We start from the raw sequence: 71,193 nt of genomic DNA on the forward strand, positions 1-71,193 counted from the left end.
GAGGGTGAGAAATGAGTGAGTGCATGATGGAGTGAGTGAGAGTGAGTGAGTTAATGAATGAGTGGGTGAATGAGTAGTGAGTTAATGAGTGAGTGAATGAATGAATGGTGAGTTAATGAGTGAGTGAATGAATGAATGGATGAGTGTGTGAGTGAATGAATGAGTGAGTGAATGAGGGAGTAAGTGAGTTAATGAATGAGTGAATGAGTGAGTGATGAGTGAGCAAATGTGTGAGTGAGTGAACAAATGAATAAATGAGTATTGAGTTAATGAATGAGTGAGTGAGTGAATGAGGGAGTGAATGAGGGATTGAATGAGCAAGTGAATGAGGGCATGAGTTAATGAGTGAGTGAGTGAATGAGTGAGTGATGAGTGAATGAGTGTGTGAGTGAGTGAATGAGTGAGTGCTCCTCCAGCACACAAACTCTGGAGGCAGATACAAAGCAAATAAACAGAATAGCTAAAGAGCAGGCAAGGGGAATCCTTTGTTGGAGAAGGGTCCCAGCTCACACGTAAAGGAATGACGTAACCTGTCAGTTTGCACCCAGTAATGGATCCGTGAATCTGAGTCCTGGGCAGCAGCGGATGCCAACATCACAAAAGAAGAGCCAGCCAGACCCACGTCTCCTGAAGGAAGGACATAACACTACCCTGAAGTGTCTAGGAGAAACCCCAGCTGAGCCTGGATCGTACCAAAGCTCTAGGTCCAGGGGTGATGTATGGACACACAGAAGACAGAGCAACGTGGACAACAGCACCGTGGAGACTCAACCAGTAAGAGCCTGCATGGGAAACTGCAGGACAAGCCACCCGCTTCCAGAATATTCCAAGACAAGAAAGATGAGTACAGTCAAAAAAACATTCCACAAGTGCCCACTGAAGGATGAATGGACAAACAAAATATGTCCACTCAGTGCAACATGATTCAGCCTTAAACAGGAAGGGCATTTGGCCACACGCTACTACACAGATGAACCTTGCCGACCTGGTCACAAAGGCACAAACGCTGTATGATTCCATTCATATGAGGTCCCTGGAGTAATCAGATTCATGGACAGAAAGCAGATGGTGGGTGCCAGGGGCTGGGGGAAGGGGGACGTGGGGAGTGAGTGTGTAACGGGGGGACAGAGTTTCAGTTCAGAAAGATGAGAAAGTTCTGGAGATGGGGTGGGGATGGTTGCACAATATGAATACTTATCGGTTAAAATGCTAAATTTTACCACAAAGAGAGACATACCAGTCAATCAGCGTGTAAAGACCTTATTTAGATCCTGATACAAACAAACTACAAAAAACAATTTAACTATTAATTCATAAGACAATTAGAAACTTGAAGACAGGATGTTTGACAAAATCAGGGATTGTTTATTTGAGGTATGATGGGTTTTTAAAATATTTATGAATTCAGTGATAAACTGTCTAGTTTTACTTCAAAAGAATATGTGTGGGGAGGGTGGGCGGTGTACAGATGAATTGAGGTTGTTCTTGAATGAGCCAGTGTTGAAGCTGAGTGACATCTACATGGGGGCTCCTTTTAATATTCTGCCTACTTTTGTAAATGTTTGTATTTTCTCATATGAAAATGTTTTCCAAAATGATGCCAATGAATTTCTCTGTGCAGATGAGCATCTTCTTCACAAAATACAAACGTCTCTAGAAACTATCAGCCATTCACCACATAGTGTAAAATAGTTACACGCGAGGACTGTCCTAGTCACACTACAGTAGGGCCACCTGCACTGAGGGAACGACTACTCTGATGGGGGCAGGGGGGAAGTAAGGCAAACAGGAATGGGAAACTGAGGCTCGGAGAGGTCCCATCACCTGGGATCCCACAGCACGTGAATGCAGATCTAGAACAGGCATTCCAGTCTGTCCCCTTCCTAGTCGCTGTCCGTGACCCTGCAAACCACTGCTTGGAAAATAATCGTCACGACACCAGAAATACCAACATGAAGCTAAGAAAAGGTATCCCTGTATCTAGAAGGGGAAATATATGGTCCTCATAATAACAGCACAGATAAAGCGTCTGTGTTAAATGCACCAAGGCAGACTGTGTGTAATGAATACCAGTCCTTCCAAAGGAAAAGTTCCGGGCGCCTGGGTGGCTCAGTCGTTAAGCGTCTGCCTTCGGCTCAGGTCATGATCCCAGGGTCCTGGGATCGAGTCCCACATCGGGCTCCCTGCTCGGCAGGAAGCCTGCTTCTCCCTCTCCCAATCCCCTTGCTTGTGTTCCTGCTCTCGCTGTCTCTCTCTCTGTCAAATAAATAAATAAAATCTATTAAAAAAAAAAAAGTTCCAAGATGAAGAGCAGGTCAGAGGTTTCCCTGCCCCACTGTCCTCCCCACCTCTGCACCCTCCACCTGCCTTCCCTGTAACACCCTCACGCTGCTCCTCCTGCTCCAGGCCCCTGCAATCCCGGGCCCTTTGCTCCTTCCGCAGCTAAGCAGCTAATGGCAGTGTCCTGGTGTAGGAGGCGTGGGGGTGGGCAGGGGGCACCGCTGAGACTCCAGCTCATCCTCCTGCTCTTCTCTGAGTCCTTTCCTTCCTCTCCTTCCCACCCCCAAAGCAAAAATGAAACAAAACTCATACTTTCCCATTCAACAGAATTTGCTCTACAGACCACCAGATGCAGTGAAATGCGTGCTTGGGAGTGCCAAAGAAAACTGAGCAACTAGTTCATGCATTCATTCAACAAACATGGAGTCGCTAGTGTGTACCAGCCACTAACCTAGGTGCAGGGAATATGTCTGCAGGACAATCAGTGTTGGGAGTGGTAACAAGTAGTTGGCTCCCGGGTGTACTCTGAATATCTGGGGACCCACGCACACACGCACACACACACAAGAGCGAAAAGAAGGAGAGAGAAAGGGAACACAAGTTCAGCTTTTCAGCTTTCTTTGCTCTCCTGAATTCCTGCAGAAAGCCGCAGGAATTCAGCGAACTCACATCTCAGAACCCTGGCAAAGCTGGCGGGCTAGCCTCCAACAGCTGAAGGGAGAGGGGGACACAGCCCGGCTGACACCTGTCCAGGATGCAGCGGGGCCTGGGGTCCCTGCTTCCAGGCTGCTCAGCCAGGTGACCCCACCCCTGCGGCCGGGAGGTCCCAGACCCAGGACATGGGGACAGACAGCCCTTCCCACCCCACCTCCCATCCTTGAGGAGACCATGGGGAAAACATCCCGAGCCTCCTGGAAGATCAAGCGCTGAAGACAAAACCACCTGGGCCCCCCTGAGGACTGGAATCAGTTATTCCCTTCTGGATGTCTCGGATCAGATCCATCTGGAAAAGCTGGGAGGAAAGCCAAGTGTTGCCAGGAGGCAGAGTGGGGAGGAGGGACACCACTAGAGGGGATGACAAAGGGGCAGGACCCTCGAGCGGGGCGCTCCTGCCCATAAGGATGACCCTCCACCCCTCGCTCCACTTGGGGTGTGTGGATTTTCTCTGGTGAGTTTTGGATTTGCTTGAAATATTTTACGTCAATGTAAAGATCCTCAAAGAACGGCAAAGGAGGACGGCAGGGGGACACAAAGCCACCGCTGCCCTCTGTGACGGGCTCTGCGTACGTGGTCGCTTCCTGCCCTGACCGCAGTTCCACATTGGATGCGCTCAAGTCCTGCTGGGAGGGTGTAGGAGGTCGGGTTGTTCTGACCCGTTCCTCCTCCTGCGTGTGAGCTTGTGACTCGGGAAGGCCTGTGCTCGCGCTGTCGATGTCCAGCGTGTTTGCAAGACTGATTTGGACTATTCTGAGCAGAGAGGTGTTAAGAGGCGCTGCACGCTCTGTTTGTCCTCCCGCGTGCCACAGATGACCAGGCCCCGGGGGCCCAGAGAAGGAATCCCGAGAATTCCAAGGAGAACATGGTGACAGGTGGAGCGGGTCTGAACCTGGCCCTCGGCCCAAACAAAGCCTGGCTGGCCAAACCCTAGGCAACCTACAGCCCCGAGTGTGTGACGATAGATGGTTGGGGTGGCTGGCTTTGGGCTGGTTTATTACGCAGTCATATCGAAACTGCAGCCCATTAACACAGAGAGGTCAAGTGACTCACCTAGGGACACACAGGTATTGAGCAGCAGCCCTGCGAGTAGGCCCAGGTCCACTGGCTCCTGGTCCAGTGCTCCTTCTCTCCCCTCAGCTTGGTGCCGGGTGAAGTAGCAGTAAGTTCCTAACACGGGACCGAGGACGCAGGGCTCAGACTACTTGGGGGTAAAAGGAAGGAATGGGTGGCTTTGGTGGGCCGCAGAATCCTAATCATGACTGTGGGCAGAGACCACCGTCCTGTCTCAGGACTGCTCCCAGGCTCAGGCCTCCTGGCTCCTGAGCCAAGCCCAAAGGTGCATGGGGGCAGGACATGGCCCCTAGCGCTTCACAAGCTGGAGGGCTGTACTGGGGTGGCATCGTGTGTCCCCCAAAGACCCACTGGCCTCTGCCTGCTGACTTGGCACCTCTGGGTCTGGGTCAGCAAGACATGACACAGAGACTCCACAGACCCTCTGTGTCGAATCACACAAAGATACCCCTTCCAGGGGGGTCACAGCCTGCAGGCCTCTGCGTGAACTTGTAACGGGCACCACCCCCTCCAGATGGGCACAGCCTTTTGGCAAAGAGAGGAGGGCTGGATTTCATCCCCTTTTGCCCCCGAGCCAGATGCTCTGTTCAGTATACAACCTGAACAACCAGACACAGCAGCCTTGGAAGAGGGGAGAGGGTGGCTGGCTGGCTGGTTCCTGCCACCTGACAGTGAACCGCACCCCCCACCCCCAGTAAGTATTCTCTGACCCAGCTCTGCCTACCTCGAATCCAGGACAGCACCAACACAACAGACCCGGAGTAATGGCGGGTACCCAATAGTGCACCATGGTTAACAGCGGAGGAGCTGGTTACTTAAGGCCACTGGGACGTAAGCCATCAGCTTCTGTGTGCCGGCTTCCCCTTGTGTGTGCGTGGTGCCGGAGATTGATTCTTGGGTCTGGTCCAGTGTGAGGCAAACCACAGGACACCCCAGGCCTGGGGATGGGGATGAGGGAAGTGGCAGCCTCAGGAGGCAGCCAGAGTCCAGCTCCCCCCTCTGCACACCACTCTCCCTGCCCCCCAGCCTCGCCCCTGTGTCCCAGCCCCAGCAGACGGAGCTGCCAGTCCTGGAGCTGGGCCCCGGGGGCTTGCAAGCCCAGGGGAGCACTTAGCGGGGATTTATAGCTGAGGGAGAGTTGCTGTGTGTGTGTGTGGAGGGGAGAGGGAGGAGGGGAAGCAAGAGACTGGGAGGGGGCGGGGAGGCAGCATCAGCTCCTGGCAGGAAATCCACCACAGAGCCCCCTGAGCTGGGCAGGACAGCAGAGGAGTGCAGCAGGCGTGCACTGGTGCTGGGGGTTCTGTGCCCCACAAGCAGATAGACTTGGGACAGAGCCGAGGCTTCTCCATGGGTCTCTCCCATAAAGGGCAAGTAATACTGCTCAGCCCAAGGAGCCACGAGAACCCCACAAAGCCTGGCGTGGGCCCCTGGCAAAGGGAGAGGTGGATCGCAGCTTCCAACAGATGTGCCTTCCATCTCCCGAGGATGCGGAGGCGTGTTACCAGGGACACGAGTCCACATTTGTCCTGTTGACGGTATACAGACCCTCAGGATGACTTCCCTCAGAGCTCAGAGTTGGAAGAAACGTTCTTCAGACCTGTTTCCTTTTATTGGAAAGTCAGCACCAAGACACCCACGCTGTTCCGCTTTTTGCCTTGACTACCAGGAAGCTCAGAACTCACTTTTCCATTCAGTTGTCACAGGGGCCCGTGGCCTCAGGGTGCCCAGTGTGGTCATTCTCTCCGACTCCCTCTTCAACTATTATTTGGCCCTAAGTTTTCACTCTTCTGTAATACAGATTCTTTCTATTGTATCTGTGTCTTTTATTTTAGGTCTCGTGAGCTCCTTCCTGGAAGAAGATAGGAACACATGAGGCATGCACGGGGTGGGGTGCGTGGATCACAAGGGAATAGACATGAGGACCCGCGTGCCAGGGGCAAGGAAAACTGATTAAGCCCTACAGACTGGGACTCAAATCCCGAGTCTAGCAGTTTGGGTCTGTGGGAGCCTCCATTTTCTCAGCCACAAAATGGGCATAAAGACCTTCCCTTGCAGGCTGGACAGTGAAGAAGTTCGGAGACACAGCCCCGGCCTGGAGCCACAGGTGCAGTTCTGTGTCCTGCCTGACTCCAGCAACAGGAAGGTGGATGCTGTCCCCTGACTTTCGCCAGTGAAGAATTTAACAACAGAAATAATCATAGTTTACCCAGTGAGGAGGCTCTGTGCTTTATGCCTCGATGAATTGCCTCCTTTAAGTGTCCCCATTTTACAGATAAGAACACTGAGGCCCTGAGGAGCTAAACTTGCCTGAGGCCATAGAGAGAGCAAAGGGCAGGCTGCTGGAGCCAACCCTGATCCACTGTGTCACTGCTCCCAAGGATGGCTGGCAGGCACAGCAGACCAGAGGGCAAACGCTGGGAGGCAGGACCCACAGGCGGCTCAGAGACCTTGGGGCTGCAGCAGGGAGGGGAGCAAGCTGGAGGGGTTGTGGGTCAGATCCCTGAGGGGCTGCAGGCCAGCGCCTGGGGCTGCGCTGCCTCCCCCAGACCTGGGCTCAGAGGAGGAAGGCGCAGTGTGGGAAATCATTTTATGCCCTACAGAGTAAAGTCTTTGTTTTTGAAGTGCTTTCTTTGTTTTTGATGCCGGCTTTCTACTTGAAGAGTGGTGGCAAGTTGCACTTTATTTTTTTTTTTAAAGATTTTATTTATTTATTTGAGAGAGAGAGAATGAGAGGGAGCACATGAGAGGGGGGAGGGTCAGAGGGAGAAGCAGACTCCCTGCCGAGCAGGGAGCCCGATGCGGGACTCGATCCCGGGACTCCAGGATCATGACCTGAGCCGAAGGCAGTCGCTTAACCAACTGAGCCACCCAGGCATCCGGCAAGTTGCACTTTAAAATAACATCAATACCACGAAGCGCTAAGAATCAGGCTCTTAGCCTCTACTTAATCTTTCCAGAACACACTTTGTGAGGTGGGTCCTGTTCTAGCTGCTGGGGAGCAGAGCTGGGATTCTGGCCCAGGTAGATGAGCTGCAGAGCTCCCTCTCTCTTAGCTGTTTAGTGTCTGCTGCCCATGTTAGATTGGTTAGTTTTAAAAGGGTCAAAAGGAAAAAAAAAAAAAAAAAGGATACCCTGGAACAGCACAAATGAGCATTCTTCCCGATAGATAAGCCAGGACTTTTAGGAAAGGGAAGTCAGCCCCCTCCCACTGCCCCTGCAACATCCGGAAGGGCCCCGGCAAGGGTCTCTGCACTCCCGACGAAGGCTGTTCGGGGCTGTTCAGGGCTGTTCGGGGAGGAGGTAGAGCAAGAGAAAGGACCAGGGACCCTGAGGGGGTGCACAGCTCTGAGCTGGGGTGGCAAGGGCCCATGCGAGGCCTCAGCCTGCAGGGACAGGCTACTGCTTTTGGGACTAACTTCTCGAGCGGATTTTCTGCGGCTCCTGGGGAAGCTGGGCAGCGTCACCACCACAGGGACTGAGAGGCACCATGACTCTATTCCAGTCTCTCTTGCCATCTGCCCCCTCCATCAGCTTTCGGACCCAGCCCCGGCTGCCCTCTCTCCTGCTCTGTCTCGCTATCGCCCTGCCCGAAGGGACTCTGTTTTCATTCTGGTTGTCAAAGATCCCGTGCACAGAGATAGAACAGCGGTGGCATTTCCACAGCACCCCCCCGACCACCCCCGTGTTCCAAGGCCTGTTTTCAGCGCTCCCGGTAAATGACCCCACTCGCCCCTCGGACCCTCCCTGGGAGGCAGGCATCCCCATTTGCCAGGTCAGAAAACTGAGGCACAGAGAAGTGAGCGGAGGCAGGGTGTGCGCCGGGCTCCTGGGCCTCCTGCCTGCCGGCATTAGAAGGAGGGAAAGAGGGACACGCCGGAGGGGTACCTGTCACAGACACCACACCCCGGGCGAGGCTCCAGGGAGCTGGGACAATGTTAGGTGAAGCTACTTCCCTTTTCCAGGAGGAAACCAAGCCTTCCACGCTGGGAGAAGTGGAGTGGGGCAGCAAATGCAGGTGTGCCCGGCACCTCCCACCTCTGGCTTCCTAGGCCCCAGCCAGGAGCTTCTACCCTGGGAGTGGGGGTGTCAGCACCCAGCGCGGTGCCCAGCACAGAGCACAGCTCAGAAGCCCTACGTCCCTTCCTGCTGGCCCCACCTGGGTGGCCACCTCTGCCCTGGGGACCATATCACCCTTTGAGGCTCTGCCCAAATGCCAGCCTCTCCGCTCGCCCTCAGCCACCGACTCCCCAGGGCCCTGTCACCAGCTGTCCTTGGTGGCCAGATCCCACCCAGGCTATGAGATGGAAACCTGGGCCGTCCCTCGTTGGGGTCAGGAAGCAAACACCTGCTTACGAACTCCCTCCCCCCACTCCGGAGTTCCCCAGTGAGGCCAGGGTCCCCCTCTGTCTCGTTCACCACCTCCGACCATGCCTGGCACGTCGTGGGGACTCAGAGGTAGACGCTGAGTGGAAAGAACACATCTTAGAGTGAGCGCAGGGCTGTGGGCAACCAGGACCCCCTCTCCCCAGCATTGCCAGTGGGACCCCCGGGTGAGGCCAGGAGCGGGGCTGGCCAGGACTCTCAAAGCGACCACGGCTTCTCTGCTTCGAGGCAGTGATTCTTCCTTCCGGAATTTACTCTCAGATAGGCTCACACATGTGCAAACAGGTGCACGTACATGCATTTTCGCGACGGTACCGGTGTTAACGGCCAAAGATCAGAAACAACGCAAATGTCCGTCAAGAGGATTGGTAGGAACCACATGATGGGAAACAACGCAACCATTTAAAAGATGAAGGAAAGATGTATGTCGGGATGCAGAACGATCACCAAGACCTATGAAAGAGCACCTCCATGTCTGTCTGAGTTCTACTGCTGACTGTGTATCAGCGTCTCTGGAAGGATTCCTAAAATACTGGGACCTGTTTGCCTCTGCAGAAGGGAACTGGGGACAAGGAAGAAATTTGCACTGGGCACACTTCTGCGCCTTCCAAATTTTGAAGAGTGAAAATGTCTTACTCATACTAACGTGCATAAGTAAAGAAGAAAGTCACAGTGGGATTGCAAAAAGGTAGCACCTTCTTTCTGGCACCTTCCATCCCAGGATTACAGAAAGACAAGTATGTCCACCCTGTTTCCTACCCCTGACCCCACCCCAGGCCTTGGCACATGTGGCTGCCCCAGTCTGCAAGTCCTTCCTCCTTGGCTGACCCCTGCTCATCTCCAGGACCCACCCCAGTTGACACCTCCTTCAGGAAGTCCTCACTGACCCTTCGCTGGTTAGCCGCAGCTTTGTGCCCCCCGATCCTGTGTTCTCCCTCCCTGCTGCCCCTGGCCCACGCCATGCAGTCTCAGTTGATCTGCACACCCGCCCACCAGGAGCCTGGAGGATGGGAACCAGGAATGAGAGCCCTGCGACCCATCTCTAAGCCCTTCACCTGCCCCAGCAGTGCCCAGGGAAGCATCTGCTGAGCAGAACCTCTGCCACTCGAGCAAAATGCCTCCCAGGAGAGCAGGACAATGAATCAGGCAGCAGGGAGACACAGACAGACTGCACTTAACATTTTCTGCTGCTTGACCACGGGCCAGGCCAACCCTCTCATCTGATTTACTTAAAAGCCCAGGTGGGGCCCTTTCACAGCAGTGGGGGAGAGGATGTGCATTACCTCGTTTGGGTTCGGGGCTTCCGCGCTGCAGAGCCGGGCCAGACGATCCCACAGAAGGCCACCATCGTCGCTCGCTGACAGCCGGGCTGACAAATTGTTTTCTGCCGCGGCAGCCTGGGCTGGCCCATCTGGCTGCTCTCTGGAGGTCAGAGCTTTGTTTGTCCATGTGTGTCCCATTGCCCTCTGAGCTCCCGGGGCGGGGACCAAAGCTGACTCACCCCCCTCACCCTCCACATTATATTTCCTGGCATTTGTGGGATATCAACAAGTGTCTGTTGAATGATTGGGCTTATTAGAAAGTTCTGCTTGGTTTTAATGTTTTAAAATGTCAAATATATAATTACTTAAATTAAGCATGTCCATTAGTAGACAAAAATCTTCTAAAACATGGGGAAGGGCCCTGAGGGCAGGAATGTAACAAAAGAGTTCTCCGCTGCTGGCGATGTTAGGAGCTATCGGGCCAGTCCGGGGCTTCCCAACCCCGGCACTGTTGACATTGGGTTGGATAATCTCCGTTGTAGGATGCTATCTTGTGCATCGTGGGATGTGTAACAGCATCCCTGACCTCCGTCCACTAGAAGCCAGGAGCACTTCCCCGTTGAGATGACAAAAAATGTCTCTGGACATTGCCAAATTTTTCCCTGCTTGGGAAAAATCATGCCCAGTGGAGAACCATCGGACCCGTCATTCAATAGGTTTTGGTACAGTAAATACTCTCTTTGCTGCCTTGACATTAGCCAAAGCCGAAGCCTTCAGAATGTGTGAGCTCCTTCCAGCATTTCTCCCAAGCTCAGACAACCAACATAGATCCCCCGCCCCCCGAGCCAAAGGCAAAACCACTTGCCACGGAATGAGGGCTTTGATTGCTACCAATTTCTTCAAGCAGTGTCTGAAGGTTCTGCTTCAAATATTTATGGAGTCTATGAAATGTCCCCAGAGCGTGAGTGGTTCTATTAAATTTATAACTCCAGTGGTGATTTATTGACCTGGGAATTGCTGCAAATGCTTTGTCGAAGCTCTTTGTGGAAAGCCAGGATCCTAGCAGGACTCAGGAGCTCAGAGGGTGGCGGCAGGCCATCAGCTCGGGGGACGGGACCGGATGGTCCACCTTCTTCTTGCAGGCGCTGTGCGGGGAGTGCTGGTTCTGAGGCAGCTGCAGCCAGGCACACTCCAGGAGCAGGCGTCCGCCCCGAGGGCAGGGGAAGCTGGAGGCAAGAGCAGAATGAAATGGTCTCTGCTTCTACATGTTCATAAAAGCCCCCGATCCCATGTTCGTCTAGGGAAGAGACGGCAATGATGAGGAATATGTATTGATCACTTTCCGGGCTTCCCACCAGGGCTCCCCCTACATTGCTCATTTCCTTCTATGACAGTTCAACGAGGCACACAATGCCATCATGGTGCCGCGGGTGAGGAGCCGGGGCTGGGGGGTGGTTCCCACCACATCACCCAGCAGGTGTCTGCCAAGAGGGTCGCTGATGGCTGTCCCCACAGAGCAGGGGTCCGCTCTAAGGTTTCTTGTTCACAGGGTCGAGAGATGGTGACCATCCCATCAGAAGGAAATTGGCATCAACAGGATGCTGACCTCATGCCCAGCACGGCCCATGGCTCTTCTCAATGAACTGGTTCACCTGTCTCCACGGAATCCTCCCGCCAGGCGGCCATCAGGCCCGCACGACGGATGAGGAACCCGGTGCCTGTTTCACACACTCTAAAGAGCTTACCTACATCCATGCCACTCTGGCGTGACTAGCTCAATGCCCACACCCAAGCCACCCAACCTCAAGACCCCACTCTTCCTGGAGCTCCCCCAGCAGCTTCTATACGGTATCAGCCCTTCATGCCCAGCATCCCCCGTTTATCATACGCCTTCCCTGCAAATGACAGGAAGGAAGGACCCCTGTGCTCAGCAGTGCGAGTCCTACTTCCGTCCCTGCTCAGTCCCCTGGCTGACAGGCTAGCAGGTCTGTGTCTCAGCGGTCAGACAGGTGGAATGACGCACACTTCTCCAGTGACCCCAGGGGGCCAGTGACCGTGGGCAATGGTGCACGCTCAGCACCCTCTCAGTGCCAGCAGAGGATGATGGCTGAGAAAGGCGGAGCGCGAGAGGAGAGGGGGTGAGGGTCGCCGAGCACCGCCCTGTGGGCCCCGCCTGGATCAGCCCCTCCCCCAGGGTGCTCCCCACCCAGCGGCAGACACACGTGCAGCAACACTGCAGAGATGGAGCCGGAAGAGAGGCCCATGCAGCTACCGGGGAGCACCCAGGAGGGAAGCACCCACTGCACACTGAGGAGTAGGAAGGCCTCCTGGAGGAGGCGGTGTCTGAGCCAGACTTTGGGGAAGGAGCGGGATTCTGCGGTGTTAAAAACTGAAGGTCATTCCATGTATAGTAATGTACACACTGAATGCAAACAGCGACTTAAGGAACCTGGACTTATCCTAATAAGAATAGTGTAAACCTTATGAAACCACAGATTTTGTAGGACGGGGGTGTATTTCATATGGTTGAACCCATGATGGTGAACGTTCATTGAGTTCCTGTGATGGGCCAGGTATCATGCTAAGCAATGTATGCATATTGATTCATTCAGTCTTGAGCCCAAAGAGGTAACTGATATTATTATCCCATTACACAGATGGAGAAACAGAGGGCCAGAGAGGTTAAGTGACTTGCCTATGGCCACACAGCCAATAGGAGGCAAAGTCAGGATGCGAGCCCAGGCCACAGGACCCCCGAGACCGCACTGTTCACCACTACAGTCTGCTGTTAAACACAGGACGGATGAAGGGTCTTCAGTGACCAAGTGACAGGATCAGGGTAATGTGACATAGGGACAAATATTTCCAGACAAATCACCAAAGGTTTACCAGCCTTTTCAGGATATTTTTGTGTATTTTTAGGCTCCCCTCAGCTTTTTTTTTTTTTTTCTTTTTGGTCTAAGCTCAACCATAAAATAATAGATTTGCGACATGTGACAAATTTAGTTACTGTCCTTCAAAAATGACCTCATTTTGCTGACGGGTCACTGATCCCCTGGTGCAATTACTTAACAAACTCATTTTCCCCGTAGGAAGCTGTTGCCCCGAGCCAGCCCGGATCCATGGCTTGCAATCTGTTTTTCCGCAAGGCAGAGGGCTCTGTTCCTCGACGTCCTTTACGACTGAGCAAAACCACGACTGAGCAGGGGGGGGTGACAGTGCTGTGCTGGGGGGTGAGAGCGAGGTGCTCGCATGACCCTCTAGAGAAAGAGCCCACCAGCCCCTCTCTAATTACTCAGGAAGACCCCCCACGGCCAAGTGCTGGGTAAAACATGGAAACAGAAATGTTGACATTGACATTCTCTCATCCTGCTGCAAAGGCACAAAAACATCCTGTGGGCTGGAAATTCTGTCCAACAAAGGAAGGGTTTTCATCCAGTGGCATGCTATGGGCGTGGCAATGACTTTGAAGAAAGTTAAAGAATAACAGAGAAACCTGGGACCATACGAGTGTTAGGGTGCATTTTTGGTTCATTCATTCATGCAAGTTCTGCTCCGACCACGTCCTCGAGAGGGTAGCTGTTGGTTTCTGGCCAGCACCAACTAGAGCGCACCTTTGAGGGTTTTTTTCTCACACTGAATTCCAGACTGGGCTGCACCAGAGGTAGGAGGGACCACTCCCATCCCCCCAGGGAAGGCCCCGCTCCATCTGTCCACACCAGCTTCAGAGCCAGGCTGCCTGGGCTGGACCCCGGCTCTGCCGCTTACTAACCATGTACCCCCTCTTCTCCTCACCTTCTCTCATAGGGAAAGGGGGTTAATGCTGATTCCTATTTTGTAGGCCCCTCGTGAGGACTGGAAAAGCCAGTGCATTGTACATAGTAAGCAAGCATTAAAGAAGCAGGAGTGGGGGTTTTCTTTCCCATCGCTGTTCTCATCCACACCATCACAGCGATCTCCTAGACTCCTCTCTACACCTTCTTACGTTGTGCCATAGCCACATTTAATGGCTCCCAGTTCCCCCAACCTCTGAGGAGCACTCACCCCTCTGTCTTGACAGGCATTGTTCCCTTTGTTGAGAATGCCTCCCACCTGCTTGTGATAACCCAGGCCAAAGATCAAAAGTCAGAGGTAATTTTCCTAGAAAGAGACCAGAGCTGGAAAGAAAGTTCTCATTCCTAGGTAATAAACCTGTAGATGAGGAATTTAAAATGAAAGTCACCAGTCAGGGGGAAAAAAAAGGTTTAAGAAGGTCAATAGCAATAGCTAACATTTATTGAACATGTCTCTTGCACCCGGCAGAATAGTAAGCACATTACGATTCCAAAGAACTGTCTCAACAATTCCAAGAGGAAATTATTGTCCCCAGGTTTTATTTTTTTAAAGGTTTTACTTATTTGAGAGAGAGAAAGCACAAGTTGGGGGGAGGGGCAGAAGGAGAGAGAGAAGCAGACTCCCTGCTGAGCAGGGAGCCCGAAGTGGGGCTCGACCCTGGGACCCTGAGATCATGACCCGAGCCAAAGGCAGGCGATTCACCGACTGAGCCACTCAGGCGCCCCTCTCTCCAGGTTTTAGATAAAAAATTAATATAATCATGGAGGCAGGAGAGAAGCCACAGAAAAGGCCGGTAGAAGGAAACCAATAATAGGCTGAGATAAAATGCTAAGAATAAGATCAGTTGCCTCCTGAGTCATGGCTGCTTTTTTTGTTTCCTCTTGAGCATCTCTCTTGTTCAGACACACATTCTGCCCTGCTTCCCTAATTTTGTGCTCGTACTAGCAGTAGGCGGTATTACCCCTATGTTACAGACGAGGAGGCGGAGACACAGACACGTTAAGTAATCTGCCCACCATCACACCAAACTACAGCTGGGATCTGAACTCAGGCCTGTCAGACTCCACACCTCATAAGTAAAATACGTTTTCTCTGGGAAAAGAGGGCTGCTCGGGCTGCAACTGATTAGGACATTTTGGACTGAACCTCCAGTAAGTACTAGAGAAGCTGGACAGAACATAACACAGCATCTATTTAAACCACCCAAGAGCTACCAATATGGTCAGGATCTGAGGGACTTAAACGGAAAACAGGAGACAAGCCGGAGTAGCTTCCATGGCCGTGGAGACCGTATTCCCTCCAGGTGAGGGCAGAGCTGGTGGCGGCTGAGAGGTGGAAGGCAAAGCAGAGCTTTTGAGAGCCTCATGGGACTGACAAGGGCCACAGACAAAAGATGCTGATAAACACTACAGGCTTCTGGCCGGGACCCCAAAAGGCTGTGCCCAAGGAGTAAGAGTGAACAGGAAGGAAAGCAGACCTTGCAAGTACTGAAACTCATCTCTGAACCAGCTGTGACATGAGGAATTGTCTCTGTCCTGGCCTCATCACCTGTCACAAGCAAAAGGAAGCCCTTTCTGGATGAAGACATTATCAACCTCAAATGATGTCTCCAAGTTTTCACACATGATGTCCAGCACTCGATGAAAAATAACCAGACACAGAACACACAACTTGACCAAACCCACAAATTAAAAAAGAGATAATAGACAGAGACCAGGAGGGGAAACCAAGGGGTCTCTCTCTGTGGGGCTGGGCATTTTCCAGTTCTCAACCTGGTGATACGTTTCTGGGCATTACTCCATGATAATTCATTGATCTGTACACTTACAAGTCGGGTCCTTTTCTGTATGTATGTTATACTTTTAATAAAAAAGCTGATCTAAGAAATTATATGACTGATGTCCTCTTACCTTCAGAGAATCTAGTCGAGCTGTCTGTGCTGGCCATTCAGCCTCAAGAACAGGCCAGGACTCTGAATGCAAAGGTCTTTGGATGATGATACTGTCCATTTTGGGATTCAGGAGGTATTTCTGAGCTAGAAGAGAGTATTCTCAGTCAAGCCTCAACCCAGAAATCTATTCTAAAAATCAACAAGTCTCTGAGCCTTGGAATAACCTTTTCCAGTCTCTGTTATTCTGAGATCCCCACATCCCATGACAGAGGCCCTCTTGGGTATCCTCAAAGTCTCGAGTGCTTCATCCATACCCCTCTGATGGTCCTGCCATGGTCATGGTTATCCTAGAAAACTGCCTGCCTGCCTCAGCTTTCCTTCCCCAGCTGCCAGCTCATTTAACACAGGAACCACCACCTCTGCAAGCTGACCCATCTTTGTAAACCCTGAAACACCTACCAGGGATCTGGTACACAGCAGTTTTCCAGAAATGTTGACTGCACAAATAACTCAATCAATCTAGCACATTTCCTTCCTTTAAAGGTGTGGAAGCTGAGCCCAGAAAAGGAAGGACACTGGCACAAATTACTGGCAGATGCAGGACCAAGTGGAATTATGCCCTTCCAACCATGAAAACGGATGCTCACCCAGACTGCAAGCATAGGAGAGGAAGGTACAGGAGGACAGGCCCAGCCTGGCCAGACAAAGACAAGGAAAAGATCTCTCTTTTTGGGCCAGGCACCAGACACTCCTGAGAAAGGTCCTATCATCCTCCTTTAGAAGATAAGACTCTGGGACTCAGAGAGGTTAATTAACTCCTCCAAGAATACACAGCTGGTAAGTACAGAATCCTGTACTAAGAATTGCTAGATGAGCAGATCCCAAGAGCAGCTCAGGTGCCTAAAGTCAACCCCATCCATACTTTCTCCATGTTCCTACTGAGCCCCTGATATGAACATAACCCTAAACGAATCCTTAGAAGCCTTCCTTCCCCCCCGCTGAGAGCATGCTGCACTTAACCAGGGAAATTCTGCCTGCCTGGGTAGCATCTTAATTTCCTTTTTCATAATAAAAATAACAGAACACAAGCAATCACTCCTATTACCATCTTTCTAAGTAACCACTGTTAGAATTTATCTGCTAGCATAAGTTGCCAATCATCCAGATGTGGTTATATAGCTTTATCAGTGTAATCACCCCTTACATTCCATTCCCTAGCTTTTAAAAATTTAGGTGAATATCATCATTTCTACGGTATTACATGATGCTTAGCAGCATGATTTTAGTGACCAATAGTTCATTGAGTCTACGGGTTAATTAACAATGCTGGAGGGCATCCCCCGCTCCCGCCACCGCCAGTTTTTCATCATTAGAAATGCCCTGGCATGAATACACCTGTCCATTGAGCTTTTCCACACAGAGAATTATTCACTTAGGATTAATTTCCAGGAGTGAAACTACAGGGCTGAGGAGTTGGGCTACTTCTGCAGAGACCGTATTTTTCCTACTGTGTTCTGCTTACGTTGTGAACTGAGAAAGCAGGGCCAAGTCAGGAAGGAGGGGGGAGAAAATGGGGTCCCGTTCCTCACCTCACCTCACACTTGACCCAGGCCCACCCGTCAGATAGTCCTGCTGGCTGGGACCATGTCTGAGCACACATATATTCCTAATTGAATATCGCACTGACCTCTTACAACAGCTGCCTTCTCAGACTCGACATCCAGATGGTGGCTGGTCTGGAAGAAAAGACATCTCAGCAGTTATTCTGAACGGCTCAGGAGAAAAAGCCTCACGCAGGTGGCCGCAACTGGAACGAAGCAGGCTTCTCACCCTTCCCTGCAGAAAGCACATTCCCTGCCCAGATCCACCAGTCCCTCCCCTGCCCGTGACCCACAAAGGAGGAAGATCGGCTCTGAGAGAATACACGTGCAGGAAAACGACTGCATTTCCTTTACCCGAATTAATTCTCCAAACGGAGCCTGTGATTAATGTGTTTCAGAAACTGCTGTTAAAAGTGGGGAAATGGAGGGCAGCTGGATGGCAAGAGTTTCCAAGAGGAATATTCTTTCTCCACGGAGGTCCCGATGACACCTTGCGAGAGCTGATCGCTGAACTGCCCCTGGGGTCCCTGGCTCAGTCGCCCAGGAATTCAGATTGGGCTGGAACCCAAGTCCCCCATGCCACCCCATCGACTGGGTGGTGGTCCTCCTGGATCCCATGACTGCACGGGGTCTACAAGAGTGGTGTGGCAATGGCAACTTGGCTGGTTGGCCTGGCAGCCCCTAAGTTGTTCAAGATCAGTGCTGGCCTTGAAGGCAGGTCAGATTCCAGACCAGCGGCCCAGACCATGCTTCTTCATGGGTGTTTCTGGCGGAGCAGGAGCCCTGTGAGCTGGTCACTGGGATACCTCCTTTCCCCCATCACTGTGCCCACCAAGCACTTACATCAGCTGGCCCCCCTGCCTAAAGACCCCGGCGCTCACTCGCTCTCTCCCTGTGTGTATGCCATGACCTCATTCAAATGTCCCCTGCTGCGTTAAGTCTTCCCTGACTCCACCTGGCAGAGTTCAGCCACCTACCTCTCACAAAGCCCCTCCGTGTGCTGTGCTGGGACAACTGGGCCGTTTGTCCCCTCTAAAGGGGATTGACGAATCCGGCAGCTAATGCATAAGGGCACAGATTATGGCTTGACCATAATCCACACCACACTTCCTGGAGCCTTCTGCACTAGGCATGCTCACTGCCTCTTCTTAGCACTTGGTGCTTATATCCCCCGGGACACCATGCATCTTCCAGCACCTTCAGTGTTCACACCCCGGGGCCCTCCCTCATGCAGGTCTCCGGGCCTCGAGTGCCTTCATTCCATCCCTCCAGCTATCATAACCCCTCTATATCCTTCCAAGCCTGATGTGTGTACCTTCTCTTCCAGGAAGCCTCTTCCCCATCAAGTCTCTCTCTCAGGCTCTCTGCTCACTGCCAATGCTCCAAACACATGCCTCCCCTTGCACCCAGCTTTAGAGCGTGTCTCATTCGATGCAGACGCCTTCAACATGAGAACGAGGTTTCCTTGACCTTCGTATCCAGGGCAGCCTCAGATCCGTTCAACTGGCTTCCAGGGGGCACTGCATTCGGCATGCGATCAGGGTTTTAGCGGTCCTCCTCTGCTTCCTGCGCCTCATGTATCCCACCAGCCTGGAGAGGCTCAGAGCCAGGCACTCTCAGGCTGAATCCTGGTTCTGCCACTTACAATTCCATGGTCTTGGCCAAGTTAGTGGAACTCCCCGAGCCTTGCCCTGTCCATCTGTAGAATGGACATACTACTAAGTCCCTTGTGGGGTTTTGGTGGAATACAATGAGAATGGATGTCTCCTGGATGTTCCACACAGGGTAGCAAAGATTCGCCCTACATGTTCCACTCCCCCTGTCTCTCTACCTGGGTAAACTTTTGGGGAATATTCTAAACTTCATAAAATGCAAAAGCTAAAGACAAAGTAATTGCCTGGATCCCAGGAGGCCCAGGCTTGGGCTCATTGATTTAATGAATTAGGGTCTCACTGCTTTTTAAGACGAGATCCATTTCTGAAGGCCCATATATAGATCTCGTTGACAGTACTCAGAGGAAAGCAAGCTTTTTCCAGGAGGTGGAGGGGAGAGAAACGAGCAGGGCAAGAGGAAGGGAAATGAGCAGCTCCCTTGTCCCGGTCGCCTCCATCTTCCCGAGGCTGCAGTCCAGATGACCCCCTGACGAGCCCCCCATCCACGCCTGCACTCTCATCTCTGACTTCCAGGCTCCAGAACCGTGAGAAATGAATGTTTGTGGTTTAAGCCCCCACCTGTGGGATTCTGTTACAGCTGCCTGAGCTGACTATGAGACTCAGACACGGCACCGAGGAAAAGACACAGGTGCTCAGAGGACCGAGGCTTACCGTCTATCACCTGCCCAACCAGGGCGAGAAAATCGTCAACTCAACGGGAGATACACATTGACCCGAGTGACCTGCTGCAGGCGTGAGCACCCTCCTCCAAGGGCAGGAGTGTGGACGGACATAGCTCTGAACCCGTCTGCCGGCCCCAGGTGTGACCCTGACCAGCTCTTTGACTGCTCTGTGCCTCGGTTTCCCCCCGATAAAGCAGGCCTTGGGAGAATGAAGTGAGCTAATCCATGGAACATGCTGGAACAGGGAAGGGCTGAGTCTCAGCCATAATTGCCATCCAGTGAACAAACGAACGGCGGCCTGTCCTCCCTCGGACGTCTGCGGTCAGTGTGGGTCTCCTCCCAAGGGCAGACACCAGACATCCTGAGCCTCCAGGGTTCAGGCCCTCCCAGAGATGTTTCCGCAAGGCCTCAACTGGCACGTAGGCCAGCCCCGCTGCCCAGCCTCGGTGCTCCCTCTGCTCTGGTGCATCCCACCCCGAGCCCACACGTGTCTCCCCAGCCAGCCGGGCAGGGCTCCCAGGCTGTAAGCCGGGCTCCACAACCTGCATCGGGAATTCCATCTGTGTTCTCTGAAATGAGAGTCAGTGCCCGTAAAGTCAGTGCCCAGCTGCCAGCAAGAGGAACTGCCGCCACCACCCCGAGGGCCTCAGTGCCCCCAAGGCTCTGCTCGGCTGCCTGGCCCTCGGTCCTCACAGCCCAAGTCACTGGCTATTGAACGGCCTTCATGGCCCCGGCAGCCCGGCCTAGGCCACACGCCTGCTGGATCTGCCTTCCCGAAGCACAGGGACCCCCACCAGCGCTGGCCCCCCACTCACTCAGGAATGAAGCACAAGTGACCTCCCACCCACTCCAGTCTCCCACCACTGCTCCCCTCGGCACCCAGCCCCTCCAGCCAGCCAGCCTGGAGCACCACCCTTGGTTTCTGAGACACATCACTGCCTAATGGCTGCACGCTGAGGGTCGGCCTTCCAGCAACAAGAGGGACCGATTCCTTGAGGACGTGGGATGTGCCAGACCCCGTGCTGCAGCCCAGACTCCCAACAGCGCACATGCACCTGCTACACCCCCTTTCCCACAGGCTTGTGACTGCAGTGGCAGGACCCAGAAGCCCCCTACTGGGGTCAAACCCCAGCTGGGCTCAGCCAAGCAGTTTCACACTGACAAGGCCGAGCTAGAAAGCTACTCAGAGATGTGTGTCTTTGAGCCAGACTTGCAACTGCTGAGCCTCAGGTTTCCCATCTGGGGAAGGGATAATGAGGCTCCTTCTCCGTGGGAGGACCTCCTGAGTGAGCTCCATAAAGCACGCGGGAAGTGCCCATGCACTGTTAAGGGGTACACATAAGTGTCCCCTCCTATGGCCATACAGCTAGGCAGTGGTGGAGCTCCCTGATGTCAGAGCACGCCCTCTTGACAACTGCCTACAAAAAGGCCAGGTTCCTACCCAGTGGGACCCCCTGTATGGGGCAGATAATCAACAGATTATCTGTCTTCAGGTCAACTCTGCCATGTAGGCTGTACTGTTGCCATTTTACAGATGGGAAAACTGAGGCTCAGAGCCTGTAAGATTCTTGCCCACTTGGTCTGTCCGCTTCACCATTTCTGCCCCGCGCTTGGCACCAGGCCTGGGGTATGGCGGTAGGTGCTCAGTAAGTACCTGTGGACTTTGTGGTTTGCACAGGGAACAATCAGTCACTCACCCCCACCCGAATCGTGAAAATGGGGGTGTTCTTAGAGAGCGGAGCCGTAAAGTAATGCAAAACGAGTCAGGGTAGATTCAAAACCACCTTAGAATAGTAGAAGCTTATAACTAGCCACGGCTTTCAGCAGGTCTCGGGGAGACACCCTGGCCCAGCAGGAGGCACGTCCAGGCCCCAGGAGCACAACCTTACAGGAAATGAATGAATCAGGCTGACAATACCATTAACTCTCCCTGTTCTCATCCCAGTGTCCAAAAGGATTCTGATTATAAATGATTATAAATGTTCAGTGACTAACAAATGAACAAAGGAATGAATGAATGAACTTGACTTTCCAGACAACTCCGCCATTTAGGGGAAGTACATGCTGACATTTTTTCATCCATCCATCCAATCCATCAGCCTGCACATGGTTCTAGTTCTCACAGGAAACTGATAAATTAGTGTTTAGGTTTATACATCAGTGTCTCTGAATTTGGTCATTGTAAGTCAGCCTATCCAATCCCAGCAAACATTTTAGTTCTAGTTTCAGAGCAGCCGTTGGAGGGTGGGGCTCTCAGTGCTAAGATGCCCCCTCAGCACACAGCCAGCTGGCCCTCCCACATGACACCTACTGCATCCCAACCCCTGGAACTCTGCTTTCCCTCCTGCCTCAGTCAACAGAGACTGTGACAAGCATTTCAGCAAGCTGCTAACTTGTTTCCTCAGCCCTATGCTGGCTCTGAAGAGGCTTGAACAATTCATGCAAAGAGATGAGCACTGGACTGGGAGTCTGGGACTCTGGGTTCAATTTCTGACTCTGAACCAAGTTACCATGCAGCCCTGAGCAGACCCCTTGGCCTCCAGGTCTCGCCTCCTGGGCTGTATGGTGGCTGGGACCAGGTGGCCTCTGATGGCTGTGGGGGAACGGAAGGGACCGAGAAGGCGGGCCTTGCAGAGCTGGGCTGGGAAGGGCCAAGGAGTGGAGGAGCGGAGCTAGTGCTAGGCTGCTGAGCGGGAGTGTGGAAAACAGGGCTGGCTGTGTCTACAGAAGGAGCTGTACTTCGCCCTCACACCATCAGAAGCTGCGTTTGGTGGCGGTGTTGCTGGCTGGTCCCCAGGAATGAGTTTGTGTGCCTGCCTGTGTGTGAAGGGGGGTGGGCTGTGGCCTCAGCTGAGCACCCGCTGTACCATGAACACAGACCCCTGAACAGAGAAGTTCAGGACCAGACCTGGGTAAGAACTGGCATCCATGACCATCCACACTGCCTGGAGGCTGTGTGACCTTGAGTCAGCCTCCCAACCTCTCTGGGCCTCAGTTTCCTCTTTGGATGGCTGTTAGGAGAGGAGATCCTCATTCAATTAGTTCCTGATTTTATTCACTCAACAAGTATTCCCCGAGCAGCTTCTCTGGGCCAGCCACCAGGGAGACAGAGATGGTTATGGGGCCACTCTGTCCCCAACAGAGGGGTGCTGACAAAGCTCCCACAACAGCAGGGGAAAATCCCTCTGGCGTGCCACAGAGGACAGAGGATGTAGCTAACTCCGTGGTCCATGGGCTCAGGGAAGTCTCCCTGGACAAGGTCACACTTGAACTGCATCTCAAAGGATGGGTAGGAGGCTGCGGGGACAGACAAGAATCCTGCCGGGGGGGAGCGGTGAGTGCTAAGGCCCTGGGGCACAAGTGAAAGAACCCCTGGTGCTTGCAGGACACTGAACTGACGCTGTTTGTGTGTCTGTCTCCGGCACTGGGGTGTAAGCACTTTAAGAGTAAGGACGCCCAGATCACCCTCCTGCACCAGGTGGGAGCACAGGGGCCAGCATGGAGCCAGAGTCTTGGGCACGTTCTGGGTGGGCTCTGTGGACAGAAGGGGAGAGGGACGGTTCAGGTCAAGCGGGTGGACAGGAAACTCACGGGCCCACAGCTGCCCCTGGAAGGGGGACAGCGCTGTCTATGGAAACTACCTCTGGGAGCCCCAGGGCCAGGAAGGTGGCCGTGTACTCGGCCAGCACCACGTCGTCCCCCATGCTCTGCGCCATCTCAGAGAGCAGCCGATCCTCCACCCCGTGTCTGCACAGCTCCTACAGTAGGTACGTGGTCAGATGGTTCCTCTCCTGGCACTTCTGGACCAGGGAAGCCAGCTCGGCCTGAAGGTGTGGGAGCAGAGATTCAGCCAGGTGGGTCCACGGATGCTGGGCACCCCGGGGATTGGTCGGCTGAGCTGGGCTTGGGGCCTTGGGTCCCTGCTCTGCATCTCCCAGCTGCCTGAGCTCAGCACTCTCCCTGCAATTCCTCCCCGTGCCCAGAAGCCAGAACCTGCTTTGAAAACAAGTCACCACACTGCTGCACTCTACCCGCCCCAGAGGCTCCCCACTGCCCTCTGGATATGGGGTCCAGCATCAGGGGTCAATAGCGTGGACTCCGCCACTGACCAGCTCTGTGACCAAGCTCCTCTCTACACCTCGACTTGCTCATCTGTACAACGGGCATCGTTAAGGGCACCAGGATAAAAGAGCTCATGTCCCTCTGTGCTTGGCTCCCAGCTTCCTTCTATCCTGATGGTTGATTTTTATATTTGCGGGTCTGTCTCCCACATAGCTTGGGAGCTCCTCAAGGTCAAGAGTGACACAGCCCTGGATCCCTGCACCATCGCTGGCCCATCGCTGGGCACAGCATGGCCCTTGGGAGGGATTTGTTCTACAAATGGTATGAGTGAGTGACCCCCCCCACCTTGAAATGACCTCCTGCATCTGTGCATGTCTGGAGGGGATGACAGACTCTCGTCATTTGAGGGTGGCCCTGGGCCAGTCTCCTTCCCTCCTGGTGTGCTCTTCTGCTCCGTCAGAGGAGGAGGTGATGATCCTTTCCTGCCAGGACTTTTTGCCCAGAGGCTTGGGCACATCCCCTAGGCAGCGGTACTTGGACACCCAGTCCCGGCAAGAAGGCAGGGCAGGAATGGGGGGGGTCTGACTCGGAGGCCAGGGCTCTCAGCACACTTGGGTGGGGCTCCCCAGGCCCCCTGGATCACACCACCCCAAAACATCAGGGCCTCGTGCATTCAGCCAGCGTCTGCCAAACATCGTACGTGTGGCTCCCCCCAGAGAAGGCGGCCTTGTTGATGGTGATGGTGACTACTGGGCTCTTCATGAACCTGACCTCCTGGAGGAACCGTGTGGCTGAGGGGAGCCTTTGGCATCAGATAGAGCTGGGATGAAATCATGGCACTGCTACCAAGTAGCTCTGTGTGACTATGGGCAGGTCACTTCCTCTGTGAGCCTCAGTTTTCCCCATCTGTAAAGTGGGGCTCATGTTCCCCTTTCCGACATGTTGCTTGTGGACCTTAGAACAAACTCTGTGTGGAGTCCCTGGCATATGGCAGCCTTCATAGTTTATAAGGGATTATGGTGCTTGTTGAAGAAAAAGGTACAAGGAAATGATAAAAACAAGAGGGCGGAGCATGGAAGCATCACATTTTCATAGGGCATTACAGTGGACATTTCCACCGCTGACGTCAGGACAAGCTGTGAGTGGGAATTACCAACACTCCACGTCACAGCTGGAGACCTGAGCCTCCGACAGACGTGGGAGCGCTGGGAGGGAGAAGGGCTTGAGGGCTTGCGTGGCTCACGTTTCTGAGTTAACATCTAAGGAAACCGAGGCCCCAGCACGGGTCGGGCCAGTGAGTCAGTAGGGCCCAGGGCCCCCTCTGCACCCCGCCCAGAGACAGGACAGAAGGGGTTGGCCCTCCGGATCCACTCCCCAAATCCAGGTTCACATCAGAGGTGAAATGTGTCGTCTCCAACAAACGGCACGTCCGAATGGTGAAGAACATTTGGGCCAGTAAGACCACTTCTGGGAATCTGTCCTAAAGACACGTCTGGCTATGTGGGGAAAATCTTTCTAATAAAATGTGTGCATCACGGTGTTTATATATGAGAATGCAAAAGAGGGCGGGAGGGGGGAGGATGGACAGACGGACCTGACCACGGAGCAAGGGCCTGGCAGCTTTATGCACTGCGGCATCTCGTGCTTTGTTCTCCAGCAAGAACAGCAGATTCGGGGCTCAGGACAGACAAGGACAGGCCTTCTGGATTATTCTCAGGCAGGAAAAGCAGGACACAGACATGTAGGTGTGGTGGGATCTCAGACACATGTCAAGTATACTGGAAGAAAATACATGAAAAAACTAGATTCAAATGGGAATTTGGGGGGTATATCTCTTCTTTCCAGTTTTTTTTTTTTAAATAATAAAGATGGACTAAACACCTAGAATGGGGAAAACCCGAGCTCTATTTGCTCGAAAGAAACATTTAATATTGACCTCATAGGCATAGTTGCTTTTTCTGAAGCTCATTAAGCTGAAAGAGAACTAACGTGCGTAAAATGCTGAGTCCCTGTTTACACAGCCAGCGTCTCCCCAGGCGAGCTGGGCTCAGAGAGGTTGGCTCTAGTCCCCTTTTTTCCCCCACACGGGCTTCTCAGTGAGGCACAGGGACCTTTCCCATCCCCGGCTCTGCAAGATCAGAGGAGGGAGGATACCCTGAGCGCTGCCAGACTGCCGCTGTGGGGCCAGTTCTGTTGCTTCTTCCTTCGGACAGGAAGCATTCCCGGATTCCCCCTGCAAACATGCCAGTTTTTCGGTGCCATGTTAAACCTCTGGGTAACTGAGCCAGACACCCTGGGTCCCAATCCTGGCTCAGCCACTCACTAGAACTGTGACCTTGTACAAATCACTTCTCTTTCTGCCTCAGTCTTCTCGTCTGTAAAGTGGGGATAATATTAGCACCTACCTAATTAGTGAGGGTTATATATCGAGGGCTCTGTGAATTGTTTCCCTTTTGCTTAAAATATCCAGTTAACGCTCACTGAATGTAAACAATTATTACTATCTGGCATGCGTACGTGAGTGAAAGAACTGTGGACCTTCCAGGCAAGCCCCACACCTGGCTGAATACCAGCGAGTCATTCCCACTGATGCTTTGTGGAGCACAATTGCCCAGCCAAGTCCTGTCTAAATTGCTGACCCACAAAATCCTAAGACAGAGTAAGATGGCTGTTCTAGAAGTTCTTCTCCTTCATCCTCTTGTTCCCTCTATAGTCAGAACAAGAACGCTGCACAAATAAAAATTCTTCTTCCTCTTCCCAACCTCTTCTGATCTCTCACGCAGGTCTCAACCTTGCATATTCACAACCAGAATGCCTACGTATGTATATACACACATGAAATGACACCATTCAAACGTTTTACATCTTGGTTTTGTCATTTAATTTACAATCAAAGGTGTTATTTCTATGTCAATACATACGAACTGATCACATCTGTTTAAAATCTTGCATGTTATTTCAGCATGAGGCTGAAATACGATCTGTTGAGCCCATTCTTTATGAAAACGTATATCACTTCTTTGCTTCGCAAACAAGGCTTCGATGGACATTCCCACACAGCTCTTTCGGCATACCTTCCCGAAAGTATTCAAAGTGTAAAACACCAGCTGCAAGCAGACGGTCTTCTATTCAAAAGGCACTCGATAGTGTTTGCAGGCTTGGATTCAACCTCCTCTCTGCTTCGGTTTTGGAAACAGCGTGAATGCATCGCAATGAAAAAGCGAATGAGAAGAAAGCGAAAGGACAGCAGATGGGAGGAAATATTTGCCAGCCACATATCTAATATGGGACTCGTATCTAGAACATATACAGACTCTTGCGTCTCAACAACAAAGAAATAAACCACCCAGCTGCAAAATGGACAAAAGGACTGAATGGTCATTTCTCTGATGGAAGATAGATGAATGGCCAATAGGCATGTGAAAAATGCTCAATACCATCAGCCACTGGGGAAAGGCAAATCAAACCACACGGAGCTGACACTTCGTGCTCACTGAGATGGTCATCACCAAACAGACGGTAGTGAACATCGGTGAGCTCGTGGAGAGGTGGGGGCCTCTGCGCATGCTGGTGGGAGTGGGGAACAGAGCTATGGGAACACAGACCGACCTTAAGGTAACTGTGATTGAAATACTCCACCGTTATATTACAAGAATTTCATCAGAGAACAGAAAGCTACAAAAAAAAAAAAAGAAGAAGAAGAAGAAGAAAGAACCAAATGGGAGGGGGCACATGAGTGACTTAGTCAGTTAGGCATCTGACTCTTGATTTCGGCTCAGGTCCTGATCTCAGGGTCATGAGACCAAGCCCCGCATCAGGCCCTGCGCTCAGCAAGGAGTCTGCTTAAGATTCTCTCTCTCCCTCTCCCTCTGCCCCGCCCCACCCCACTTGCACTCTCTCTTTCTCAAAAAAAAAAAAGGGGGGGGAGGAGCTAAAATAAAATAAAAATTAGAAAAGAACAAAATGGAGGGGTGCCTGGGTAGCTCAGTCTGTTAAGCTTCTGCCTTCAGCTCAGGTCTTAATCCGGGGGTCCTGGGATTGAGCCCTCTATCAGGCTCCCTGCTCAGTGGGAAGTCCACTTCTCCCTTTCCCTCTGCCCCTACCCCTGCTTGTGCACGCGCTCTCTCTCTCTCTCTCAAATAAGTAAAATCTTTTTTTTTTTAAGGACCAAATAGAAATTCTAGGATTGCAAAATATAATACCTGAAATTAAGAACAAAAATAATGAGTTTGTGAGTAAATCTGACTCTCCGGAAGAGTATTCACTGGAAGATGGGTTAGAAAAAAATACCCAAACTGAAGAGCAGAAAGAAAAAAACACATTGAAAATTGTGAAAAACAGACTTCAAAAGATACTGGATCTGATAAAAGCCCCAGCATGTGCAAATGGAATTATGTTCTTCACAGATCAGTGACAGGAGAAAAAAGGCCTAAGAGCTCCTTTGCTGGCTGATAGCACAGTGAGGAACATTCCCTGTTCACTGCCTGGGCTTTGCAAGTGGGTTCCAGCTCTGGGAAAGCTCTCTGCAATACGTATTAAGAACCATCACTACCCCCACTCTGCACCAGTAATCCCAGTTCTCTGAACTCTTGCATATAAACAGGAATGTATAAATTAATGGAAATAACCATAGATCCAACAACAGGTGAATGAAAATCACATCCACCCAATAGATTACTGCACAGGAAAAAAAAAAAAAAAACTGGGCACAAGGTCTAGGATGCAACAGACATGAAACTCTAAGTATAGAGCATCTGATTATACAAAGAATGCACGGGAACGGAGCCAGAGATTACGTCTCAATGTTGATGGTGTGTTTTTCATCCATCAGCTTGTCAAAAACATGTAAAATGTGATAACATTCGGGGTAACAAGTGCGGGCAAACACATACGCTCATTTGTTCCTGGCGGAAGCATAAATGATACAGCCACTTTGGGGGGTTACTCGCCCTTACGTGTCAAAGTTAATTACATACATATCCACTGACCCAATAATTACTTTGCTAGACTTTTAACCTTCGAATATGTAGCAGAAACATATCCCAAGATAGAGCTATAGAAAGGTTCACTAAGCTTTGTCAAGCAAAGAAACAGAAAAAAATTGGATTTCCATAAACAAAGAATTGATTAAGTCAGTTATGGTTTGGCCTTATGAAAATATAGTATGGAGTTTTTTTAAAAATGAGATCAGTTTGTATGCATTGATATGGAGATATCACCAAAATTTTCTATTAAATGAGAGAATTTAGGGGTGCCTGAGTGGCTCAGTCGGTTAGGCATTTGCCTTCGGCTCAGGTCATGATCTCCAGGTCCTGGGATCGAACCCACGTCAGCTTGCTTCTCCCTCTCCTCTCCACTCATGCTTTCTCTCACTATCTCTTGCTCCTCTCTCTCTGTCAAATAAATAAAATCTTTTTTTAAAAAGATTTTATTTATTTATTTGACAGAGACACAGCAAGAGAGGGAACACAAGCAGGGGGAGTGGGAGAGGGAGAAGCAGGCTTCCCGCCGAGCAGGGAGCCCGATGCGGGGCTCGATCCCAGGACCCTGGGATCATGACCTGAGCCGAAGGCAGATGCTTAACAACTGTGACACTCAGGCACCCCAATAAACAAAATCTTTAAAAAAAATGTTTTTTAAATGAGAAAATCAAGACGCAGAATATTTTTGTATGGTAAAATTTCATTTATGTATACACATCCACACATACACTGAATGTGAGTAGATAGGGTTGAAAAAAAATGCCGGAGTTCAGAAGGGGTTGGGGTCAAAGGGAGGAAGGACTATTTTTTTTTGTTTTGCATTTAAAAAATGACATAATTATAGATCTACATGCAGTTGTAAGAAATAATACAAAGAAACCCCTTGTATCCTTTGCCCCATTTCCCCCAAGGGGAACATTTTGCAAAACTATAGTATATTACAACCCTATAATGTCTATTATATTGTTAACAATCATGCTCCGATTTCTCTAGTTCTGCTTGTCCTGTGTGTATATGTGTGTACTAAGTTCTGTGCAATTTTATCCCCCACAAAAGTTCGTATCTCCATCATCACAGATAACGAACGCTTTCACATCAACAAGGATCTCTCTGCCCTTTCGTAAAATCACTCTCACTTCACTCCTATATATGTAACATTTGAAAACTAGTTAGACTATCTAGAAAAACGCATGTATATGAGTTTCAGATGGAACAGAAGTTGGTTGGTTGAGGGATTACAGGCCTCACTTCCTTCTGCATACTGCTCTTTACCTTGGAAATCTCATAAATACTACCAAAATGCTGGGAATGGTGAGATTTCGCCTGATTCTTTTTTCCATCTTCAAAACTTCCCAGAGGGATGCCTGGGTGGCTCAACCAGTTAGGTTAAGCGTCTGCCTTCGGCTCAAGTCATGATCTCAGGGTCCTAGGATTGAGCCCTGCATCGGGCCCCCTGCTCAGCAGGGGGTCTGTCTCCTTCTCCCTCATGTCCCCCAATTCATGCTCGCTCTTTCTCTCAAATAAATAAATAAATACAATCTTAAAAAAATAAATAAAAACAAAAACAAAACTTCCTGGAGCATGGGCCCATTTCGTTTACAGGTGGGAAAGGAAGCGCGGCTCGAGCCTACCTCACCCTGAAGCTGGTCCCGGAGGTGGGCGGCTTCCCCGAGTGCCACCTGCAGCTGGAAGTGGGCAGACGCCTGGTCTCTGAGTTGGCACTGCAGGGTCAGCACCCGGTGCTGGAGCTGCCCCATGCGCAGCCTCAGGTCCTCCATGGGGGGGTCCGCCTCTGGGTCCCGCAGCTGTGGAAATCACCCATCCGATTGAAATGCTTAGGTTAGCTTAGCTTCCACACAATTTGTCTCAGCAAACAAAGGACCTGTTTTCCTTCTTAATTTTTTTTTTCTGGCTTACATTTTTTCTCAGGTCAACATTTTTAGAAAATAAAGGAACAGAAATCACCCCAAGTCCTATTAGCCAAAATCATCATTATTATCCATATATTTTTTCCCAGTCTTTTTGCTATGCATTTATGCATGTGCACATGTGAGCGTGTGGCCATGCTGGGGTTTTTGAGTGGAGGGGTGGGTGTTGGAGAGGGTCTGGGGAATCATAGAAGAACATTCTAGAATGTGATTTTCAGCTATATATGTGTGTGTGTGTCTGTGTATATATATATATTCAGATATATATATCTTTTGCACATCTTTTCAAAAATATGCAAAATGGCATGGCATTCCAGAATCTGTTTCAATCGATTTCAGTCACCACGCTGCTAAAAAAAAAAAAAAAAAAAAAGTATAATGAATGGAATTTAAGGTTCAAATCCAATTAGGAGATGCTTATTACATTAAAGCATCCTCCGTTTATATAAAACAGAGGATACTGCATTCCCCCCCGCCCCAAACGCTTTTCTTAAATCAGTACAAAATGGTCTCTCACTCTTTTTGGGTCAGACATGAGCGGGTTTCATATGGATGTCCTGGGGAGTTTCTGGGAGGCAGAAAGGTGGGAAGGAGAGGTGATTTAGCACTCGGGGGGGGGGGGCTGGATAGTAGTAATGCTGCTTCCCCCAGTGGTTCTGGATTCTCAGGTTTTATTTTTTAATAACTTCCATCCACACATAGATGCATATATACACACAGACACACCCATACATTTTCTCTACATAACATTTAACAGACCATTTACATCTTTGGTATCCTGCTTTTCTCCCTCAATACCATGTCAGGAGCATTTTTCCATATTATAAAAGGATGTTGAAAACACCACTGTGAGCATACATTCTGTGGCATGCTGAATGCTCGGGGCATTCTAAAACTTTCCTGCTGTGGTTGGGTTGTCAAAAACAGCCTTCCACATAACTACTGGACGGACCTCTGAGTCCTTCCCTGAGATCATCAGAGGGGGATTTTCTGGGCCTAGGGTCTGAGTATCATTAAACAATTCACATGCTACAGTGGCCTAGGAAGGTGCAGCACTGCTAATCATCAGGCTCTGTGCACAGGAACCCAGAAGCTCAGAGGCTTTTCACACTCCCTTCCTTTGGCTGTGGCAGTCCACCCTTCATTTAAAGCACCTGCCACCCTGGGAAGGTGAGGCCTGCCAAGGTCATCTCTGCCTTGTGCTCTTGGCCTGGTTGTGAGCAGGGGGGCAGAGGCTGAGCCATTCTGCTGGGAGAGGAGAGAGAGGCCAGTGCGAGGACAGAATCAACGTGCCTCGTGGCTGATGAGGACTCCCCCTCGGTTAGTAAAGAAATCCAAGAGCAGAATGTGGTTTTCTCCTAATTAATAGAAATTCACAGAGCGTGGGCCTGAGATGCACAGGCTGGGCCCTGTCAAGAACAGATGGGTGCTCCGGATGGTTTCATGAAATCCAGCTCTAAGACTTGCAAAACAACTTGGCCTTTCTGGGAAGTTTGGTGCCTTCGCTGTGTCCGCTCCCCAGTGACTTGGACAAGGGGTTTACCCCAAGGATCCTAAGAGTATGTTCTACTGGATCCCCCAGTATGTTCTAAAGAGAATGGGCATGTGGGGTGTGGGGTGGGGGCCAGCCCTGCCTGCCACATGGGACGGCACCACCCAGCAGCCTTGTGATGGGCCCCATGACCCACTTGCTCCCAAAGGGGCATGATCGGCACTGGCTCCAGCCATATGCTCTCCGTGGGCTGAGAGCCATGGTGCCCACGGTCCTCGGGGAACTCTGGTGGGGGAGACTGACACAGAAACAGGCCATCTGACACAGCACGGCAAGGGGAAGTCAGGAGGCACTAAGCCAGGAGGCAACTACTCTTCTCTGGGCTGGTCGAGGGGCTCGCGAATCCGTAGCATCTGCTGATTCCCATGGCACAGATGCTCCCACTAGGACCAATGACAAGCTATGAAAATGGCGTCACACCTCTGCATGAGCCCATCCTGTGGCCCTGGAAGGTGCTGTCCCCCCAAAAGGAGACCCCGAGGATGTGCGGCAGTTCCCAGGAGAAGGCTGGGGTAGAGGAGAGGCCAAGCAAGGATGCCGGAGGGCGGAGGGTGGGAGGTAAACAGCGACAGCTAAGGCTCCCCAGGCCTGGATTAGAATTCACCAGAAGGAACTGGGATTTCACACCAAGTATAAGAGGAAGGGACAGAAGCATTTTAAGCAAAATAGTAACATGATCAAGTCTGTGACTTGGGAGGATGAAATGGGGAAGCTTTCTTGTCCTCTGTCCCCTGTGCATCAACAAACCTCATTTCCTTCAACTCTGGTTTTTGTCTGGAATCCTCCCTTCTTGTAGTTCCAAATCCCTCTATCCTGGCATCATTTCTTGACTACAAAGTTGTCTTCACTGTGTTCCCGCGTCCCCCTGGCCCTCTTCCTCCCAGTAGACAATGATCTTTTTACAAAAGAAATTGAACCACGTTGTTCTCCTGCTTAAAAGCCCCCAGCGGCTTCCCACTGTATTTAGAAAGGATCATAACTGTGGCCTGCAGGCCATCTGAGCTCTGCTCCATCTCACACCACACCCCACCCTTGCCACGTGATCCCGCCACGCTGGCTACTTTCTGTTTTTTCCCTATGAGCCAGGTTTATTCCTGCCTCAGGACCTGGCCACTTGCTTCTCCCTCTGCCTGAAAAGCTCTTCATCTGCCGCCCCTTTTCCCACCTTGAAACGCTCAGCTCAATATTCCTCTCCTCAGAGTCCAGTTTCTACAAGGTCTGACCAGCTGAGATTGGACAACTACAAAATCTGGGGAAATGCATAAAACAATTCTTTGCAAGCATCGAGTGGCAGCCAATGCAGGGCTACAATCCTTGAGGGAAAGGATGCACATCAAGGCGAGCTCCACATTCTCTCTGGATTTCTCTATGCAGCATTTTCCAAATGATGGTTCAGGAGTGGGAGCCTAAGCTGAGAGGGGTGGTCCTGCTTGATGGGGGACTCAGAGGCTGGAGTTCAGAGATGCTCTGATAGCTGGGTCTTTGGAGCAAAGTAACAGAAAGGAGAGAGCCAGGTACCTCCCTAGAAATGCCTGCTGGATCCATGGCTGAATCCTATGCTGGGTAGCACAGTGCGGGGTTTGGAGGCCTAGCAGAGAAGAGAAGCTGGCAGGCCAATTGCTGAGGAGACTTCAGAGGTCTCACACTGCTGCCAAGATGGCAGAGTTCTGGCTGAGCCCAAATTGGTGTCCTCAGTGAATACTCAGGGGACTCAGCAGCTGCCCCTGAAAGGTCATGCCCCAGGAGGAAAATCAGGCCCTAGGACTGGGTTGAAATTAACATACACCTGCCCAGGAATGATCTGGTCTGCTGATCCTTCCACCTGCCAGAGCAGAAGGCACTCAACATTCTCTAGCAGGAGATAACACCCAGGAATCTCTACCAGATATCCTACATGATGTCCAACATAAAATTTTGTTAAAAATCACTAGACACGTGAAGAAGCTGGAAAATGGGACTTAACCAAGAAATAAAATAGTCGATAAAAACAGACGCAGAGATAATCCAGATACTGGCATTAGCAGACAAGACCTTCAAAAATAACTATGATTATATATTTTTTAAAATATAGGAAAAACAGATGAATGAAAAGATGGGAATATTTCAATAGAGAATGAGGATCTCTTAAAAAGGATAAAATGTATATCCTAGAGTTGCAAAATATAACAAATGAAATTAAGAACTCCTTGGATGAAATTATCAGAAGATAAAATACAACAGAATACAGAATTAGTGAACTAAATAACGAGTCAATAGAAAATTCAAACTAATGCACAAAGCTTAAAAAGGGGGGAAAAATAGAACAGTTTCAAAAGATGTGGGATATAATCAAAAAGTCTGGATTCTAGGAAACAAGAGGAAAATAGGACAGAATAAACATCTGATTAAATAATAACCAAAAATTCTCCAAGTATGATAAAAGACTTGAATCTACGATTTTAAGAAGCTCATAAAAATCCAAACAGGATAAATACAAATAAAACCACACCAGGCCCATCACAGTCAAATTGCCAAAACCCAAAGATAAGAAGGAAATCTTAAAAGCAGCCAGAGAGAAAATAACACACTTACTTCAGGAAAACAAAACCAAACAAAAAAACCATGACAAAAACAACCAATTTTTTTTTCAACAGAAACTGTGGGAGCCAGAAGGCAATGCAATGAAATCTTCAAAGTGCTAAAGAGGGGGAAATCTCTGCCTACCTAAAATTCTGAATCCAGCAGGGGGGATAATATCTCTTAAAAGTGGAAGTTGAAGTTTGTTTTCATAAAAAGAGCTAGGAGAGAATTCATCACCGGCAGATCCTCACTCTGAGAAATGACAAACTCTTTAGGCAGAAGGAAAACAGATCCCCAGGAGTGAAAGCAAGAATGGACAGCACAGGACCGTGTGGAAGATCCAGTAAATGTAGAAGATTATCGCTTGCCTGGAATAACAATAGTAACAATGCCTTATGAAGTTTATCATCCATGGGCATAATACATATGACAAAAATGAGGAAAAGAGAAAGAGTAAATGGAGATAAACTATTAAAAATTTTGCATTATTTATTAACAATTATTAATTTATTTGGGATTTCTGTATTATATGTTAAAAGTACTAATTTAGGGTACATTTAAATAATGAATAGATACATTCTGAAATCTCTAGGGTAAGCACTGAAGGAATGATACTAAAATGTATAGCAGAATGAGCTAATGGAGAAGACAAAGGAATAAGAGAAAATACTTACGCATACCAAAAACAAAGGTAAGAAAGGAGAAATAGAACAGAACAGAACAAAGAAAATACATGGTAAGAAGGGAGACAAACACCCAATTCTAGCATCACATGTATGAAATATATGTGGACCAAACACCCCAAGTGAAAAGCAGAGATTGCAAAACTGAGCCAAACAAAAACAAACCAGCCACATGCTATTTCAAAGAAACACACTTTATTTTTTTTAAAGATTTTATTTATTTATTTATTTAAAGAGAGAATGAGAGAGAGAGAGAGAGAGCACATGAGATGGGGGAGGGTCAGAGGGAGAAGTAGACTCCCTGCTGAGCAGGGAGCCCGATGCGGGACTCGATTCCGGGACTCCAGGATCATGACCTGAGCCGAAGGCAGTCGCTTAACCAACTGAGCCACCCAGGCACCCCAAGAAACACACTTTAAATATAAAGATTCCCACAGGTTGAATGCAAAAGGGTGGATGGTCTAAAAGAAGTTGGATTCCATGAAAACACTAAGGGAAAGAAACTGATGTGACTACTTCCATATCAGACGAAGTGCAATTTGGGCAAGAAGCGTGGGAGGTAATGAGGGGCATTTCATCATGATCAAAGAGTCAAGTCAGCAGGAAAACATAATTGTAAGTCTGCATGTATCTCATAAATAATATCCAGATATATGAATCAAAACTAACATAACCAGAAGAAGAAATACACAAATGCACATTCAGAGATTGCAAACATATCTGGGTAAATAACAAAGCAAACAGCTGGCCCGTCAGTAGATCTGATCAGCACAATTAACCAGCTTGGCCCCATCACAATACTCAACAACGGCAAACTATTCATTCTCTACAAGGACACCCAGGATATTTACCCAAATAGACCATAACCTGGTCAATAGAATAAATCTCAAATTCAAAAATAATTAAAATAATATAGTTATGGGCCCCTGGGTGGCTCAGTTAAGCGTCTGCCTTCGGCTCAGGTCATGATCCCAGGGTCCTGGGATCGAGTCCCACATCGGGCTCCCTGCTCGGCGGGAAGCCTGCTTCTCCCTCTCCCGCTCCCCCTGCTTGTGTTCCTGCTCTCGCTATGTCTCTGTCAAATAAATAAACAAAATCTTTAAAAAATTATAATATAGTTATGTTTTCTGACAACAGTGAAATAAAACTACAAATCAGGAACAAAAATATAACGAAAAAAATTCAGCAGGTGCTTGGAAATTCAGCAACACACTTCTAAATCACCCATGGGTGAAGAGAGACGTCACAGATGAAAACTAGAAAGTACTTTGAAGTGAACGGACATAAAAGCACAACATATCAAAATGTGCGGGATGTAGCTGAAACAGTGCTCAGAGAGACATGCAGAGATGTAAGTGCATAGATCACAAAAGAACAGCTGAAAATCAATGATCTAAGCTTTCAACACAGGAAGCAAAAAAAAAACCAGCTAACTAAATCAAAAGAAAGTGAAAGAAAGGGAAGAATGAAGGTATAAATGGAATCCAGGGAAATAAAATACATACAATGAAGAAAACTGACAAAACCCAAAGGGATCTTCTGAAATGACTGATAAAATTGCCAAGGGGCGGGGGGGGGAGGGAGGGAAAGGGGGAGAGAGAGAGACTGGGAGAGAATGAATGAGGGGGTACAAAGGGCTCGACACTGAACATCTTAAAGACATCAAAGACCACAGTGAGAATATCATGAGCATTTCATCCTGGGATTCCTAAACAGCAAGAACCCTCCATACGTGTGGACAATGACTCAGGGAAGCCCATGTCTTGGCCAAATCACAGATGTGGTTAAGTGCAGAGCTAGGTTTGACCCCCGATTAAGTCCTAAGTCCCTGCTCTTTCCATCGTCCTTTTTAAGACCCAACACGGAGAATGACTGAGGTGTTAGCCAACCTATGGTGATAATCATATTGAAATGCATAAATGTATCAGGTCAACACATCATGCACCTTAAGCTTATACAATGTTATATGTCAATTACATCTTAAAAAGAGAGAGAGAGAGAGAGACCCAATGGGCAGACTTAGGACTTGGACTGCTTGATAAACTCTTGGATCTGAAAACATGAGCTCTGATCTTGAAGTGCCAACACCGCCCCTCCGCTGTCCCACCCGATACCCAGCAGAACAGCCCAAGGAGGGGGGAGGGCTAGTGTCCCAGGTTGTGTGCAGGAACACAGGTGGCGAGTGCCCAGGTGGCAGTCCCAGCCCCGCCCCTCCTGCCGCATGACTGCCCAGTACTCAACATCCCTGTGCCCTCCTTCTCTGCTAAGTGGGGATGATGCGGTACCTCCCCCGAGGGCTGCCTGGGGAGCCTCCCCTGAGGAAAGGGGGTGGTCAGCAGTCTAGACAGCTAGCAAGAGGCCGAGGCAGCAGCTGTGTGTTATCAACCTACCTGGGGACCATTGCTTGGGGTGGTCGGAGCTTGCCCTGGGCCCACAGAACACCCTGGTCTTTCCTCCTCCTCTTCCAAATGTGCTTCTTTTACTCCTGCTCCATTGATGTGTCCTTGAGGGGCACTGGACACTTTGGCACCTCCCCGGACCAAGGACGGAGCGCCAGAATTGACATCGTATCTGGAATTCTCCATGACTAAGGAAGGCCCCATCCACCTGTCAGCTGGACCCGATTTCTCCTCCAAGGGCAGCCCGTGGGCTCTTGGGGTCAGTTGCCCTGAGAGCCGAGTCACCTGCACCCCCCTTTCCACAACGTTCCCCTTGTCCCCCTGCATCTTGCTTTCCCCCTGCAGACCCTCCTCTGCTCTCACCACGTGGCCCACCGCGGTGCTCGCCCCCACCGCAACTTCCATCTCCAGGACGCGGATCCTGTGCAGAAGGTGGGCATTCTCCCCCCTGAAGGCCCGGACCGTGTCTTCTATTCCCAGCACTACGCCCTTCATCAGCTCCTTGTAACCGACCCTGAGCTCCGAGATCAGTGCCTTGAGCTCCTGGTTTCCCAGGGTGACGCGCTCCATCACACCTTTGGATTTTCTGAGGCTCTCCCATGTGGCTTTGTGAAGCTGGGCCATGTGACTTTTCAGCTTCTCATTCTCCTGTTCGAGCTCAGAAATTTTGCCGTAACTTTTCCCATTGCAGTCTTCAAGGTCGGAAATGACCTGCCAGCATTGGTCCAGCTCCCCCTTTAAGTGAGAGATGTCCCCTAACAGTGTGCTGTTTTCCTGTTCAAGCATGGCGATCTTTGTCCCATTTCTGTCCCTCTCTTTTTCGAGGATGCGCAGTTTTCTACGGCATCTCTCTCGGTCGCCCCGAAGCTTGGCGTTGTCATGTAAAACCTGGCCTCTCTCTTTTTTCAGTCCAGAAATGAACTGCTGGAACCTTCTCTTCTGCCTTTCAAGGGCTCTCGGTGGCCATTTCCGACCCAGCTCAGCAGGCCCCTCTGGACGCGGACTCACGTCATCCAAATCAGGCACCGTCCCAGGAAGAACCGCGCTGGCTCCCAAGGCCTCCGTCTCTCCTGGTCTAATCTCTTCACTAACCTCCCTGGGTTTGACTTCCCTGGCCAAACAAATATCCAAGCCCTGGTTTCCCAAAGCCTGCCGGGAGTAAGCCTTCCCCTGGCAGCGGGGCCATTTCCAAGGCAAGTTCCTGCTCTCTCCCGCTAGTGTGGAAGCTTGCGGCCACCGCCCCCCACCCTCAAGCTCCAGGATGGAGAGTTGCTGGAAACAAGCTTCCATCTCCTTTTCAAATTCGTCTAGTCTGAGCTCAGAACTGCCAGGTTCTTTGCTCAGAGCCCATGGGTTACTGGTGGATTCAGTCCCCTTGGGTGAAAAGGCCAATCCGGGAGCCGGTGTCAGACCTCCCTCTGCCACTAAGAAGAACATATCCTGGCCAGCACGTTCCACGGGGCCAGGCTCCTCCGGGACATCCCCATGGCCCAGACTGGACCCTTCTAGAGGCGATGCCTCTTCCTCCTCCTCTTGCCCTTCGTCCCCAGGGCTTTCCTCTTGCAGATGCAGAGCCTTTCCAGCCCACACAAGAGTTTCCTCCGTGCCCTGCCCTGCAAGGAGCTGAGCGCCGGCTGGAGACAGCCTCTGGGCACCCCGGGCCCTGGCTGTGGGGTGCTCTTCCTCCTCCTCTGATGAAAGCCCTCCCACACTCCCCCTCCTACTCAGGGGTTTGGGCCCCTCCGTTGACACTGAGACCTCCTGTAGAAGAGGCAGTGGGAGATTTGGCCTGGGCCAAGGGCAGGAGGCAGAGGCCTGGGTTTCTAAAGCCCCGTTCTCGATGCGCACGCCACCCCGCAAGTTCAGGTTCACTCGGCTTTCCTGACTTAGCTTGCTCCCGTCTCGGTGGACGTCTTCCTCCTTCCTGCCCCAGGCCTGCCTCGCCCCCTGCTCTTCCATTCTCCACTCTGGTCCTCCTCCGTCTTTCCAAGGGTCTTTCAGATCTCTGGGCCCTCTCCTGGGAAATTGCCGACTTGAAGTCTCTGGGGACTCCTGGCAGAGGGGGGCTTTGGGGCTCCTTGCCCAGTGATGATCCCGACGCGGCTGTCCTATGGCTCGGGCATCCAGCACCTGTTGCATTTGGGATTCTTGCGGAGAAGCCTCCTGGAGCAGCGGCAGCAGGGAAGAGGGGTCTCTGGCTGGCCCCCAGGGAGGGAGTGTGGACGTCTGCACCAGGAGAAAGGACCCCTGGGCCTGGGCAGCTGCTAGCCTCCGCCCCAAAATCCAGGCCAGCTCCACGGGGAGGGGTGAGCCATCCCTGTACTGCCCCGGGGGGCAGCCACAGAGGAGAAGGAGAGCCTGTTCATCCAAGCTAGGCTCAGCAGGAGTCGGCTAGGGACGGGAAGAGAAGAGAAGGTATGAAGCAGCCCCTTCCTCCGTTTAGCCCCCCACACCTCTGTGACCTCATCTCCTGATGCTCTTGGTGTTTCCTCACCTGGCCTTATAGGCCTCCCTAACATGTCGAGCCCAACACCACCCCAGGGCCTTTGCACCTGCTCTCCCCTCTGCCCAGAATCCTTCCCCGGATCCCCTCGTGGTTCACCCTCCATCCATTCAAATCTCCGCTCAGACGTTACTTCCTCCAGTAGCCCCCTGGTCATTTCACCACGCTGTGTGTTCCCCTTTACTACGCTCCCACCCTCTCACAGCCTGCTGTGTATCTGTGTGTGCACTGTCTCCCCCCTTTATCCCTGTGGTCCAACACATAGCCTCAGGCCACCAGCCATGTTTCAAGAGCTCAGAAGCTTGGGGTTCATGGCTCCCCTTCTGGACAGCACAGGCGTAGCACATTTCCATTGTCATGGAAGGCTTCAGTGGACAGGCGGTGTAGACGATCCGCTCCGAGGGCCGGGGCCCTGGGCCTAGACCAGTGCCAGGCCCCCAAGATGCATTTCATAGATATTTTAAACTATACTTTTACATACACTTCTTCAATGCAAGTAATCCATTCTGTCTCCTCAAACCTCCCTCTCAATTATCTTCCAAACCCTTCTTTAGCCCCTTCTCCCACCTCCCACATGCAGTAGGGCTGGCCAGACCCGGCTGGCACCCCGGGGCACACGGGAAGCCTCCAGCCTCACCGGTCCACAGTCAGATCCTGTGACGTCTTCCGGGGACTCATCCATGGTCTCCAGACCTGGCACCAAAACAGAGGGTCCTTGTCCAGTCCCGACGCATCCCCAGGAGCAGCGGCCCCCAGAGGGCTGGCCTGGGAGGCGAGAAGACCCCAGGAGCTAATGAGACCCTCCTGGGAGTCTTGTCACAACTGCCACTAGCGACTGAGCCCCCAGCTCTTGGGATGACCTGGCACTTCTCACTGACTCAAGGCGCTCGAGCCCCAGAGGCGGCCTAAGGATCACCACCACCTGCCAGGTAAGGAGACCACGGCTCGGAGACCGGGAATGACTGTCCTCTGACACACAGTGGACTGGGTCTGGAAGCCACCTTTGCCGACCACGAAGCTCACACAGGTGGCAAATCCCATGACACCTCCCTCAACCCGGGCACCCTCAGGGTCCCACAGGGTCCTAATCCCCTGCCTCCAGCCCCGCCTGCACGGCAGGCATGCAGAAAGGAGCTGGTCTTGGCTTCACCACCAGACGGGCCCCTCCTTCTTCGCCGAGGACAAATTTGACCATGTGACTTGCCAGCTCTGTCCCCCAGAAACAGGATAGTGGGGGAATGACAGCTGTGTGGGTCAGCGGCACTGCTGGCTATAAATAACCCCCTCATCTCTAACCGCATTTGGCCTTGGCAGACTGTAAGTAAGCCACAGACTCCCAGTGGGACATCGTGGCTTTGGGGCTCCCCGAGTATAGTGGCTTTTGTCGCAGGGAATCCGGAAGCCGTGCCCAAGACTGTGATCAGAGACATTGGTTCCCATTAGGGACAAGTCAGGGACAAGGGGCTCCTCAGCCCCAGCAGCTCGCAGAAACCTCGCACCTGTCGCACACCTGAGCTGTCAGGGGTGGGGTGGGGATAGGATAGTCATCCCATGGCCTCCTGCAAAGAGCCCTCCTCCGAGACACCCGCTGCCCCACGCTGGCACGGGCGGTGAGGTGCTAACAGGAGTGAGCCTACCGGTCAGCTGAGCCCAAGTCAAGGGCCTTGTCATGGACGTTGCCGGCTCTAAGCCCACCTTCTCCAGCTGCGTGACATCAAGCAAGCAACACTACCTCTCTGAGCCTCAGCTTCCTGTCTGAAGAGCGGGCAGTCCCCCCGCCCCCGGCCCCCGGCACATCGTCCTAGGTGAGCTAGCCTGCCAGCCGGTGTCCCTGCAGGTACCCCACACACCTGCAGAGCCCCCCGGCCCAGCGGCATGGGCGGAGCAGAAGGGGGCTTGCGGGCCTTGTCTTCTGCAGGCATCCCGTGCGTCCTCCCTGGCCGGGGACAGTGGTTCATCCTGAATACGGCTCAGAGCATCCTTGAGGAAGACACAGGAAGAGAGCTGTTGAGTGTCCTCACAGCGGAAGGGTTCCCTCCGAGCCCAGCCCAGCCCCAGCGACTCCAGGAGGGAGCCAGATCCCCACCCCTGCTGAGGAAAGCAGAGGGCACGCGGCCTGACCGTGGCCTTGTGCTCCTGGTCCTGCGGGCCAAACTCCCTCCTGCGAGCACCTCTCTGCTCAGCAGACAATGAGGCGCGGCAGCCCATTCTCTGGGGAGCTGGTCTGTCCAGCCAAGATGCGTCTGGGCCCCCCAGAGGGGCACCACAGGCTCCCAGGTCCCTCTCCTTCCTCTGGGTCCCATACAGCAGAGGCAGGGGTCTGCCCAGGGGCTCCGGGCGGACCTGTCCCTCAACCGTCAACAAGTCCCCAATGCTGCAGTCGGGTGTCTCCGGGCGGCACCCCCTCCCCCTGGCCTCTCCCAAAAGGCAAGCCGGGTGTGCAGGGAGGAGCCTCCCTGAGCCGGCTCCCACCCTGCAGAGCATTATTTAGGGACAGCTCAGCTCTGACCCATCGTCCACGAGGGGCTGGGGACGAGTCTGGGGAAGACCCCCCTGCCCCTTCTAGCCAGGTTCTAATGGGTGTTATTTGCTTCCCTCGCTGCCTCCCCCACTAGACCGTGAGTCCTTCAGGCCTTCAACGTGGCTTCACCTGGTCTGCACCCCCACCTTAGCCCGACACACATTAGGTGCTTAATAAATGTTTGATAGTTAGATGGAAAGGCAGAACCTGCAGAAAGACAGGTGCTCAGCACTTACTCAGCAAGCACTTATTAGGCTCTGACTGTGTGTCAGGTGCTATTCTAGGTGAGGGGAGAAAACAGAAGTGAATAAGTAACACCTGTCCATCCCCTTCTCACCTGCCCCCCAGCTCCTCATCTGCTCTCAGCAGAGCCCTGCATCGACTCCCAGCTAGGCCTCCTTCTTCCCCCGCCCCCCAGTCCTGCTCGCAGCGCCAGGGAGCCCTCCTGGCATGCACTCTCCCACCTACAAGGCGTCCCTTGGCTCCCCCCCAGTCTGGGATGAGTTCAATGATGGAGTGGGGTACTGTAGGCCATCCATGGGCTGCCAGGGGTGCCCCTGATGCTCCTCACTCGGGTTTCTGCTCATGGCAGCCTCCCTGCCCCTCCCCACCCTGGTTCGTGCCTGCCTCTGCACCTCTGCATATGCTGTTCCTTCTGCCTGGATGGCACGTCTTCCTAGGAAGGATGTGGGTTGCCTGCACCTCACTCTCTGCCCCTCCCTTCCATACCCCACTCAGCATCAGAGCAATCCCACTGAAACAGAAACAGGATCAGGTGGTTCCCCTGTTTCCAACCTCTGAAGCTTCCCACTATACGGAAAGAGAAAACCCCTGCCCAGGGACATTGCCCCCACCCTCCTTCTGCTCCTTAAAGAGACCCTGCTCCCCCCCATGTCAGAGCCCTGTACCCCCAGTGCCTGCTGTCTGCCTCTCTTTCTGCCCCTCTGCCCAGCTAACCAGCTCCCCTCTGGGCTCAGCTTAAAGGCCAAATCCTCAACAAGGCCTTCCCTGGTCCTCCCCCAAATTAAATCCACTCTCTCCCTCAAGCATCTCCTCCTAACGCTGAGTTTGGGACCTTCCCGTTGTCTGTGTCATGTCCAGCATCCTCACAGACCAGGAATCTCAACCCTGGCTGCACCGTAGAATCACCCAGAAGCTTGTAACAGTCACAAAGCAGGGCCTCAGCCCACAGCCCCTGCAGCCAGACGGGCCTGGGTACCAGCATCGTGCTGTGGGCGCCAGGCCCGCTGACCCGCGGTGCCTGATGCCGCCTCTTGCATGGATCCGCCTGCTTCCCGCGTGATCAGAATGAAGCACTTCTGCCAGTGTCTTATGGGCACCACTGGAAAGAGGCAGAGAAGGGAAGTGGAGGAGAGAGAGGGCAGAAGAGAAAGGAATGAGAGGAAGAGGAGGGAACCAGATGGAGAATGGGAGAAACAGAAACTCCGCTTGGAAGCCAGCAGGAGAGCGACAGCAAGGAGGACAAAGGAGCGGGCCAAGGAGAGCTGGGAGGGCAGCATCAGAGACCAACTCTGCCGCACCAGTCTATGCTGTTCGGATTTCCTTCCGATGCCCAAGCTGACTTCAGCTTGGTTCCACAAATACTTCCTGAGCATCAGCTAAGGGACAGGCCCTGTTCCGGAGCTGGGGATACCACCACGGATAAAACTCAGAACCCCTGCCTCGGGGAGGTGACCTGATGGGGAGGAGGGGCCATCATAGAAGACGATGCTACCCCCCTTCATGTGACAAGTGACAAAATCACTGCTCAGAGAGGGAGAGTGACTTGTCCGAGATCACACAGCACACGGGATGGGAGAACAGAACCAGAGCGCAGGTCTTGAACTGGATCCGGGCTTTCTCTCACCCTGTCGACCCCTCTCTGCTCAGTCTGGTCAACCCTTCCTGCCCTCCTTTACTCACGGGAGCAGTGACCCCCAATTTCACAGCAATTTAGCTTTCATGTGCAATTATTTTGAAAGATAAGCAAAAAGAAGAACATGAGGAATACAGAGCAATCCAGACACAAACATGATCCATGTGTTAGAATATACCCTTTTGGGGCACCTGGGTGGCTCAGTTGGTGAAGAGACTGCCTTAGGCTCAGGTCAGGATCCTGGAGTCCCGGGATCGAGTCCCACATTGGGCTCCCTGCTCGGCAGGGAGTCTGCTTCTCCCTCTGACCTTCCCCCCTCTCATGTTCTCCCTCTCTCTCTAATAAATAAATTAAAAAAAAAAAAAAAAAAAAAAAGAATATACCCTTCCGGGCTTTCTTCTTTGCAGAGACATTTAAATTCTTCCAAAAGTCTGTTTCTACAGAATGTCCATTTTTGCTTTGTGCATTTCTCATGTGATGATATCGAAGGACCATCTCCCCACAAGTTCCTCTGTAATGTGGTGTTTTATAGCCGTCTAATAGCTGTTGATGTATGGAACGCCTTCACTTACAAAGGCCGTTCCTTCTCATGGGACATTTAGGTAGTTTCCAATGTTCACCAACTATAAACAGTGCCGAGGTGCCTTTAACATCTGACAAATATTCAGAATAGAACAGAATCTCGAGCTTTCCCGTATTTATTTTGTAACACATTTGATATCTCTGCATAAGGCCACTAACCATTCTTATTTCCTTGTACATTACTTGTACCTTTGTGGCTTTGCTACGTTATTTTTTTGACATCACTCACCTGTGTGAAAGCCCTCGATACCAAGTGTGCAAGAGTCACCTCTGAACAGACGCAGAGTGAGCCAGGAGGGGCCGCCTGGGACCTGCCCAACAAGGAAACGATTCTCGTAACCGCCACCAGGGGTCGCTCCGCACACACGTCCGTAATCCCGACGCTACGGTCACCAGGAGCAGGATCTCAGCTCGGGCACGACAGCCTGACGCTGGCATTTGTAAGTGTGTGACCTGCCCTCTCCCTGCACAAGCCTCCCTCTAGGCCAGGCCACGGTCCCTGGGCTGTGCCCTGCCGCAGCAGTCTGCAGACCAAGTCTCCACTGCCGCACCTGTCCGTCTCCCCTATAAGCTTTCAAAGAGCGGGCTCACCCTTCCAGCCCCGGTGCCCGCACACTGCCCGCGACATGGCAGGTACTCAGGGCACGCTCGCTAGAAAGTGGACGCATCCGCAGGCAGGCCCTTCTTGTCTTGCAAACCACAGTCCTCTTAAATTTCCTTTCACCCACACCCTGAGCAGAAACCCCCTCCCCGGACAGCTCCCCAGGCCAGGCGTTGTCCCTGCCGTGGCCCGTTCCTTCAGGACCTGAGTCCCGAGTGATCTGCTCTGGAAACTGGCAAGTTGTGATCCCAGGCAAGTCATGTGCCTCCCCTGGACTGTGGGGTGGGTACAAGGAGGCAGATCCCTGCCTGGCTACCTCAGCACTGATGAGATCCTGTTTGGAAAAGTGCTTGTAAATACGAAGCAAGTAAACCATCTTCCCATGATGATAACATCACCATAACTCACACCTCGACGCCCAGCGGGAGTCATCAGACGTATCCAATGGGCCGCTGTGTGGGCAGGGGCGACGGGGGCTCCCTGATGATTTGTAATGGTTTTCTATCCGATGCACACCTCCCCAGGGCTAGACACTGCTCCAGGTTTCCTGGTTTCTAGGCCTTCCTCCAGCACCGCCATTGTGAGGCGTCCCCTCGCTGGAAGGTTCCATTTGCCACGGACAGCGGAGCAAATATTCACACACTCGTGCAATGTTCTCAGAACTCTGCCTACAGTTTCTCAGGTGTTCGGTTCTACACCAAGACCCGGAAGGGCACCGGCAATTTTGTTATCAATAAGCTCTAGCATTTAAATTTGAAATCTCAGCTACATGTCCCCGCGAGCTAGTAACTGGCTGGCACTTTACATCTCCCCAGCGGCCCTTTCTTGTCCTCTTGCTCTCAAGATGGCCCTTTTAGACTCCAAAATGCTCCAAGTCAGGACTGTCACAGCCCTCTGAGAGTAAGACAGAGCCTGGCAGACTGTCACACCCCATGGTCCTGGGTCCAGCCCCCATTCTAAATGCCAGGGCCCCCAGCAGTGACCCACAGGCTGTCAGTCCCCTTCCTCAGCCCCACGCCCTGCACTCAGATGGTTTGGTCATCCTGTGTAGGCGGGGGGTCTGTCTTGGGCACTTTCCAGTCCCTGTACCCAGCTAAAAAGCCCAAGCCAAGCGTAGGCACCAAGTGAGCACCCATGAGATGCTAATTACTAAGCCCCTGACCAGTATGCGCTGGAGGGGCACCACGAGCCCCACCACTTTGTATCTCTGTGACCCTGGGCAGGTCATGAGCCTCTCTGTGCCCCTACTTCCTCATCTGTGAAATGAGAATAAAATAGTGCCTCCCTCCGAAGATTGTGGATGGGCTAAATCAGTGACAGATATAGAGCCCAGAAAACAGTGTCTGGCACAAAGATGCTCTAGTGAGTGTTGGGGATCGTCAGCATCCACCCACACAAAGCTGGCGAAGGAGCACATGTTCCTACCATCAAGGGACTGGAACCCACAGTTTACCGCCATGCGGGTCTTCATAACTTTCATCCAGAGGGACACTTGTCACGGGTTGAATGGTGTCCCCCAGAATTCCCAAGTTAAAGCCTTAATCTCCAGAATCTCAGAATGTGACCTGATTTGGAAATGGGGTCTTTGCAGATGCAATTAGTTACAATGAGGTCCATTCGTGTGACCGATGTCCTTATGAAAAGGGGACACTGGGCACAGAGACAGACGTGCAGACAGGGAAGACACAGAAAGAAGATGGCTTCCACCAGCCCAGGAGAGGGGCTGGAACAGACCCTCCCACAAAGTCTCAGAGAGAACCAACCCTGCCGACACCTTGACTTTGGACTTCAAGTTCCAGAACTGCTGTTCAAACCACTCAGCTCATGGTCCTTCATTACAGCAGCCCCAATAAATGACCATTTCCATCTATCATGGTTTATCTTCCAGAATTACAATAAGGTGCCAATATTAAATGTACACTGGTTTCCTTTTATCTGATGGATAGAACGGAGGAAGAATGAATAGATCACACAGAAGAGAAACAAGAGCATAAAGTAATTTTTTTAAATGGCCACAGGGAAACTCATTATCAATATGATCTAAGCAGAGAGACACCGTAGAGCATTTAAAATTCTAGTTAATTTGAAATAGAAAAATTTGACTTTTTTTTGTTAGTTTGTTTAACTAGTAGTCTTCTTTGGGTAAGGTTGCTCACTGATTGCTCCTTAAATGTAAACTGACCTGGTGGAAAGAAGCAGGATCTTGATCTCTTGGGAGGGGCTGAGTTAACTCTCTCTTTTCAGGAAGGCAGGCTGGTGCAGGAGAAACAGAGCACTTTGGACTCCCATCAAATCTGGATCAAGTTCCAGTTCTGTTCCCTACTAGCTGTGTGACAACAGATCTGAGCCTCGATTTCCTTACATGCGGGGTGGGGATACCAATAGCGCCCACCTCATAGTCTTCTTGAGCATTAAATGAAATAATGCCTTTGAAAACTCCCAGGAGGGTGCTGAGCACAGAGCAGGAATATCTTAAACGTTAGTTTTTACTCTTCTGTCAGTCAAATGAATAAACAGAGGTCCAATCTGCCCTTGCTTGCAGATCTTAAGAAACTTGCCCAAAGTCACACAGCTAGTAAGTAAGAGAACCAGAAGGGGACCCAACCCTGTGTGTTTTCCACTGCTAGTCTTGGGGACCTTCTGTGTGCTGATGGTGTGGGCTACAAAGATCCATCAGACACAGACCCTGCCCTCAAGGAGCTCACAGTCTGACGGAGGAGAAATGAAGATGCACATACAGCACCGTCGGCAGGGAACCATCTCCACCTTTGGGGCTGTGCGGGAGGTGGGAGAGGGGCCGTCACCTTCGACGGAGGGGATGGACTGGGAAGACTTCACGGGCACATGGCAGTTACACAATAGTGCACACCCAAAGGGGCTCATCTGGCACGGGGCCTGGCACACAGCGGGGACTCTAACTGCTGGAGAGATGGATGGACAGGAGGGAGCGGATGATAAGGGGTAAAGGGTAGCTGGTTGGCTCCCTGTAGAGTGGCTGGATGGAGGGATAGACGGGCAGGTGGTAGGGTGAACGAGATGGTGGAGGGTAGGTAGACAAGCAGATGGATGGATATGCAAACAAGTGGGTGGTCCGCGGTGGACAGGTGGATGGGTGGATGAGAAGGTGGACAGATGGCTAGTGGGGTGACTGCACTGAAGGATGGGTAGGTGAAGGTGTATGACTAGCTGTGCATTTAGGTGGGGAGGTGACTGATGGAACCAGGATGGATGGATGGGGCTGCTGGGGTTGGATGAGTGGATGAAGAGGAAGACTGGGGAATGAGGAGCTGGTGATTAACACGTGGCTGTAGGCTAAAGTTAGAGAAAAATCAAAAAATCACTCGCGCCCTGGGTTGCGGCCACTTACCGGGCTGCAGGGACCAGCAGCGGCGGCACTGCGCGCTCTCTCCCCCAGGGCCTGGGCCCCCAGCGCCTCGCGCAGGCTCTGGTTTTGCTGGGCGAGGTCCTCCACCTGGCCCTGCAGGCCGATCTCCGACAGCTTGAGCTCATAGACGCAGCAGCGCAGATCCTCCAGCTGCCCGCGGAGCCGGCGCTCGGTGGCGCGCTGCTCCCGAAGCCGGCGCTCCGCCTCGTCCCGCTCGCGCTCGCCACGCTCCGCCCGCGTCTGCAGGGCGCGCAGCTCCGCGGCCTCCCCGGGGTCGCCCCGGAGGCCGGCCGTGCCGAGGGGGCGGGGGCGGGGGCTGCCCGGGGCCGGGGCGTCCAGCTCAGCCAACAGGAGGCCAGCCGCGCGACAGAGGCGCCGCACGTCCCGCTCCAGCCGCTGCACTTGCTGCCGCAGGCCGCGCTCCTGCTCGCGCAACAGGCCCAGCTGGAGCCGCTGGGTCCGCCGGCCCCGCTCCAGGGCCGCCGCCTGCCGCCCCAGCGCCTCGTCCTTGCGCCGCAGCCGCTCCCGCAGCCGCCGGGCCGCGCGCTCCTTCTCCAGAACCTACAAGTTGGCGGTGGATGAGGGCGTCAGGAAGCCAGCCCCCGACACACTGTCGCTCACACTGTCTTTATTTTAAACTTCCATGTTTCGTGCATGGGGTTTTTTTTTCATGCATTAATTTTTGCATTAAAATATTGCATCAAATATTATTTATTTCATTACTGAATTTTTTGGCGCCCGCGCAGATTTTGCAGGGGAGGAGTGCCTCCCCCACCTCACCCTCCTAGGAGCCCTGCACCCGGGAGCTCCCTGGGTCCTTGCAAGGAAACTGTGCTGGGCCACGTGGGCATCAGCTGGTGCACACGGAGAGGGCCGCACCAGTGGTTTCAGTACTGAATACCTCCACACCAGTTTGTAAAGAACTGTGGCCTGGACCCATCTGAGTTTCCCCACGTCCACCCAGGACCTCCCAGATCTCTCCATTTCCCTAACCCTAATGGGTTAATGCCTAACCCTGCTAAGGTCAGCCGGCCCTGGCTTCTGGCTGGTGAGACACTGCACGCAGCTGTTCCTTATTGTGCATACCCCCAAGCACTGGGCACTGTCACTAACCCCTTGGGACGCTCAGAAGCGGCTAGCACAGTATCACTGTGCTACAGGTCACTACGGCCAGGATTCGAACCTCCGTGTATCTGACTCAAGGCTTTTTCTCAAGGTCTGGACAACACATCTCTCTGTTCTTGGACCCAGCCCTCTGCCAGCCCTGGAGCTGTAAGCTGGGCCGGGGTGACCCGGCCAGGGTGAAAACGGGAGTCCTTGCCCAATTCCACGAGGGTGGCACTGTCTCCATGTTAAGCTCTGTCTCAGGCCCTAGTGCGTGCCGAGAGCTGGCCGCTGCTGTGGCCCAGGAGAGCTTACAGAAGACAGCACAGAGCACAGTAGAAGAGGTAAGCCCGGGGACGGCTCGGCAGACTTTGTCTGACAGCTTGTTCTTGGGGGATGTGGGGCAGATGAAGCTGGAGTCCGATTCCCTGGCAGGAAAACCGCTCCCAGCTATCCCGGAATCAGCTCCATCACCGATTGGTCTGTCTTTATCGGCTTTCAGAACGACCACAGGTCACTACAGAAACAAGGTCACTTTGCATATGCAAATGCTTTCCTGGGAACAGGACAAGAGGGCAAAACTGCCACTCGGCAAATATCAGGTACACAAGGCAGAAAAAAACTCATCCATGCACTCCTATAAAACTTGCTCTGAAACGTGGACATTACTAGAGGTTCAGGGCTGTAGCTGGGCCAAGTGGTCTCGGAGGGACCCTGAGCAGGCACCCCCACGCCTCTGAACTTGTGCCCCTCATCTGGAAGTGGGGTTTCCTGATAGGTCTTCCCAGGAGTGTAGAGACCACATGACACGCTAATAAGGACATGCGTTCCGAAGAGGCCATAGCATCCTACAGACCTGCTGGTCCCGCGGTGCCTCTGAGCCCCCCGACAGCATTGTCCCTGCTCCCACCCTCGTCCTCTGTCTCCCACTCACGCTGGGAATATCTCGTGACTGCAAGGGGCTGTGGCTGAGGCCCCTCAGAAATCCTACATGGATATAGGGCATGGCCCAACACATCTTTATTGAAGTATTTTCCACCGAGAGATTACATCCTTCGCGGTGGGATCCCATACAATGCCACTACCTCTCAGGGGACACCTCCTCTCAGGACACAGATGAGAGCATGCTGGGGGGGCGGGGGAGGACATTAACGGTACTTTCTGCAGCCGGACTTCAATGCAGAGGGGAGAATGCACTTGCATGTCTCCCTGGCGTCTCGAAGACGAATTTCAATTTAAATGAGCTCCTTATCTTTCCACGCTCCACATCCTGTCTCTGTTCACCCCTTTCCTGCTCTTTTGACTGCTCCCCACTCTGAGAAAATACTTTCCCCCCGTGTCCTGTGACACGCACACATGTGCCATGGAAACAGAAGTTTCACAAAACAGCACTCCTTGTATACCAATGCCCTTTCTTATTTCCTAGTTGATTCCGTTTTTAAGATGCTGGTTGCAACACGGACCTCATCTCACAACCCACAAGCGGGCGTCCACCTGCAGTTTGATGGTCGCTGTTGGGCTGTCCAGGGGGGTGGGGTGGGGTGGGGGAGGCTCTGAGAGCCGCATGCAGCCGTCCTGGGAGCCTGTCATTTCTGCCTCTGCAGTATTCCCCAAGTGTGCCCTACCTCCAGCCTTCATCATCTCCCCTGGAATCTTGCAATAAAGGCTAATATTTACAAAAGCAGCTGGTATTATTTACTGTTACTGTTGTGAGTGTTTTACACGTACTAACTCAATTAGCCCACACAACGACCCCAGTCGGTTGGTACTATATCATTCCCATTTCACAGAGGAGGAAACTGAGACCCAGAGAGGCTAAATCACTTGCCCCAGGTCACACAGCCAGGCAGCGTCAGAGTTAAGGTTTGGCACGACTCACTGCCTGTCCAAAGCACTAACTTGTCCCCGTGCCTCCACCATCTCTCTCTCTCTCTCTCTTTCCCAGGCAATTAGAATAATTTCCCCAAAACCCTGTCCTGAGCCTCTCCTGCTAAAGTCCCCTAAAGCCTGCTCCTCATTGCAGTCAATATTTGGTCCACACCGTGGTCCTGGCAACCTGGCCCCTCTGGAAGCCTCCTGTCTTGCCAGTGCCCTCTCTATGGTCACACCCTCTGCTCTGGCTCCAGTATGTTCTCCCACACTCCCGTGCCTATGCACAGGCTGTTGTCCACACCTCACACGCCCTTCCCGTGAGGGCCAACTCAGTTGGCTCAGTTCTCTGTAGCTCCCCTCTACCCCCCGACTCCATGCACACACACTGTGCCTGCACCTTCCCCCCGGCACCTGGCATCCAACTGGGGAGTTACTTGTCTCCTATCCACGCCCCCACCTGCATGCCGGCTCCTGAGAGCAGGAACCCTACATCAGTCATCAGCTTGTCCCTAGGCCCAAGCTGGCTTCCCTGGGGCCAGGCACAAGGGCCACAGAAATGAACCTCTGGCCAAAGCTCCCAGTGAGGGCATGGCCCCTGCAGGTCACCCAATGCTCTCACCAACCCCCTTCCCCCGCAACAGATCCCACCCGGAACCCTGGTGAGTCAGGCAGGGCGAGATGCGGATCCCATTGTACAGATGGAGCAGTTGAGGCCCTTGCCCCAGGTGCCGCAGCCCCTGCCTGCACAGTTGGAATCAAGACCCCTCTAAGCCCCCTGGCTGGGATCTCCCAGCACCCCACCACCACTACCCACCATTGTCTTTGCTCAGCTGCAGCTGCCGCCTCCTCCAAGCACACGGGGCCACCCTGCTGGGTCAAGAAACAAGGTCTGGAAAGAAGAGGGGACATGGTACCTGGCTGGCCAGCTCCCCCAGCAAGGCTTGCAGCTTCTCCTGGGCTTGGGCAGCGGCGCTCCTTTCCTGTGCCACGCGGGCGCTCAGCGGCGCCACTGTCCGGAGGAGGTGTCTTCCGGAGAGCTCCAGCTCCTGGGTTCTGCGGCACGGAAGCAGGAAGGTGCTTACTCAGGAGGCCGTGAAAAGGGCCTAACATTTTCACTGACGCTGAGGCCAACCTTTTTTTTTTTTTTTGGTTCATTTGGCCAATTTGAAATTCTGACAAAATCACATTTTGTGAAACATTCATACATATGTAAGATGATTTAGAATACTTCAAAGGTATCTATGGAATAATAATGCACCATGCATCAGGAATCTTAAGACTGTTCTCCCTAAGCCGGTAATCCCAAGTTCAGGTGAAACCAACAAAGAACTGAGCCAGAGACACGTGGCCTAAGAGCTTCATCTGTGTTGTTTCAGTCAAGCCTCACATTACCAGCTTGCGGGTGAGTTCCCTTACCCTTACTTCACACACCAGAAAACTGAGGATCAGAGAGGCCAGGCAACTTGCCCGAGGTCACACAGCATTCTCGAGCCCAGACCATCTGACTCCTGAACTCATACTTTTAACACTATGCTCCACTGCCTCCCATCTGAGCTACGCTCTTCCGAATCTCTTCCAAGGAAATGATTGAAATTCAGAAAAAAGTTTCCACAATTAAAATCACTAATCTTTGTATTACTTACAGAAGAGAGAAGGTGGAAACAGCCTCATAGTTAGGGACGGCCAAGCCACATGAAGCCTTTTCTTATCCTGGGGGAATGTTGAGCACACCTTCACTCCTCGGCCCGAGTCCACACAGGGGGGCCCGCTGCCCCAAGACACACTCTGCCTCCCTGGGTCAGGCCCTACCTCTGCTTCCTGACTCTGCCACCAACCAGCCATAAGGCCTTCACTGGGCTTGCTCCCCACCCTGACCCATAGTCTCCTTATCTGTAAAATAGAGGTCATTGTACCTAGCTCGGAGCGTTATTGTGGAGATTGAATGAAACGTTGCATGATGATCAATAATAAGGCCAAGAGTCTCCTCTCTTGCTCTAGTTCTGAGGCCCTGAGGAAGACTCGTGTAAGTGACAGAAGGAAGTGTGTCTTTTGTGATCAAGTTCCTTCTAAACTGAACCGAGGAGTGGTCCCAGGTTATAAACCCCAGGTTTATAAGCAAGCTGAGCACCTGCTTGCTTATAAAACGTGGTGATATCTGAAAGGGACAAGAAAAGCCTCTCTTTTCAGTTTTAGGACTTTGGCCTCCAGCACTATAAGACGATGCACGTATGTTGCTTTAAGCCACCAAGTTTGCAGTATTTTGTTTTCACAGCCCTCGGGAACTGATACGCTCACAAATAGGAAATAGGTGATGAAGTACCATTTTTCATGGATTAACGACCAGTTAAACAAACATTAAGACGCAGTGCTGCAGAGTGCTATGAAGCCAGGAGACCCCACCAGGGCAGCAGGAGAAATGGCTGGCTGCTATCACCACCCTGGGCAGGCCACCTGGGTTCAAGTCCGAGCCCCCCGACGTGGCTGGATGTGTGCGTGACCGTGGAGAGGTCACTTAACTGCCCTGCGTCTTCATTTCCCCATCTATAAATTGAGGATAACGCTATCATCTGACTTGGGGTATTGTTTTAAGGATTAAATACGTGAATATGTAAACAAACATGTAAACCATGCCTGGAACCGAGTAAACACTCAAGTGTAGAGCTACTGATAAATCTGTGGCATTTAGGTTGGAGATGAATACACATGATTGCTAGGGTAGTGAAGATGGGAGTGGGTTTTCTTTCTCAAATTTCTAACTACACTGTTTATTCTTTTTATCATAAATACTTTTTTAAAGATTTTTATTTATTTCAGGGGAGGGAGGAGCAGAGGGAGAAAGAAACTCAAGCAGATGCTGTGCTGAGCATAGAGCTCCACATGGGGCTCGATCTCACGACCCTGGGATCACAACCTGAGCTGAAACCGAGAGTCAGGCGCTTAACCGACTGCACCACCCAGGCGCCCCATAATAAATACTTTAGAATTTTAACCCTTTCATCAAAGTGAACCCCAATGTACACTACTAACCTTTACCATACCCTGGCGAGATGACACCCATGGTGAAATAAACCCATTGTGCATTCAAACCCTGGCTTCCCCTCTTAGTGACCCTGGATAACGCAGTCCATCCTCCCCGCCCCAGCTCCCCTCATGCAGGATAGTGTGGCCCACCTTCCGAGAACAGAGGACACAGCCCACATTTCCCCACAGGCAGGTCCAGGATGCTCCCTTCCAGAGCGGCCTCACCCCGGGCCCCAGCCCCAGAGGCCCCCTCCCCTCCATTGCTCATGGTACCCCTAGGGCTCTCCTTGCATAGAGGGGTCTCCACTGGTAAGGGTTTCCCACCATTGTCCCCGGGCTCGATGACTTTCCGGTTTTCACTGCCAGTCTTTCCAGAGAAAGATTTAAATCCACAACCACGTGGGGTTACAGTGCAGCTCTCTCCAGGGCTGGGAGGCCCTTCCTTCCCTGGGTCGCAACCCCCAGGATTTATGTTATGGGCTGATTTGTGTCCCCTCAAATTCGCATATTGAAATCCTACCCTCCAGGACCTCAGAATGTGACCGTATTTGGAGACGGGGCCTTTACAAAGGTAGTTGCGTTAAAATAAGGTCATCTGGGTGGGCCCGGATCCAATCTGATGGGGGTCCTTACAAGAAGCGGGGATTAGGACACAGACACGCACAGAGGGATGACCACGTGAGGACACAGGGAGAAGGCAGCTGTCTACACACCACGGAGAGAGGCCTCAGAAGGAACCAACCTGCCCATACCTTGAACTTGGACTTCCAGCCTCCAGGACTGTGAGATAGTACAGTTCTGTTAAGTCCCCCAGTCTATGGTACTCTGTTAAAGCAGCCTGAGCAAACTGACATAACTCAGCACATGATTCTGGGGTGGGCTAGTGCAGGTGGTAGAATGAGTGAGAACGAATGAATGAATGAACGGGGCATGAATGAATGAATGAATGGACAATCACATAAAGTAACAAAACAACTTTTCTGATATGTGAATTTCTTCCTGTAAAAAGTCTTACAAAGAGGAAAAAGATAAAAAGCACATGTAAATACACATTTAATGACTTGCCTTCATTAAAATGAAGGAAAATACAAAAAATGGTGAAGTCCCAGACAAATCCAAGACACTTGGCTGCTGGGATCGTGGTAAGCCTGTCTGGATGGATCCCAGGCATTACCGTCCTGCAATTCCATGGTGGATTTCTCCCCTGACATGCATGCAGGACCCCACCTCACTCTGCTGGCCTCAGGATCAGGTAACGGTCATGAACGAGCATGGGCCTGGAGGACCTGGGCTCACATGCCAACCTCTGGACCCCATCGCTTCCACCAGGAGAACAGTACCCAAGTCAGGAAGGTCAGCAGTGAGAAATAAGCAGAGAGAGTCTGCTGTAATGACAGAAGAGCTAAAAGGCCAGACAGAGAGGACCGGCAACCCAGAGATAAGCCACTGACAGGCACCCTTCCTGCCCCTGTGGCCAGAGGGACATGCGGGGAGGACGCAGTGATATTGGGCCCAGGAGCCAGCCACCAGGTGGGGGAGGACCAGAGAGGAGCCCGAAAGCATGGCTGGGTCGCTGTGGGATGTCACCCCTAGCAGGAGAGGGGAAACCCTGGTCTCTCCCTTCCTCCTCCCTTCGGTGCCTTCCACTGGCTGGACCCCCATGGAAGCTGGAGCTCAGGAGCCTGGGACACGGTGCGGGCTCAGCCCTGACCTGCGGAGCAGAGGACAGGACAGGACGGAGGAGGAACCAGAGGTGGGGCTGCCCCGGGCATCCGCATCCTCAGCCGCAAAAGCAATTCAACACACTGATCTAAGCCCATTAGGATGCCCAGGATTCGCTAAATACACCAAGAGGAGGTGCAAACACTGTATTTACCTGCTCCTCAGCCCGGCCTTGGACATCACGGACTTGTCCACAGTTGCCAAGAGCTTTCGCTTGGAGGATTCCAGCTGCTTCCTGAGCGCGCCCGTATCCACTTCTGGGCTTCCGGCTGCTTCGTCCGCAGGACGGCCCCGCTCCTCACCACTGTCCTCTGAGTCCTGAAATACCCAGCAAGTGTCGATCTTCACATCAACGTTCATTATGTCAAGCCCATCACTGGTGGGCACTCTGACAACGTAGCTGAAGCTTTTCTCGGTCCGTCCCGTAGCCGTGGGCTCCATCCCATACAAAGCTCCCGGGTCAGGACTTCGTGACATTAAGTAGATTTGCAACACTGACTCTCTGGAGATCTCGAGATGTCCGCAGGGCCTTCAGATTGCGCAGGAGAATAACCTTTGAGGAGGGTAAGAACAGGTGAATTATTCACGAGTGGGCCTTGGGTTTCATTCACACGCATCATACAATATGAATGAACGCCTCTCGGTTTACAAGCTGGCGTGCCACCCAAAGCAAGAAAACATCGCAGAAAGGTCACTTGGAATTAAATGCTTAATGATGTGCACAGAGAGGTAAGATGAAATTTCCAGGCAGGACCATCAGAAATATAAATTCTCGGCGGTGCAGCTCAAGTTTCACCCTCCTATATGAGTGAATGAAACTCTATGCTTCCTCTCTGAGGATCGGAAACATTAATCAGGGACCTAGGGCTAGTGCTGCACTCTGAGTATCGCCCGAGATCTCGGTCACATCACCCTAGCTGGTCCAGCTGTGCCGGTAACCCTAGGAGGTGAGCATTATCAAACCCATTTTGTAGATGGTGAGACAGAGGCTCACTTCCTAGGTAATCCTAGGAAGTGGGCATTATCATAGCCATTTTGTAGATGGTGAGACAGAGGCTCCAGAAGGTGGAGGAGCTTGTCCAGGCCTCACATAGGAGAAGTGCTAGAATCAGGATTCAAACCTGGGTCTGAATCCAAAACTCGGGAGGTGAGAAATGAATGCACCACGACCCGGCAGGAGCAAACATGTCTTGCAGGAGGGAGCCAGGGGTTGGAGGGACTGCAGCTGACAGAGGTGGGCACAGGATTCTGCCAGGTGGAGGCAGCCTGCGGGTCCCAGACCCATGGCAGCATCAGGACAGATGAAGGGAGTGGCCGGTCCTGTGGGTGCTTGGACGGCAAATGAGGAAGGACAGACGGTGGCTTAGGGCCATGTCCGTGCAGACCTTGAGCTCCAGGGCAAAGACTTTGGCATCTCTCTGGGGCCACTGGGCGGGGGGGGGGGGGTCCTGGGAGTGTTTAGAGGCAGGGAGGGCCTGGTCAGATGTTGCTTTGAGGACAGCATCCTCTGGGGCATGCAGGAGGTGACAGGGTAAGCCTTTTGCCAGCTTTCTGATCCAGGAATGTCTCTCTGAAGGGCCTGGGGACCATCTCTATGGAATGTAAACATCCAAGGAAAATACAACCCTGTCTCCCAGGTCCTGTAGGAGGTGAGGGGCCTAACTTCAGGGGATGCCTGGCTCCATGCCCCAAAGCCACCTATCATAAAGATGAGAAAAGTTTTGTTCCCCTTTGTATAAAAAAAAAATAAAATGAGATGAAAATTGAGAGGAAGGCAAACCATAAGAGACACTGTTAACTCTAGGAAACAAACTGAGGGTTGCTGGAGGCGGATGGGGTAACCGCGTGTCGGGCATTAAGGGGGTCACGTGATGTGATGGGCACTGGGTGTGATATACAACTGATGAATCACTAAATTCTACCTCTGAAACTAACAACAACAACAAAAAACCCAAATTAACAAATACAGAGGGTCACCCCAACGGCAAGGTGAATTTAGGGTGACCTAGGCATAACAGATGGTGCTGTCAAGTCCTCTTACTAGAAAACTGATCACTATTATCCTGAGGACATGTACGGAATGGATTGTGACTGCTTGGCTAATAAAGGGGTGAGATTCCTTTCTGTCTCTGCAAATCTCTGAGCAGAGCACCTAGGATGCGCATCACGTTCTGGTTTGATGCTCATTCAAGAATAAACATGCTTCCTTTCTTGTCTACCTCCACGGAGAGGTCTTCTGGGTTGGGGGAAGGTTTTGTTTTAATTCCACTGCTCCAGCAGTGGCCGGTGTGCTGGGCTGACCCACAGAGCTTGCGATAGACATGGAGGCAGCGGGGTCGGGTGGCGGCTGAGAGGGGTGTCATCAGGCACCTGGACCACACGGCCTGGGACTGAATCTCATTTCTATTCTCAGATAGAATCCTGGGGAAATTACTTAACTGCTGGGCATAGTCTGGGGGGGCAGAGTTTGGAGTCTGCAGAAGCCCCCAAGAGCTCTTAGACAACCTCAAGGAGGAGCAACCCCAAATTTGCAGGCCTCTAGCAGGTTCTGGTTAAATGTGAGAAAACTGGCAAAAACAAACATGTCATTGTTTGTACTGGGACCATCGGGCAGAATTCCACAGGTCACAAACTGGCTATGGAAGGTGAGGGAAAAGCTGGAGCCAGAGGGGACTGTGAGACTTTCCGTGCACAGGATGGTAGGAGGGGGAAGAAAGGGGGAAGGAGCAGCCGGTGGGAGGAAAGCTAATGAATTTGCTCAGATAGGTGCTGAGCTCTCGCTAAAGCACCGTGTTCATCTCTCCAAGGTAACCCTGACAAGGAACAGGGGACACAGTGCCCAGTGCCCCTGCAGCTAGCCCCCCTACACACAAGACCTCAAACCGTGCCGGGTGCCATCGGTAAATCTCGGGCCCTTCGGATGAACTGAGCATCCATGCAGCACACACGCCCCCCGCCCTTTTGCATTTCACAGAAGTTGAGCTCAGGATGCGCCACGGAGGGCAAACACATCCATGAGCATCGGGAACCAAAGTGAAGTGGGGCCACCAGCCAAGTCCTCGTGCTGTACGTGGACCCCCTCATCCCGGCTTGACTGGAACTTACCCCACTTTCAAACTGGAAGTCCCACATCCTAGACAAACGGGGCTGGCTTGTCAGCCTGCATTGCTGGTCTCCTGGCCCACAGCACCACCAGAACGGCGGGGACAGGACACAGGGGTGACCTCTGGACGTCCCTGCCCAGCTCCGCACAGGTTACCGCTGGCCACAGAGGAGCCAGGAATGAGGGTGAGGGGCTTCACCACGTGCCAGCAACTTGCCAGGGCTCTCCCCTCAGCCTCCCAGCAGATCTGTGAGGAGGGTGGTGGGAAAGGGTAGTCCCAACCCTTCTCCTTTCCACACGAGACACTGATCAGGGGTTCAGCTGACCTCGTAGCTCTGCTGCCCTGGGAGCCACACCCGTGGGGGACTTTGGCTGCGCTACGAGGCAGCCGTGAGGGGTGTATGCCCCCTCCTGGGAGCGGAGGGCTGTGATGGAGTCCGGGTACACGTGTGCTGGGCCACCAGAGCTCTGGGGTCCCCTGACTACAACGGCTCTTGGAACCAGGTCTGTCCCTGGCAGGGACCTTGGAAGCAATGCCCGGGACGGTCACAGGAAACACCAGCCCCTACTGGGGGACTTTGGGTTTCTAAGCCAGGGCTGCTCCCATACCTGCTGGTGTGGGTCTCACTCCCTTGCGCTGTTTCGGAGAACGGCTCCTGGTCCCCCAAGGGTCGGGTGGTCTCCTTCGCCAACAAGTCCCACCAAGGGAGCCGTGGGTGCTGCCTGTCACATCTCCCGCCAGGATCCTGGAGTCCTGCAGGTCTGTCTAGTCATGCCCCACGGAGACAAGAGGCAAGATGTTGCATGGAAACCATCACCCCCATCCCACGGAGAAGTTAAGACTCAGAGCAGCAGGTACTTTGCAAGTGCCTGCTGTGCGAAAGGGGCCAGGCTAGGAGTGGACCCAGATGGGTCTGATTTCAAAGCCAACAGCATTCCTGCCCTGTTGTCTGAGTGGGAGAGCCGAGCAGACAGAAGGACGGGGACAGGAGGGCATGAGGACCACCCCCCTGGATGCTCCTGCAGTGGGGAGAGGCTGGGCACTCGGTGCCTCAGAAATGCTTCCCAGAGACCCATGTGCACCTCCGGACTTCTGTCTACTAAGTTAGCAAAGCAATGGCTCTCTCTGCTGCCTGGGCCCCCAGAGGAAGCAGATGGGTGTTCATTTTCACTCACTGCATGGTTCCATACTCCCTTTGCTACCCGGGATGCTCAGCTGCCTGTCTTCAAGCAAAGACACGAGTTCATTCCCATTTGGATACCAAATGTTGGTAAGTCGTGGCAGGTGGCCCCTGTCCTGCCACACCTGGTGTGGCAGGTGCTTTGGGTTTAGATTGCAACAGAGAATGGTCACTTCTCAGCTGTCCTGGTGTGCATTTGCTTAGAGCGCCCCCCCGCCCCAATTCTTTGATTTGGTTTGGACATCCCGCCCCCTCTGGCTGGGCACCCCTTCTGTGCCCACTGCAACCTCCTTCTCCATCCTTGGGTTTGCCCTTCTGAGAACTTCCAGTTCCTCTGCTGGGCTCCCATCTCTGTGGGTCCCCTCAGTGGCCTCAATCTCAGTCACTTGGATTTCTCCCAGGGTTCTTCTTACTAGAAATCCCAGGGTTGCTCTCGAAGCCCAGCAAACACAGGGCAATTAATCTTCCCATCCTTGGGATCAGCCCAATCCCTGATGATCCTCCTAGGGCATTCATCCTCTCCTTCACACCTTCCGTTTCACTTCATCCCTCCTAATTCCACACGTCTTCTTCCAGAAGTTTAGGAGAGAGCGGTCATGTGAGCAGGGGCCTCTTCTGCAGACGGTCGCCCACCTACCCCACCCGCCCTAGGATAAGAGCAGCAGCCACACCCCCAAGTCTCTTCCCTTCCGAGGGGCTCCCTCCGGGGCCGACTCTCACCAGCTCCTGCCTGCCCTCCTGGCTGCCCCACTCCGTCTTCTAGGAGGTTCCACTCAGGGGCCCGTGTCCTGAGGTCAGGAAGGGCTCCTTCCTCCACGACTGTGAGAGAGTAGTGCTGGGGTCAGAGGGAGGCTTGTTCCCCACGGACGCGCCACAGAACACTCCACCTTCCAGCATTTTCCCTCCACAGAGCCTTGCAAATTACAACCAAGATGAAAGATAGCCTGGGACTGGTATAGTCTGTGTCCACCTTCTCAGTCCCCACTCCACATGGCCCCAGGGACAGTCATGCTCTGCGACTGTCGCCGTGTCACATCCACAAGAGTGATGGAGCCCACGGCTTCCTTCTTGGAAATCTGAGGCCCTTGGATCCGCCCTCCACAATGGGCGAGCCTCCAGCCCCTCATCAGAGTCCTGCTCACTCGCTCGCTCTCTCTCCCTCCCTCCCTGGTCGCCACCTGCTGGATCAGCTGCACGGGGATCTGAAGGGATTTGCTGACCAGGGTTTGAATTCAGGTTCAGGTCACAGGGACATTTGCAAGTCACTCTGGCTGACAGATTCCGGGCTACATGAAGCACAGTTCATGGAGACATATGTACATAGGTCTGTGTCCAGCTGGTCACACCCCCATGGCCAGGGGAGGCATGCAGCGCAGGGACAAGGACTCCGGCCTGGTCCCTGACAGTGCAGTGGCCCTCCAGTGACTCAGTTTCTAGTAATTGCACTTAGTTTCCTGGTATTTAGGTCTCTGCCCCTCGGGCTTTGAAGGTGCCAGAGTGGGGACTCGGAGGTGGCCCCAAGCTCAACAAAAATCCCCATTGTCTTCAGGGCTCCTACAGCTCGGCCCAGCCAGGACCCAGCCATGGATCCAAAAGGCTTCCTCATCAAGTATGCATGGATTCTGTTTTCAGTCTCTGGCTTGAAGTAGCTTGTTTTGCTGTTGAATTTTGGTTTGAGTGGGGGTTGGGGTGCCATAGGGACTCAATTTATTCCATAAGCTCTTTTTCTATCCTGTAAGATTAAAAAACAATTTGAAATGCTGTAAGACTCAACGGTTAAAATGGCTGGGGAAGCCCCTGGCTTATCTACCCTACCTGCCCCCTCTTCAGTCCCAATCTCTCCAGCTAAGCCCACTAAAGGACCTTCCCTGACCACGTAGGATAAGAGGAAATGGGACTTGGATGGCCTCATCTCCAGTACCTACCCCACCCCCCATGGTTACCCCCACTCCCCATCTGATTAGGCCTGGGACGATCCCTTTACTAGTCACTACACAAACACTGCATGAAAGTCAACCACATGCCAAGCACTGACCTAGGCCTTGGGACACAGGAGATACAAAGCCCTTGCATTCAGGGGCCAGGCTCAGGGCTCCCATGAGAACATCAGGCAGGGGAGGAACCAGCAGCAGAGCTCGGCCTGGGAGTCAGGACAGCTAATGGGCACTGTGGGCATCCCCAGAGCTCATAGGGCTCTCAGCTTGGGCTAGATTCAGAGACAGAACTGTAGATCTTGGGGCCCTGGCAGATCCCCCCCAGCCCTAAGGTGGACACTCAGAGCAAAGAGAATGGGGAAGGACATGGGTGCCCAAGCAGGAACTTGGTGAGAGCTGAGTCCTGGGGGCACGTAGGGCAGAGCAGGACCAGCTGCCCCGATGGCTTCCGTTCAAGGTCCCTGAGCATCAGAACCAGGCATAGGGTTAAGGGTGGGGGAGGGGCAGGGAGCTGGGGGCTCTTCACACAGGCTTCCTGGGTATTTTATGTGCAGGTCATGGACTTGCCCATCAGTCTCCTGCTCCTGAAGACCCCTGACCCCAGAAACCCGCTATGGTCTGGTCCACAGGCAATAGACAGCCCCAGAAACTAAAGCCAAAATAGAAAGAAACTTTGGAAAAACCACACCCCCCCTTTTGAAGATGAACTACAACAGGGAAGAAACCAGGTCCCCACTGTCCCTTCTTCTTCTTCACAAAGAGCTCTCCCAACCTCCCTCTGAAGGGTAGGACTCGCCAGAGACCCCTGGTGCTCCCCCCCCCCCCCCCCCCGCCCAGGGAGCCACGGAGCTGAGGCATCTGCCACAGCCCACCTTCCATGGAGCCTCATCGCTCAAGGGATGCTATGGTCAGAAATGGAAGAAATTCTCCTTTTCAGAAAATCATCACATTTATCTGTGAAATTAAAAGAATACCAACCCGAGTTCTTTGCTTAGTGAAGTCTTCAAGGCCACAGAATGAATGCTAGTGAGAAAAACAAAAAAAGGAACAAAAACTATAAAATAAGACCAAAAGAAAATGAGGGAGAAAAAAAAGAAAAGAAAGAAAGAAAGATGTAAGATACACAGTATGGGATTCAGTGACACATTTCACAAGAACTACCGCACCAGGTTCGGGTTCAGGAGGAGGAAAGGGAAGTGAGCGGGCCTGGGCAGCTGACCTCACTGGGAAACCCGTCCTCTGGAGTCCCTCCGCATCCCCAAGTGCTCTCCCCAAACCCCCGGCTGATTCAGACAGACCAGGATGCTTTCGGTGCTGAGACATGGCTTTCCTGCAGATGGTGGCAGGACGCGCTACAAATGGAGGAAGGACCCTCCCATGGTCACGGCTGGTGGCTCCCACCAAAGGCTGGGCCTGGCCTGCGCCCAAGGACCAGGCATGTTTGCCCCGGGCCACAGGCCCCCCAGACACACCTGCCCACAAGCAGAAGCCCTCCCCCCTGCACCATCTCTGCCAGGGCCCCCTCTCCCAAGAGACCATTATTTAAAATCTTTTGTGCCATTCAGTTCGTCTGCTTTAAAAGAAAAAAAAAAATAGGGGGAAAAATGGCCTTAAAGGAAGGAAAAATTATACAGATCAGTTTGAAAGTAGACTTCTCTTTCTGAACTGAATTCATGACCCGCTTTGTTGCGAAAGAATTACTGCTCATTAGGTAGAACCTGTTGGAGCATCATCCGGGGCTTTTGAAAATCGTTCTCCCTCCCCCCATGAGGTAATAACGCCCCTAAGTTATTTATTGAAAAAATTCAAATCCAAACAGACAGCCACCAACTTTTACACAAGTTTTCGAGTTACTGGAGGTTGGAGCCGGACAGGGCCTACATGGAGTCACCCAGCTGTCATTTTCTACGTGGGGAAACTGAGGCCCAGGGAGGTGGAAGGACTTGCCAAGAGCACCCGGTGGGGTGTGGCAGGGAAGGGTTCCTGGCCACTGACATGAGCCACGCTGCTTGCCCCCCTCGGCAACTCCTTTGCGACAAGAGGACACAGACCATCCTGCACACACTTGCTTTGCCCAGGAGGCCTCCTCACTAAAAATGCCACCTGCCTTATTTTACGTGTGTGCCTAGACCACCTTGTAAAACTTTAATGAGCCAGACAACTGTGGCGTGTTTGAAGTCTCTTTGCTGTCCTTTCCTGCTCTGTGACCCATTTTGCCCACTCGAGTCCTAAAGCCCAGCTGGGGGACTGAGACGCAGAACCAGCGTCGACGGCCCACTGACCTCGTCTGGGCCTGGGGCTCAGAACATCACACGCCCACGCTCATGCAATCCGCACAACCACCCCAGAAGACAGGGAGAGACGCGAGCCCCCAGGCCAGGGTGGAGGGATAAATCCCCAGGGTTCCAGGGCCGGCCTGGGGCAGAGCCCAGACACACCTGCCTGCAAAGCCCGGTTATCCCCGGAGATTCTTGGATGGAATTAGACTTGAGATTCCCTCGGGACCTCAAAACAGCCCCAGATGGTTGCGGTGGCATCTGCAGACGGAGACACTAGGCATCTGCTTAAACCAGAATCCCACAGAGGTTCCCAGGGCTCTAGTGGGAGAACTGGCCCGAACCCCTGTGTGAGCCGGCCCGCCACGACCCTCTGCTGCCCCCCAGAGGACACTGCCGGTTGTGCGGGCCGGAGGCGCAGAGGCTCCGGATGGAGAAGGAAGGTGACTCCTGCATCCTCTCAGGAAAGGGGAGGAAGCTTCTAAAACTGGCTTAGCATCATCTGAAGAGCTGTTCTGTCTCTTTGGGCCCACGGCGTTTGATTGCCTCCAGGTTGGGAAGGGGCTGTTTTCCTATTTTTAGATTATCTGCCCAGAAATCGGTCCTCGGGGGACTTCTGTGACTTTGGCCCCACTTTGCCCACGGGGGGAATTGGCGTCCTCTCTCTTAAGACCCGCCTCAGGCAACTGAAGCCCACCAATGCCCTTTCTCCCTCTTCCTCCCCGGGGTGACTGCGTATCAGCCTTCGAGGTTGACTGGGATCCCCTCCTTGGGCACATCGTCCCCGATGACCCCCGGACGGGGCTGGAGCCTTCGTGTGGCTCCCACACGTGAGCTTACCTCTGTGACACAGAACGTGCAATGACAGGTTTTGCTTCACTTGTCTATGACTCATCTATGACTCGTTTGGCCAACATGTGAGGTGCCCTATTCCACGGTGAGAACTGTCTTGAATACAGCAGTGCATACAAGCTGGTCCCTGAGCTCAAGGACCCCGTGGTCACCGGGCGGATGTAAGTGGGGGGACACAGATGCCACACACATGGTTCTGAGTGGCAGCTGTCTGTCTGCCTGGACCAACAGAACATGCTGGGGGGGCGGGGGCTGAGGGGTGGCTGCGGCACCCAGGAGACCAGCTACACCTTCCCAGCTGCGGAATCAGGGTCCAGTGTCTGAACCCATCTCCGGCCCAGGCTCCCCACCCATAAGATGATGCTAACGCAGAGAGACACATGAGGCCGGGTGTCAGCATGGGACAGGTCAGCCTTGCTTCCTGCCGGGAGGGGAGAGACTCCCAAGAACACACAACTGGGTTTTGGCACACAGAGGTCATCTAAGGTGAAGGGGTCCGTGGGACAGAACCAAGCCTGGCTTATCGCTCCAGAGAGGGTCACACCGTCCCCGAAAGGTCTTTTGTGAGGGAAAATAAAAGACATCTCACCCCCACTTTGCCCACACACAAAGTTGGTCCCAAACTGCACTTTTCTTCCCTAGAAAAGCCTTTGAAAGAGCTACTTAGTTCGTGGATGTGCCCATCTTGGGGGGACCGGGGCAGAGAAGGGAGGCGGGAGGCAGCCCCCTCTTGCATTACAAAGCTGGCATTGCAGAAGGACAAGGCCCCACGGTGACCAGTCCCAGCAAGAAGCCCCAGGGGATGGGGGGAGGGGCCGGGCGCCCCACCTACCTTTTCCTCAAGCTCCTTCAGATGTCTCTTCTGGATCTCCAGCTTAGCCTCCAATTCTCGGATTCTCTGAAACACATGACCTCATGCATCAGAAAAGGTAAAATTTCCAGGTTCAAAACTTACTCTTTACTCTTTATCGTGGTGTGGCACACAAGCAGAGAATCGGGCAAATACAGGTGGGCAGTGTGACTGGGTTTTATACGTGTGCAGGCCCGTATCTCCACCACCCGAATCCAGATAGAGGGCCCCCACCAGGAGGCTCCTCGGGCCCTCCGCCCTCCAACACGGAGGGTCGATACTGCCTGTTCTTGAAGTGCACAGAAACAGAATCACACATCATGGATTTGAAGTGGCATCAGATGATGTACTCGTGCAAGACTGACTTAGCTGGAGCTGGGGCGCTGAGCGGGGGAAGCGAGGACCGGCTGTGGCCATCGCTCCCACAGGCACCCCAGCCCCTTAGAAGCCCACTCAGCACATGTGCCAGGATGGCCAAGCGTCCCGGTTTGCCCAGGACATTCCTGGTTTTTGCCACTGAAGTCTGGGGTCCCCGGAAACCCCTCAGCCCCAGGAAACCGGAAAGGCTGGTCACCCTGCCTGCTGCTGTGTCTGCCGAATGCCCCTTGGGGCACTCACCCCTGCTCCAGGGTTTACCAGCCCATTCCTTCCAGTTCCACACGGCATCCCACCCAGAATGTCTGGCAAGTGTGAACCTTTTCCAGACTGTCACATGCCCAAGAGTCACCCCTCAAATGCTGGTACCCACCGCCCCCCCGACCACTGCCCAGCCGGCTACAGCCCTGCCAGGCCTGAATGCAGATGCAGAGTTCACTCCTGCAGAGAGTGCTCCGGCTGCAGGGTGGGCGACCCAGGTCAGGCCCCATAAGCATGTGGCCTCCACAGACACTTAGCCAGGACTGGAGAAGCCTTCCGTGCATTCTGTAGGACAGTGGTTCTTGAATCCAGATCAATGTCACCTGGAAGGCTTACAGATCACTGCCTCCCCCAGCAGAGTTTCTGACTCAGTTTCGGGGGGCTGAGCCCGAGTAGCTGCATTCCAGCAAGTTCCTGAGTGATGCAGATGCTGCTTGTCTGGGGACCCACTTTGAGAACCACCTCTATGGACACATTCACCCACTCAACAAATATGGGTCAATATGCCTGGGGCCCTAAAGAGTTTGCAGTCCAGTAAAGTTCAAATAAAAGCATTATTCGGGTACCCAGATGGTGCATTGGATGAATACAAACGTCATGGAGAAAATCAAGCAGGGGTAGGGAAGGGGGCGGGCTGCTATTTTATGTGGGTGCTCCAGGCAGGTGGCACTGGAGCCCAGAGGGGAGAAGAGTGGGGCATTGAGCCATGAGCTGGGGAAGCCAGAAGAGGCAGAGCCCAGCCCAGCACCCACAGTGGTTTGCTAGACTTGGAAGGGGGAAGGGAATTCCAAGCAGAGGAAAGAGGGTGCACAGGGACGTGGAAGTGTGGGGACAGGGGCAGAGCTCAGAGGGTCTGGAATGTCCCAATGAGGAGCTCAGAGATTTGGGGGTGACATGGGGAGCCTGTGAAGGGTTTTAAGCAGGGAAATGATGAGAGTTTGATTTTGGCAGAAACAGAACGGATTGGCATGGAAGACAAGAAAATTACTTATCCTCAGATAGGAGATCTCCGGCAAGTGATTCAACCTCTCTGGGCCTTGGTTTCCTGATCCGTAGATTGGGGGTAATTGTGTTGCCCACGTCTGAGGATCTAACAAGTGAATCTGCACCAAGGGCTCAGAGCAGAGTTGGCATAGAGTACACACCCTATAAAGGATTAAGAAACCCATACGTTTCTAATTCTCTTCCACCTGAGGGAAGGAGTGTGCACCTCAGTGTGGCATGACCATCCCCCAAGGATCCCCTGGCAAGGTGATGAGGCAGAGAGCACCCAAGAACAGGCACGGAACTCAGCTGGGGGACGCCTGGCTGGCTCAGTCAATTAAGCGTCTGCCTTCAGCTCAGGTCATGATCCGAGGGTCCTGGGATCGAGCCCCGCATCAGGCTCCCTGCTCAGCGGGGAGCCTGCTTCTCCCTCTGCCTGCTGCTCCCCCTGCTTGTGTTCCCTCTCACTCTGTCTCCCTCTGTCAAATAAATAAAATCTTTTTAAAAAATCCTATATTCAGCAGCTGCTACTTTTGAAAATTACAGCTTACAGACAATGTACACCTTTCATCAAGCACAGTAAACCTATTCCTACCTCAGGGCCTGTGGACTTGCTGCTCTCTGCACAGAGCCTGGGGTTTCACCTCCTCATCATTTCCCACCTGTCCTCTTAGCCTTTCTGACATCCTTGGCATTTATTTGTGTTGTGAGTTTCCTCACTGGATTATAAGAGCATGTTCTTCTCCACGAAAGCAGGGACTTGGCTCACTGCCCCAGCCCCAGCGGCCAGACCCGTGCCTGGCACATGATAGGTACTCGACCATCGGAAGCAAGCAGGAAGCCACAAGACCTCGCTTTAGCCGGCACCCTGTTGTCTCAGGGCTTGCTGGAAGGAAACCCTCCCCTCTGCTTGGGCATCACACCCGGATGACCAACTCCAGGAAACTCTGTTACAGGGAACCGATGTGCTCTGAAGTCTGAGCATCTCTTATGAAGGCACCGAGATGCCGGGCGGGGGCCCCGTGCCGGCGGCTGTCACATGTGTGGCGCTCGGCAGAGGCGGGGAGCAAGGAGCAGCGAGGGCCGTGGCGTCTCAGATACCCCTGCACCTGCCACACCAGGAGAGTCTGGCCAGGCATTTCCCCCTCGAGGCAAAGCCTGGAGGCGGAGCTGCGCCAAATTGCCCAGAGTACAGGCCAAGAGGCTGAAACCCGAGTGTTAAGCCTTGCCGCTGATTCGGGCACCGGGCCCAGAGCAGGGAGGAGGTGGGCCCCGTTCTCTGAATTCTACGGCCCTATGCGACAGAGGAGGGGCTCACCTGGCCTGAGTCAGGGCGACAGGGCGAGGGAAGGAGGGCAAGAAGGAGTGAGAGCTTACTTCCTTCCAGAACCAAAAAAGGAATCAGACCCTGCTATGGACCAAACTGCACCCCTGCCCCAAATTCCTAGGTTGGAGCCCTAACCCCCCAGTGTGAGTGTGTTTGGACATATTAAGGTTAAGTAAGGTCATAGAAGGGGTCCCTGAGCTGGTAGGATTGGTGGCCTTTATAAGAGGAGTACAATCTCTCCCTCCAACCTGCCCTCCCCTTCCCCTCTTCCTTCTCCTTTTGTCCCCCTTGGCCATGAGGGCACAGAGAGAAGGAGGCTGTCTGCGAGCCAGGAAGAGCCCTCACCGGCAACCGGATCAGCCAGCCCCTTGCTCCTGGACCTCCGGCCTCCAGAGCTGGGAGCCACAGATGTCTGTTGTCCAAGTCTCTCGTGTGGCATTTGTTATGGTGCCCGAGCAGACGGAGACAGACCCTTACTGCCCTCTGGAACTCACAGCCACGGATCTCTATTTACGATTCACCAAAACTGAGCAACTTTAATCTGCACAGAATCACCTTTGAATCCTGTAAAATGCAGAATCCGATTCAGTAGGTCTGGGGTGGGGCCCGAGAGTCTGCATTTCTAACAGCTCCCAGGTGACATTCCTCCTGATGCTGCTGCTGGTCCACGGACCACACTTTGAGTAGCAGGGGTCAGCATCCACCAGGGTTATTATATAGAGAGAGTCTCCTTTCACTGAACACCCACCATGCTCCAGACATAACTAATTGATTTGCATGTCTTGTCTCATCAAAGCTTCCCCAGGAGTCACAGTCGAATGCCGCACTGCCCTGGGTCTTTGGGGTATACTCACTAGCTCATCATATGTTCCAGACTTAGACCGTGAGGAGCACTTTCATGAGATTTGAGCCCTTAAGTCGGGTAATGACTTTTTGGTTCAAACACGCAAATGTTGTTCTGCTTTGGGCTGGGTTTTCTGAACAACCCCTCCATGCACTGCACACTCCATCAGCAAACCCCACAAATGAAACACAGTGCTGGACCTCAGGTGCAAGCCAGCACCCAGCTCCCCGGTCTGGTCCTGCTCCTACTACACCTACTTGTGGTCTCCACTTGGCAATTAAAATAGCCGCCTACACTTGCTGGGAGCACTTCACCTGCAAGAGTCTGTTTAAACCTTATAACATCCCAATGAGTAGGCATTATTTCCATCCTCACAAGGGAACTGAGGCCCAGAGATGCCAAGTCTTTTGGCCAAGGCCACACAGCTAATATCCAGGAGAATAGGGTTCAAAGCCACACTGTCTGGTCCCAGTGTTTTTT

At 52.6% G+C, this 71,193-nt stretch overlaps 2 protein-coding genes across 4 annotated transcripts in view; both read right to left on the reverse strand.

Annotated features, from left to right (window-relative positions):
• Positions 1 to 10,693: 10,693 nt before the first annotated feature.
• On the reverse strand, positions 10,694 to 57,167 carry CUNH4orf50 (chromosome unknown C4orf50 homolog). The gene is given in 11 exon segments (XM_035004364.1): positions 10,694 to 10,939; positions 15,458 to 15,582; positions 17,126 to 17,174; positions 23,016 to 23,231; positions 25,386 to 25,409; positions 30,050 to 30,223; positions 37,531 to 39,930; positions 48,990 to 49,568; positions 52,441 to 52,512; positions 52,898 to 53,036; positions 56,881 to 57,167. Coding segments are annotated over 11 exon segments (4,311 nt in total).
• Positions 57,168 to 63,947: 6,780 nt separating this feature from the next.
• JAKMIP1 (janus kinase and microtubule interacting protein 1) overlaps positions 63,948 to 71,193 on the reverse strand; it is a 63,973-nt gene continuing 56,727 nt past the window's right edge. For all 3 annotated transcript variants that reach the window (XM_035004441.1, XM_035004440.1, XM_035004439.1), the window contains 2 exons: positions 66,905 to 66,970; positions 63,948 to 63,998 (listed from right to left, as the gene is read on the reverse strand). In XM_035004441.1, coding sequence (XP_034860332.1) covers positions 63,948 to 63,998; positions 66,905 to 66,970 — 117 coding nt within the window. The remainder of the gene's footprint in view (positions 63,999 to 66,904; positions 66,971 to 71,193) is intronic.

The sequence above is a fragment of the Mirounga leonina genome, unplaced genomic scaffold (assembly GCF_011800145.1).
Source record: "Mirounga leonina isolate KUSES-001 unplaced genomic scaffold, KU_Mleo_1.0 Mir_129, whole genome shotgun sequence".
Classification (NCBI taxonomy): domain Eukaryota; kingdom Metazoa; phylum Chordata; class Mammalia; order Carnivora; family Phocidae; genus Mirounga; species Mirounga leonina.